Source organism: Dermacentor albipictus, chromosome 8 (assembly GCF_038994185.2).
Source record: "Dermacentor albipictus isolate Rhodes 1998 colony chromosome 8, USDA_Dalb.pri_finalv2, whole genome shotgun sequence".
Lineage (NCBI taxonomy): Eukaryota > Metazoa > Arthropoda > Arachnida > Ixodida > Ixodidae > Dermacentor > Dermacentor albipictus.
This window is the reverse complement of record NC_091828.1, coordinates 14658464-14730552: the sequence shown is the minus strand read 5'-3', so window position 1 is coordinate 14730552 and position 72089 is coordinate 14658464. Positions and strand designations below refer to the sequence as shown.

The window sequence follows — 72089 nt, the reverse complement described above, 5'->3', positions numbered from 1 at the left end:
GGACAAAGGCCTCTCTTATACTTCTCCAACAACCCCTGCAAACTTCTTAATCTCATCCGCCCACCTAACTTTCTGCCGCCCCCTGCTACGCTTCCCTTCCCTTGGAATCCAGTCGGTAATCCTTAGTGACCATCGGTTATCTTCCCTCGTGATTACATGTCCTGCCCATGCCCATTTCTTTTTCTTGATTTCAACTAAGATATCATTAGCTCACGTTTGTTCCCTCACCAAATCTGCTCTTTTCTTATCCCTTAACGTTACACCCATCATTCTTCTTTCCATAGCTCGTTGCGTCGTCCACAATTTAAGTAGAACCCTTTTCGTAAGCCTCCAGGTTTTTGCCCCGTAGGTGAGTACTGGTAAGACACAGCTATTATACACTTTCCTCTTTAGGGATAGTGGCAACCTGCTGTTCATGATCTGATAATGTCTGCCAAACGCACCCCAGCCCATTCTTATTCTTCTGATTATTTCCATCTCATGATCCGGATCCGCCGTCACTACCTGCCCTAAGTAGATGTATTCTCTTACCACTACCAGTGCCTCGCTACCTATAGTAAATTGCTGTTATCTTCCGAGACTGTTGAATATTACTTTAGTTTTCTGCAGATTAATTTTTAGACCCATTCTTCTGCTTTGCCTCTCCAGGTCAAAGAGCATGCATTGCATTTGGTCCCCTGAGTTACTAAGCAAGGCCATATCATCAGCGAATCGCAAGTTACTAAGGTATTCTCCATTAAGGTTTATCCACAATTCTTCCCGAACCAGGTCTCTGAATACCTCCTGTAAACATGATGTGAATAGAATTGCAGAGATCGTATCTCCCTGCCTGGCGCCTTTCTTTATCGGGATTTTGTTGCTTTCTTTATGGAGGGCTACGGTGGCTGTGGAGCCGCTATATCTTTCTGTATTTTAAATACGGCTCGTCTACACCCTGATTCTGTAATACCTCTATGACTGCTGAGGTTTCGACAGAATCAAACGCTTTCACGTAATCAATGAAAGCTATATGCATCATTTAACTCGTTTCAATGGAAGTTATGGTGGCGCGTTTTCTTGCTGTTGAAATAAGCGTCTTGCTATCCACTGGTCTTTCATACGTCCCTCTCTTTCAACCCTTGTCATTGGGACAAGTTGACACTCGTTAGAAATCTTCCAAAGACAGCTAGCGTCGTTGCCATGCACAGGCGTGCTAGCGCGCCTGGCGGGATGCCCCCCCCGTTCCTGCCTCCAGCCTTCCGGGGCCGATAAGCGAAGCCACCGCCTACGGGTGTCCGGGCTGCTCGCGTTTCCTCCTTTACCAGTAGCCACGTGTGCCATCGGACGGGACGGCTCCAAGGTGCGCCGGTGGATTTGACGTGAGTGTTTCTAAGCAACTACATTTGAGTACATGATTCACAGATAAGCCTGATTAAAAAAGCACGGTTTATAATGGCAACGGAATGAGCATACTCTGCGCTGAAAAGCACAGTGTGCCTGTGATTCGCTTGACGGATGAAGAGTGAAATGAAAACGGTTGCTCAAAGCGATCATAGGAAAGTACTTCAGCGAGGAAACAAGGCGGAACAACTGAGCGCAAATATTTTGTACACCAACTAGCCCACTGCCGACTTGGGTGTTTTCCTTAGGTGAACTAGCCCACTGCGCTGTTTTCCTTAGGTGAATAGAAGCATGTAAAAGAGAAATTGTTACTTTGTTAGTTAGCATATAAAACTGTGTTACGCTCAGACCAAGATAAAGAGGTTGGCAACAAACTGCGAAGGATTTCCAGCGCTTTCACAATCACTTTATGACACAGGCTGTCAATACCTTTTGGAAAACCTCGGGGATGAGAAAACTTGAAGTGACTGTAAGCAATCAATTTACAGTGATAGCTCCTGAAACGTCGCAGTCTTTCTTCACCAGTTTGTCGCCGCGCATGCCGTCGTTCTGTGTGTGCCTGAGATGGTTGTCAGATATAAATATTTATTCTGAATAGTACGATTATATAGATCAATATATCCGTCGGTTCATTAGGCTCAGTGGTGCTAATAACCAGTGAATAAAAAAGACGTGCTTATATACCATTTTGTTGTGGGCCATAGTCACACCTTCTGTTGCAAGCAGCAAACAAAATGAAGCTTACAAATGCATACATATTGAGCGTCTTCTCATTCGAGCTCCGTCATAAACCCGGTATGAGGCGCGAAGCATGTTAGGATGAAATTACGGAGATGGCATCTTCCACGTTCAAGTTTTATAACCCTCCGTTGACAATAAAAGTACAGGTGGTATACTCTTTGCGAAGAGTTAGGATAAGAAAAAAAAACACCCAAAGAAAGACTTGAATATAGAGATATTTTTGAATTACAGGTGGTTTAATAACGCCCACGTAGTAACGGCTATGGAAACTGGCTTACAAGTGTGGCTTTACCGATATGGAAGGCTTCATTTATTTACGTAGCACTAATTTTGGTTATTACCATCAAATAATGTTGAAATAAGTTTTTCTGGATATGATTCAAAGCCTTGAATCATTCACCATTTTCTCACGTCAGGACGACAGTGTGCTTTGAGGTGATCGCTGCGTGAGCATTCGCAACGTGGAAGCACCTTCTTTGTGTTGGTGCTCCTTACCGCAGACACCTGATAAAATATCCGGCAGTATGCTCAGAAACCTTGTCAAACTGACCCAAAATAGGCATTCTTCACTCTATACAAATCAAGGCACTACCAAATTAGGAATGCCCACTGAGATTCAACAAAAGACACTCGTTCACCAAAACAGGAATCGGCCTCCCTGGTGCAGTATTCGGCAACTACTTCCCAAATGCGTCTTTCGATCAACCAATGGCCCTCACTCCCCAGCAGCTGTGGAGCACCTGGCCAAGGCGGTGGTCACACCTGTGTTGCAGCGGAGAGTGCTAAGAATCTCTGGACCCGGACAGGCCGCCAATGGAAACTGACCCTTGCAACGTTTCACACCCGAAATTTGTCGAGTGAGGATGGCTTAGTAGGACTTTTTGAGGAACTTTCAGACATTGGTTGGGATGTTATTCGTCTTAGTGAGATTAGAAGAACGGGTTAGGCTTATGCAGTGCTGACTAACGACCATGTCTTCTGCTATAGAGGTACCCAGATAAGAAGCAATACGGGTTAGGATTTCTGATCCATAAGGACATAGCTGGCAACATTGACGAGTTCTACAGCATTAGTGAGAGAGTAGCAGTAGTCATAATCAAACTTAATAAGAGTTATACAATGAAGATAACACATGCCTACGCTCCAACATCCAGCCATGATGATGATGAAGTGGATCAGTTTCATGAAGATTTTTAAGCAGCGATTAGAAAAGTACAAACTCAGTATACTGTATTAATGGTTTAGGAGATCTTCAATGCAAAGGTGGGGAAAAGCAGACCTGTGAACAAGCAAGCAATTGGCAACTATGGCGTCGATCCTAGGAATGCTACAGGAGAGATGCTGGTAGAATTCGCGGAAAAGAATAAGCTGCGAATAATGAACACCATCTTCGGGAAGCGTAATAACAGAAAGGGGAACTGGAAAAGCCCTAGTTATGAAACAAGAAATAAAATTAATTTCATGTTTTTGCCGATTCTTGCAGAGTGCAGGGTGTAGAAGTATTAGGTAGGGTGAAGCGCAGTGAATATAGGTGAATGAGGGCTAGGATTCCCCCCAATTTGAAGAGAGAAAGAGTAAAATTCGCCAAGAGGAAACAGGCTAATCTAGATGCAGTAAGTGTAAAAGAAGACAAATTCAGGCTGGTACTTTCGAACAAATATGCAGCCTTAGAACAGAAAGGTGAAGATGACATAGATTTAGCGAATCAAAACGTAACTAGGATGGCTTCAGAGGCAACGATTGAAGTTGGCGGCAAGGCACCAAGGCAACCAGTAGGCAAGCTCTCCCAAGTAACTAAGGGCCTGATAAAGAAACGACAAAGAATGAAAGTGTCCAACTCCGGAGATAAGAATGAATTCGCGAAACTGTCAAAACTTATCAACAAGGAGAAAATAAGAGATCTTAAATTATAACCTGAGAAAGACCGAGGGAGCCGTAAAAAATGGACGCAGCATGAAATTAGTGAAAAAAAAAACTTGACATAGGACAAACCAAAAAGTATGCACTGAAAGATAAGCAGACTAATGCCATCAGCAGTACCGAAGGTATAGTAAAAGCAGTGGAAGAATTCTATACTGACCTGTAAGTACCCAGAGGAGCCACGATACTCCATTCGCAGCAGTAATGAACAGGTTGCAGAGACTCCTTCTATGAGTAGCGATTAGGTTAGGAGCGCCTTGCAAGACACCCAAAAGGGAAAAGCGGCAGGAGAAGATGGAATAACAGTCGATTGCGTCAAAGCTGGAGGCGACATACTGCTGGAAAAACGGGCTGCTGTCAATACAAAATGTCTGTCGATTTCAAGGGTCCAAGAAAACTGGAAGAATGCAAATATTAAACTAATCCGCAAAAAGGGATACGTTAAAGAATTGAAAAAATGTAGGCGCATTTGCTTACTCCTAGTATTATATAAAATATTCACTAATATATTCACCAATAGAATAAGGGCAACACTGGACTTTAGTCAACCAATGGAACAGGCTTGCTTCAGAAAGGGATACTCTACAAGCGATCACATCCATGGCATTAACTAGGGTTAATCATTAATTAACATGTTAATGTTAATGTGGTAATGTGTAACATGTCATTGTTAACATGGTTAAACATTTACTAGGTTAATCCATGGATTAACAATTGAGAAATCCGCAGAGTACAATCAGCATATTTTATGGCTTTCAGAGATTACGACAATGCATTTGATCAAGTAGAAATAGCAGCAGTTATACAGACATTACGTAATCAATGAGTACACGCCGCTTACGTAAATATCTTAGAAAATATCTGCAGAGATTCCAAGGCTACCTTAATTCTCCAGAAGAAAAGTAGAAGCATACGTATAAAGAAAGGGGAAGAAAGTGGTTTAACCGAGGGGCTCGATTTTTGGTTAGTCATACTATAAGAAGCCAACATTCACTGACACCAAGGACAACGTAGGGTAAATTACTTGTGCTTAATAAATGAGAACAAGAAACTATACATTGATGGAAATGAAAGTGGATGAAGAAAACAACTTGCCGCAGGTGGGGAACGATCGCACAAACTTAGCCTTTCGCCTGCGATGTTCTACCAATTGAGTTACCGCGGCGCTGTTTCCCAAACAACTTTCTTGGGTATTTATGTTTGCTAGTAGAAACCTGGGAGTGTTAGCCAGTGCAACCACTTACAGCCTTCGGCGGCGGATGTTGAACCTCCTTTCTGCCACAGGCGTCACGAGAACGTGATCTTTTTAGGTGAAGGCAACTGAATAAACCCACACATGCTACCTGAAGGCATCAATGTTGCCGGATTGAGGACCCTCGTTATGTAATAAACGAGAAGAAAGGGGGTTAGCCGAGGGGCCCGTTTTTTATGAGTCATATCACAGAAACTAACAAACACTGACAGGAAGGACAACATCGGTGAAATTACTTGTGCGTAATAAATGAAATAAAGGTATGATAAATAATGGAAATGAAAGCGCATAAAAAAACAACTTGCCGCAGGTAGGGAACGATCTCACAACCTTCGCATTTCGCGGGCGAGGCTCTACCAATTGAGCTACCGCGACGCCGTTTCCCCATCCACTTTCTTGGGTGTTTATGTTTGGCAGTAGTAATAGTAGTAGTATGTTATGTTTGCTAGTGTTTGCTAGTAGAGTGTTAGTCAAAGCCACCACCTAATGACCTTGGCGGCAGGCGTCACAACATCGTGATCTTTTTGGGGTGAAGGCAACCGGTCAATAATCCCAGACATGCTACCCGATGGCATCGATGTTGCTGGATTCAGGACCCTCGATATGTAATAAACGAGAAGAAAGGGGGTTACACCCATCGTTATGTAAAGGAAGGTGTCATACAGGGGGACACAATCTCTCCAAAGGTATTCGCCGCGTGCTTGGAAGAAGTATTCAAGCTATTAAACTGGCAGCGCTTAGGAGTAAGGATCAACAGTGAATGCCTCAGTTACCTTCGGTTTGCACACTAGAGACGAGTTAAACAAATGATTTAGGACCTAATGATTAAAATGCAAAAAACAAAGATAATCATGAACTGCCGGGCAAGGGAACAAATGTTCAGGGTCGCCAGTCAGCCTCTAGTTTCTGCGGAGGAGTACGTTTACCTTGGTCAATTACTCACACGGAACCCTGATTATGAGAAGGATATTCACAGAAGAATAAAAATCGGTTGGAGGGCATACGGCAGACATTGTCAGCTCCTGACTGGAAGCTTACCATTATTATTAAAAAAGAAGGTGTACAATCAGTGCATTTTACTGGTGCCGACAATGGGGCAGAAACTTGGAGACTGACATAAAGCTTGAGAACAAGTTAAGAGCCACGCAAAAATCTATGGAACAAAGAATGCTACGCATAACGTTAAGGAGACAGAAAGAGAGTGGTTTGTATCAGAGACCAAACGCATGCAGCCGATATTCTAAATGAAGAGAAAAATAGAGCTGGGCAGGTCATGTAGTGCGCAGGTTAGATGACTGGTGCACCATTAAGGTGACAGATTGGGTGCCAAGAGAAGGGAAGCTCAATTGAAGACGGCAGAAGGCTAGGTGGGACGATGGAATTATGAAATTCCCGGGCGCTAGTTGGAATTGGTTGGCGCAGGACAGGGGTAATTGGAGATCGCTGGGAGAGGCCTTCGTCCTGCAATGGACATAAAATAGGCTGATGATGACGACGATGGGGATCACGCATCGCCTTTTTTCATGAGGATTGCATCGAATGGCATGATGAATGTATATGCCTTGCCCATGTCGATGAGGCAAACTATAGGGGCTTGTTCGTACGGCATTTTTTTTTGTAGCGCAAGTGCAATGACAGGGACAACAGGAGTGCGATCTTGTACGCGTTCCAAAATCGAACGGAGGTGGTCAGTTCTTTACGCCAAGAAATAGGCGGTCCGTTCCGTTGCGTTCGTCCGATAGCAGACGACACGGAATGATTGACAGCAGATATCAGGTCCAAATTGAAGTGATGGCGTTCGTCACAGTTCAAATAAACGAACCCTATGCGGCTCGGTGGAATGGACCACCTCCGTTTTATTTTGGAACGCGTACAAGATCGCACCTCAGAAAGGCACATTTGACACACACACAGCTCTAACTTTCAACAATGTACTCGTACAAGTTTAGTGCGAACAAAGACAATAGAGCTCTTTTCTGGATAATGAAACTGCAGGCCCACTGACGCATGTGTCTCCAAATGTTATATTTCCAGCTTCTATTATCAAGCGCGCCATTTTGCACCAGCTTCTACTCATGATGAGTATTTTTTTAGATCTGTGTTTGCTTTTGCATCTCTGGCAATGAATGGAAATGAAATGGTCAGCAGCCACGATGTTCACTTTGTTATTACAATAAAAAAGAAAACAGCGTGGCTGCTCAACGGTTTTCTGGCGATCTATTGCAAGATATGCAAATGCAAACCCAGATTCAATAAAAAGCAGTTATCACGAGTGAAAGCAGAAGCGAGATGGCGCAGCCTTTCCTGGAACTGTGGAAGAAATAAATCGGCAACACTATGTAACTCGTTATTGATCGAGGAAAAATATGCTCTACTGTAGTCGCAAACTTTCTTGCAGAATTTTAGATGCTGTGGCGAGCGTAAGGAAATAAAAAAATTAGTCACGGCATGTTTGCCTAAAAGTATATTTGATAACGAAGAAATTGAATAGGGAGATATCGGGAAGATGACGTGCCAAAAGACGAGGTGCCAAGACACTGTAATGCCTTATGTGCTAGAGTTGATGTCTTTAAGCACTATTTCATTGTCAAGACAATTGTTGAGTGGAACAACTTGAATTCGTCTCCATTTCCGAGCAATAACCTGGTTCACACCTTTGAAGAAAGTTTGAAACCGTTTTTTGCGTGAACGTTGTGCTCTGTATTCCCACCCAGTAACAGCCCGGTAGGGCTAATTTATTTATTTATTTATTTATTTATTTATTTATTTATTTATTTATTTATTTATTTATACATACTGCAGACCACATAACGTGGTCCAAGCAGGACGGGCATTTTTTTTAACAAATCACATTGAGTATATGGGTGCACATACATTGTGTTTTACATCCAGATACAAATAAATAGCAGACATGAACACAATGGCTAAATGTATACAATGCTACACGATGGCAAGACGATCGTGCTCTGGTGTAGAATTCCATTGAGACACTGTGTGCGGGAAAAAGGAAAATTTATAAGCATCTTTTTTTGCGAAATATGGCGTTAAAGATCTTGGTTGTTGATGTCGTGTATGTCTTGTTGATAGGGGGGTTAAATACAATGAAGGGTCAATAGCGAATTGCTGGTTAAGGAGAGAATTCAGGAAGCCCAAGCGAAATTGCCTTCTTCTGCACTGAAGGGGGGTATGTTATTGGCTGTCATTAGTTCTGACGGAGAGTCCACACGACGAAATTTAGAAAACATAAATCGAACAGCCTTTCTTTGAATTCTTTCGAGTGTATCAATGTTATGGTTTGTGTAGGGGTCTCATACTATGCTTGCCTATTCTAGCTTTGGTCTGATGTATGATTGATAGCATAGAAGTTTTACATTTGGTGGTGAAATACGAAGCTTGTGTCTTAGGAAACACAGCTTTCTGAAAGCAGAAGAACGAATGTTATCAACGTGTGAATTCCAGGAGAGGTTAGCTGTGAACGTTACACCTAAATATTTGTAGCTATCAACATGATTAACTGTAGATGAACCTAGGAAATAAGCACACTGAAAATGGGATTTTTTTTAGTTATAGAAATGGAAACTGTTTTTTTGTGAATTTACGACCATGCCCCACTGGTTGCACCATTGGTATATGTAATCTAGATTTTTGTTTAGTTCTTGTTGATCATGTATGCTGCAAACTTCATGGAATAATATACAGTCATCTGCGAAGAATCAAATTTGAACAGTTGGATCAATTATATCTACGATATCATTTATATAGCACAAATATAGCAGGAGCCCCAGCACACTGCCTTGGGGCTCACCCGACGTGACTGGTAGAAGGCGCGAATTTAGATCCTCGACTGTGACTGTGATGTTATTGGGGCCGGGTCACTCCAGAAAAAGGGAGAAGCAGCGCGCCAAAGCAAAAACACACATCTGACATGTATTGACGTACACAACACAGATAACGGCACACACACGTGACAATGTCCCAAAATGCCTCGTAGGCGACATGCACTATATCTATGGAACGGTGGAATATGTTTGGCCTACAGTTCCGGCGTAAGCGTGTGTCGCCGTGTCTGAGACCTCGTTGAACTGGTACCGGCCAGCGGGGTCGGACAACAGTGTCGGCCGGCGGGTCGGACAACCGTGACCAGCGGGGTCGGACAACAGTGCCGGCCGGCGGGTCGGACAGCCGCGTAGGACGGCCGGGTCGGACAGCTGGGTCGGACGGCCGGGACGGTCGGCTGGGTCGGAAAGCTGGGTCGGACGGCCGGGACGGTCGGCTGGGTCGGACAGCCGGGTTGGACTGCCGGGTCGGACCGCCTCGCGGCGCTCAGGTAGCCGGCCGCAGTCACCGGGTCGCGTCCACAGCTGGCGGGGTAGCCCTGTGGCCGCTCACCCGAACGCTCGAGCGCCCCGGTTCCGGACCGCCAGCCCTCCTGGACCAGTGCCCAGCGGAAGAGCGGGGCGAGGGAACCTCCCAGCGGGCGACAGTGTTGTTTCGGGTGTGGCGTATTGGCGCGGTCGGCGATAGCTCCTATGGGCCAGACGCCCAGCGAGGAAGCTGCTTTCCGTCGACCGCCGAACCTCGCGCACTGCTCACGCCACGGGCCACGGGCCACACTCTCGCGCCACGCTTTTTTGAGGCACCACTGCCGGCGCTCCCAAATTGGTGTCGATGATGATGATGGTCCTCTTCGCCACCGCACGGCGCACTGTCTTCGTATGTTTAGGCTTCGCACTCCCGTGTACCATATATTATGACAGTGACAAACTATACCCGATTTCGCAAATATTCAGCCACCCAAGCGACCAACACCTTCTGAAGACCAATGTTGTTTAGTTTATAGATTAGTTTGTCATGAGGAACATTATCACACGCCTTACAAAAATCTAAAAAAATTCTCTCTGTCTGAATATTATTATCAGGACCTTTTGCAAACTCGTGCGTAACAGAGACGAGTTGCGTCACTGTCGAATACTTCTTTCTAAAGCCGTGCTGAAAACTTGTTAATATGGAGTGTTTGTCAAGTAATTCTGTAATTTGCGTGGCTATAATATGTTCTATAAGTTTACAACATGAGGAAGTTAAAGATATTGGTCTGTAATTAGATAGTAATAACCAGTCGCCTTTTTTGAAGATAGAGATTACTCGGGCCGTCTTCCAGTCACGCGGCAAGGTTGTTGTTAACAAGGAACTATTAAAAATAATAAAAAGAAACTTGGCAACGCATTCGGCATATCGCCGAACAAACACATTTGGAAGATCGTCAGGACCACAACATTTTTTCATGTTTAACTTTAAAAGCATAGAAACCAAACCAGCATATGAAATAAAATTGACTTCGTATGGTTGAAATGAGATTGCGGTAGGCGTACATGGTCCGGATACTAAAAACACGCGATGAAAATAGGCGTTAAAGTGATTTGCTATAACTTCATAATTTGTAACCGTGTTACCGCCAACTGATATCTTCGGAACTGCTTTCTTGGTTTCACTAAGATAATTCCAGAACTTGGAAGGATCATTCTTTATAAAATTGGGCATTACAGTTTTAAAGTAGCAATACTTTGCGTGATGCATCGCTTGTGCAAGGATTCTTTGGTGATCGCTGATAACGTTGCAGTGCGCATGGTGCTTTCTTAGCCGTTTAACTTTTCTTTTCAATTTAATGATTTCACGAGTCATCCAGGGTGTACGCCTGTGTGTTTGTTTGCGTTTGCTGGGTATAAAGTTGCTCATACATTAATGACACGTATCAACAAATTTGTCCCAAAGAGCGCCCTTGTTTGGGGCGTCGTCATCAAAGTCTGCAAGTACGGTTTCCATGTATTCAAGCACACGAGCATCGTCAGATCGGAAATAGTCCTTAAAATACCCAGTGGGATATTTTTGGTATCTACTGCATTTAAGAAGAATTGACACGCTTACAAGTTCATGATCGGACAGCCCTTGTTCCACTAGAATGGTATGTTCTGAAAAAGCCCTATTTACAAATACTAAATCTAGAACCGAGCTTGCATGTCCTTGTACGTGTGTGGGTAGTCGGATTACTTGAGTTAGGTCGTGAGCGAGCATTATATCACAAATAATGTTAGCGTTCTTACTGGCCTGGGAGCAGGACAGTCCCTCCCAGTCCACACTTGGTAAATTAAGGTCACTGACCACGAAAATGTTCTTATTATGATACAGTGACATGTGTTCTTTGAGCGCAGTTAAATACTCCGGGCACGCATCCGGAGGCCTGTAACAGGCCTGACCTTGCCAGGTGATGGCCGTCCCAACCTATGAATACGTTCTATAGCCACTGGTTCTAGCTCAAGAATACCTTTTAGTATCTCATCGTTCACAGCACCATCTAGCGATTCGGTTTTCTCTTCTTCAGCTTCAAGTAGTCCGTCAACAATGATATTAGATCGTCTGCTTTGGTTCTCCAGGTCATCAATTCTTGCTTCAAGGTAAGCAATTTGCTCCTGGCACGACGTAACCTTAAATTCTAGACTGGCCAAGGAATCTATTTTTTTGTCAATATGAGTAAGGCGTTTTTCTTTAATTTCCCTACTGTCGATTGCAATCTCACTAAGTTGTTTTGCTATTTGTGCGAGGTCAGGGCCGGGGTTAGTTTCTATTTCACCACAAAGCAGTAGTAACCATCGAACACATGAAGCAGCATCGAACAATGCGCAACATATTCCGGAGCCGAACAACCATGGGCACGGCAACACCACCAAAAATGTATCGTCAGAACGAAAGCAATTTCCGTATCGTCTGCTTACCTGTACAAAAACAGGAAGGGATTAGATGCGACCCACATCGTGGTGATGCCGCCGTGCCCGGTGCCAGGCAAGTCCGCTGGAAAGCCTTTTATAGCGGAATCCGTCCATGTCGTCAGCCACTCTCTGGTCACGTGGTAGCGCTGTAACGTCTCCGTTGGGTGAAAGAGTAGCCTTGCCCATGATGATGCTTGCAGATTATCCGGTGCTTCGAGGTCATGGAAATTCCGCTCATGCGCCGCTATGACGTTCACCGGTTCCACGCGCGTGTGGTTGACAGTGATCGGCAGGCCAAAGATCTGTTCAAAATACAGGAAGGGATTATATGCGACCCACATCGTGGTGATGCCTCCATGCCCAGTAATAATATTTTAAATAAAGAAAGGATGCTGGCAGAAATTGTAGTGACACGGGTAGGCTCTTTAACAAGCTGGGTAAGGCCAAAGGTTGAACATATAGAAAAAAAGATGAACATTGGAATAAGGATAGAGTCACTGAGGAGAAGTTAACAGCACAGTCAATGCAGGGGAAATTGAAATCACCGAGCAAGAATATTGGTGCTGCTGAGTGTTCAACAACGATTTGGTGAAGACCGTCAAATAGTTCATTGCAAAATAGGCATTTACTATCGGGTCGTCGATAACAAGTGACAAGTATCACGCCTTTGTTACTAGCAAACACTTTTATAAATGCGCGAACAAACAGCCACAGAGAGAGAGAGAGTGCACAGGGACAAGCGCAGACTTGCAAACTAATCTTTATTGCAGCAAGACCACATATAAGTACATCCCAGAAGTACAGCACTGCACGTGTGTGGATAAATCATAATAAAAAAACTGTTTGTTCAAGCAACACTCAACCTCACCAGGCTCATCAATAAACCTCATCTTATTGTTGCACAGATAAACTGAGGTGTCAGTGACAAATCATCTCCCTTCTTTCTCATATGATACACCTTACGTAACTCTCGCTCGGCTATCTCGGCATCAGCACAATATATTCACTTCTTTCAGGATCATCTTTCTTGTTTATCTGAATACCAAAGCACATGAATTCTATCTGCGAAGGCACGTTTATATAAAAAAGGTGAGATCAGATAAAACAGCTTGCAAGGTCCCATCGCAATAGCGTCCTATGCGGTGATTTCTATAAATATTATAAGCATTACCGCACGCGAACAGTTCCGACTTTTTAATTTTATGTGAAAGCCAAGTCTGGACTAAAACAACAATATCTACATTACACGTGTCGATGAGTGCAGAGAGGGCATCGCGCTTATTCATGATGGAGCGGACGTTAGTGAACAGTACAGAGTAATCGTTGTCATGCTTATTCTGTACGGCCGCGAGATGCGAACTTTAAACAGTTGAGGAGGTAGTCGCAGGGAAATTGATTGCGCTGCCGCCTACATTACCGCTGGCAGTAGCAATACTGTTCTGCTGATGTTCATAAACAGCATAGGGCACAGAGGAAGACGACGACGTTTCCACGCAGACGTGGTTTCCTTGGGTTCCTTGGAAATTGCTCGACAGCAAAGAAAATCTCGCCCTTATCCGGATACGAAGCTCCTCGGAAGCCTATGGGGACCTGTGGACTCTGGTGAGGACTCTTCTTTGCCTTGTCCTACTGATCCTGCTCGTCTGATAGACTCAAAACAAGCACGGCTGGCGCTTAGGCCTAGTGCGGCCGCGCCGCCGCGCTCGCCCGGCGACGAAGTGTTTGTGCCAGATGTGAGCTCCTCATCTGTACCTACCACTGTACTGCTGTGCGTGACAACATCCATGCCAACTATGCATCCGAAGTGTGCAACGGATAGCTCGAGTACCCAAGATGCAACACCGAACGACAGTACACTTCGTGATGCGAATGTGAACCAATCCGCAATCGTGCCGACGGACACTGGTGACCCTATGGACGTGCAGCTCTCTGGCGGTTCGACGAATGCGGTCAAGCGAGGTCCCCGTATCAACGTGCTTCAACAAGACGCCATCGCATGGGAGCAACCGGCAAAAAAGATAAGGGCCACCCCAGACAATTCCTCCACGGCCTCCCCTGCGCCCCTCCCTATTAGTCTTACCCAACGCCCACCCCTTCTCAATTCTATCGAGTTCATATACGCCCCCTTTCATGCTACGACATAACCTCAGTAGCCACAAAATGTGTCCAAAGGGTCATCGACCAATCTCTTAAACCACTGGATACAAAGGGTTCCCAGCATTAAAATCTACCAACTTGATCACTGTCGACTTGGCATCTTTCAGTGATGTACAGAAAACATGCACTTTAACGTCTATCCCGCTGTCAGAAGATCAGCACCTACCTGTGCAGTGCCACTTTGCATCGGGCCCTAATATACAGAGGTGTGTTGTCTATGGCATTGACCCGGAAGACACCCCTGAGATAATATGTCGTGAATTGACCTCCACGACACACAGGGTGCTCGCAGCTAGATTCATGGGCAAAAGCCGTACGGGCTTAGTGACGGTACAGGGCCCTGAATGTATTACAGAACTGTTTTATTACTATGGTTGCATATTGCGACCTAAACCCTACCTCTCTCGGGCAATATTCTGCTACCGCTGCTTTCAACGTGGACACATGCGTGGACACAGCGTACTATTGATCTAGAAAAGCTCACACCAGAAGGCCAACCACGATATCGATGTGGCTTATGTAAATCTGATGAGCACGATATGACAAGCACAAGCTGTCCGACTAAACAGAAGGCCACAGTACGGATACGAAAGGCTATACCAAAAACGGCTATAGTAACAACACACAATCGTTATGAGGTTCTTGCAGAAGAGCCACAGATGCTCTTGGCACAAGAAGCAAAAGCCCCAGAAACACAACTGTATTCTTCTGCTCTTAAACGTGGCAAGCAGTCGCAGACAAAGAAACGGGAATTACCGGAACCTCTGTATCAGTCGGATGATGACCATGATGACATTGACGCTCGGTTAGACACACTGGCCAGAGAGATTGAGCGACTACGCAAACATAATGAATTGGTACTTCTGCGCCGTCAAAAAACAGGACCAACACGTGACGCATCAACCACTGCGAATGCCACCGTTACGCCTGGATCCCGTCCGGCACAATAGGTCAACCAAGCTGTTTGGACAGCAGTTGTAGATCAACTTGCTCAATTAACGTTGCTCATTCAGAGTCACCTGCATCATGACTAATTCTCTGCAGCAGCTGTCAGATGATGAAATTCTACAGTGGAACTGTCGGGGCCTAAGCTCCAAGTTAAGAGAAATTAAAACCAAGCTCCGATACAATAAGCTACATCTATGGGCACTGCTTATTCAAGAGCATAATAAGCTATGCTCCTTGTCCAATTTTACTGGGTATCATAACCCATCTATTAGAGATAGACGTGCTACTACAATGACTTCAGCTCCGGGAAAAGCTGCAGTTTATATATCATCACATATTGCTCACAGAGTGATCTGGAGCCATGGTGTAGTGGTAATCAAGAAGTTGTCGGGGTCCTGACACGACCAGTGCAGACTCCTGTCATTCTAGTGTCATTCTACGCAATACCACACCGCACACGTTTGAACTTGGGTTGGATAGCCCATCTGCGGTCTGCGTACCCGGGAGTTCCTATTCTCGTGGGTGGAGACTTCAGTGCCCCACATACAGAATGGGGGTACAAGTACATCTCCCGAAGAGGATACCAAGTTAAAAACATCATGAGCGATGCCACTTTTACACTGTTCAACCATCACGCTGTGGCTACGTCTGCTTTACCCGCAGTATCTAGAACAAACGCTCCAGGCCTCACGTGGTGGTTGGGTCCTGGAATGCCGCAATGGCGGGTGCAACCAGATACACGGGGCCGTGATCATATGCCAATAATGATTGATTTGCACAGAGCGTACATAAAGAAAATTCGACGACGAGTAACAGTCACGCATTGGGATAAGTTTCGGGAATCATCGATTAATAAAGTACCCTCAGAGCCCTCAGAAATTCTTCCCGCTTTGCAAGAACTGCTACGGAGGAACACCACTGTAACCACAGTTGACGAGGAACAACCTCAAACGGACCTCACCCTTTTGCAACTTTGGGCAAAGCGACGTCAGGCAGAAGTGTATGCGTCGAGGAATCCCGATGCACCAGGTTGCCGTGCACGTGCTAACCATATAGCGGCAAAGGCGCGGCGGCGCGAAAAGCAACTTTCTAGACGACGATGGTATGAGTGGTGCGAGAATCTTCAATCGGCCATTGGCAACAGAGCACTTTCGCGTTCGTTCCGGTCAATGGAACGCTGTCATAAGCAACCTGACCCTGCAGCGAGCGTTACGTTAGCGATGCAGAGTTCGCCACACCAATTTGCAGAACACGCTGCTAGAGCGTTTTTCCCGAAATACGATCACGCGTCACCCATAAACTGCCCCGAAATTGATGAGTCTGACACAACTCCCAAATTCGAAATGTCCAGCCCTTTCAGCATGGCCGAACTAATATAGGCGATTGAAACTTCGAAGCAACCAACAACACCTGGTCCCGGTAGTATTATTTATGAGGTTTTCAAGAACATGGAAGGAGCAGCTCTCGACAGACTTTTTCAGGCTTTTAATAAAGTTTGGGAGACTGGAAACGTTCCACCTGATTCGAAGCATTCAACTGTTGTCGCGATTCCGAAACCGGGAAAGTCTCGAAACAGCCTGCAGTCTTTACGCCCCATTTCACTAACCTCAACTGTCTGCAAGCTCGCTGAAAAGATGCTGGCCGCACGTGTTTCCTGGTGGCTTGAACGCCACGATAAATATCATCCTGCTCAAATTGGATTCCGTTCTTACTTGGGAACGGAAGACGGACTTTCTATCTTATCAGACTATGTTTTACAGGTTTCACCACACAGTCACGCTGTGCGCCCGGTAGTAGCAACAGACATACCGAAAGCTTGTGACAATATAGACCTTGAAATCATTATCCAACCTCATCGACCTGTTATCTCAAGGTGGAACTGGTCGCATTTCCCATTGGGTGCTACGTGTCCATACTGCTCCGTTCCTGTGATGGAAGCAGATGCATACCACCTAATATCGATATGCACTGGTTTAAAATCGGAACGCTCGCGTCTCCTACTGCAAGCCGGCCTCCGCTACAGTGTGACAACCAGCTATGACTGCTGGATACATGACAACAGATTCCACAAAACAGTGCTTCAATTCATACACAACACATGTCTCACAGCACACATATAATACACATATACGCACCAAGAATTTAGCCTTAAGGGCAAGTCTTTATCGCAATAAAAAAATAAAAAAATAAGCAGTATAGATGAGATAGCATCATACGTAGCACGTTTTGTTGATTAATAATTTGCTCTACCTGAGATAATACAATTGACCTTAGGACTTCCCAACTTCAATTAACATATTCCTAGTTACTGTATTTGCCCGACAGAAGTCTTCTTTAATGAATACCCCAGATCCTCTTAGTTTCTTCTTTTGTGTTAGTATGTTTTTCTTTACTTTAAATGATGCCCCTTGCACCACGACTGGTCGACATTCTTTATTTACGAAAGCGCTTAAGTGATCCGCATGCTAAATTCTTTGTACGGGTAATTGCAGCGCGAAAGATTGCACAAGAGTTGAATGAACTTTCTTTTCTATTTCCGTCCAAGTTTCAGGGGCACCATCGCTGATACCATAGAAAATTAAATTATCTCTCTGACTTGTCCTCAAAATCGTCCAAACGAGATTGCGCCGATGCGTGCTCACATTTTATGGTTTCAGTAATGATGCGCTGGATATGAGCAGGTTCTTGCTGAGTTTCAACTGCACTAATTTTATACTCTACGCACGCTAATCTGGCATTCAGGATTATAACAAACTCATCAAGTAATTTTCCTTGACTTTCACATCGGTCATTAAGACATCTCCCTGTCTGCCCGATGTATTTTTCCCACAGGACAGCGGAAGTTCACATACAACAGCTTCTACACAACCCACTGGTGCTTTTCGAAGATTCGTTGAGCAGCTGGCTTACGGTACGGCTCCATTAATCTATATATTTTTGCCAGCTTTTCTGGTGCTGAAAAGATCACTTTTGTGTCCACCCTGCTAGCCATTTTCTTAAGATTATGTGCCGTTCTATGCAGGTAGGGCACTACCGCTACCTCCCTTTTTCGTTCCATCCATTGATTTGCCGTGTCCCAAATTGTGCTATCTGGCCTGCGCCTTTTTAGCGGCCCCTCTACGCCTGAAAGTTGCACTAATTCCGGAAACCCTGCTGCTGATAACCTTCCCGACTGATCGATAAGACTCGTATAGATATTATGGTGGCAAGACCTCTTTAAAGCATTTCCAAAGCATAAGTTGGCAACGCTCCTCTTGAAGAGCTTCGAGTGGGCTGACCGATACGGTAACAGGGGGTTATTCGTTGTAGGTTTATACTCCCAACACGTGTGCCGTTCCATGAACTCGAGCTGAATATCTAGGAAAGGCTGCACGTTATCGGTGGGCTCTTCAATCGTGAGAGTAAGTGGGCTAAGGCCAGCAGAAAAAACTTCGTAAAGCTTGCCTACTGTAAAACGTGCGTCCAGTTCAAAAAGGGCGAGACAGTCGTCAACGTCAACCTACGGAAGATAACCTACCGGACCTTGTGGCGCCAGAACCTTCGCCGAGGTTAGTCTTCCAGACTATATTGAAGGTGTTATTGAACTAGGCCCGAAGTTCGCCGTAGAACCAAGGTTGAGCGCGCCGGAACTTCTAGGCCTTGTGCGAAGGATTTCAAAGTGCGTCCCACAAGGTGAAACGAACCAATGTATCTCTGAAGGGGTCGATGTAGTCTCGCGCAACAAACCGATGATCTCACGTGTACCGGTTAACCGCGCAAGTTCGTTTTTGAGGCAGAACAGACTGTGTGTTTTGCAAGCGCACAAGGAAGGTGGCTTTGTTGTGCTCAAGGAAGGTGGCTTTGTTGTGCTCAAGGAAGGTGATTTTAATAGGAAAGCCTGCTCTGCGATTGCCTCTTTTGTCGACCAGTGTAGTAATGTATCAGAAAAATCAAGCGAGAAGCAAAGCGTCTTTGTATAAGGCAAACCTTAGTCAGTTGGTTCGTGAATTTGACAACGCGAAGTCTGGTTGCCTTCAAAATATGTTTAACACGAACACGCACAAACCCGATTACCAACTAACGGTAATAGTTTGAGAAACAGGGTCATGGAAGAAAAAGTTCGCTCTTTTCTTGCAAGAAAATCTTAGAATTCTTAATATTGACGACTCACTTTTGGTTAGGAGCCCCTGCAGAAATCGTAGATTTCCCAAAAAGCAAAATCTGTCAAAAGCTTATCAGCTTGCTCCTTTGAAATAAAGGACCTGTACTTCTCCTTTCCTCAAAAAAAAAAAAATAATAACTACTCACTTGCGTAGAAGAGTGCATAGACGAGTATGGCGTGGTTTCGTTCAAAAATTCAGCCGGTTTGTCCGTTCAGGGCTTTTAAGATATGCTTAGTTGCTCCCTTCACTCTACATATGCAGCATGGAATGACGACATATTCATTCAAAAGCAAGGGGTTTGCATCGGTTCATGTTTGGCGCCCATACTAAGTGACATTTCTCTAGCTCACCATAACAAAAATCTGTCTCCTAACTTGTTGGAGCACAGGGTGGTTAAAGTTGTCCGATACGTTGACGACTATCTCGTCCTTTTCGAACTAGACACACGTTTTACAGCAGGCATGCTTAACGAAGTTTTTCTGCAGGCCTTAGCCCACTTACTCTCACGATTGAAGAGCCCACTGATAACGTGCTGCGTTTCCTAGATATTCCGCTTGATTTCATGGAACGGGACACGTGCTTGGAGTATAAACCTAGAGCTAATAAGCCCCTGTTATCGTATCGGTCAGCTCACTCGAAGCTCGTCAAGAGGGGCATTGCCCACATATGCTTTGGAAATGCTTTAAAGAAGTCTTGCCACCATAAGATCAATGCGAGTCTTATGGATCAGTCGGGAAGGTTATCAGCAGCAGGGTTTCCGGAATCAGTGCAAGTTTCGGTTGTAGAGGGGCTGGTAAAAAGGTGCAGGCCAGATAGCACAATTCGGGACACGGCAAATCAATGGATGGAACGAAAAAGGGAGGTAGCGGTAGTGCCCTACCTGCATAGAACGGCACATAATCTTAAGAAAATGGCTAGCAGGGTGGACACAAAAGTGATCTTTTCAGCACCAGAAAAGCTGGCAAAAATATATAGATTAATGGAGCCGTACCGTAAGCGAGCTGCTCTACGAATCTTCGAAAAGCACCAGTGGGTTGCGTAGAAGCTGTTGTATGTGAACTTCCGCCGTCCTGTGGGAAAAATACATCGGGCAGACAGGGAGATGTCTTAATGACCGATTACGGGAAGATAGCCTAAACGTGAAAAATAAGCAATACGGTCATCTGTCAACTCACTGTCAGGAATGCGGTTGTGCACCGGTGTATGGATCCTGCCGGGTTCTTGCGAAGCACAAAGATAAAGATGTGCAAAATATTATTTATGTATTTATGTATTTATTTGTTTGTTTATTTGTTTAGTTATTTCCTCAAAGACCTCTGTTGGGACATTATATGAGGGAGTGGGAAGTTGGTGACACAGATAGTTACTACAAATTAAAAAGGGATATTTTCGATGAGTCGCTTGAATGCAAGTGGGTTGATGACAGTGGCAACTTCGGCGAGGCCATTCCAGTCCCGGGTGGTGCGCAGAAAAGTGATTGCTGAAAAGTAACGGTATGGGCTTCCGGGGGATATACTGTGTTGGAGTGACTGGTGCGGGTAATGCGATGGGCTCTTTGTATGTACGGGTTGTCAAAAGGAAAACAATGAAAAAATTTATGGGAAAGGCTAAGAGGTTCTATTCTAAGGCGTGAGTCTAGAGAGCGTAGGTTTATTTGGGCTTTTAGTGCTGAGATGCTTGAATCGGTACGAATAAGTTGACAGGATAAATTGTGTCGCGCGGTTCCGAACCGACTCGAGTGTATTAATGAGGTTATTGTAGTGGGGGTCGAAAATAGCATCGGCATATTCCAGCTTGCGCCGCACGAAGCATAGAAAAGCAAGTTGTTTAATAGGGGCAGGAGCGAGGAAAAGGTAATGGCATAGATAACCTAGAGTACGATTAGCAGAGTTTATTATGTGGTTAACATGACAGGTCCAAGTTAAGTCACGCGAGATGTACACACCAAAATATTTGAATGAATCAGTTGTTGCAATCTGCGTGTTATTCATGCTATATTTAGGGGTACCGTAATTACGACGATGATGAATAGACATTAACACGGTTTTAGCTACATTTAATGACATGAGCCAAGTGGTACACCAGTTATGTATGCACAATAGGTCATTTTGTAACGCCAAATGGTCGCTGGGGTTAGTAACTGCTCGGTAAACCACACAATCATAAGCGAAGAGTCGGATATGAGAAGAAATATTACAAGGTAGGTCATTGATGTATATTAAGGAAAAGAGGGGACCAAGTACGGTACCTTGAGGTACGCCTGAAAGCACCAGTGTTAAGGATGAAGAGTGTGAGTTAGCGTATACCAACTGCTGACGGTTAGTTAAAAACCCTCGAATTCAGCTTAGAATACAAAGATGAAAGTTAAGACGCGATAACTTTATTAAGAGACGACCATGAGGGACCTTATCGAACGCTTTTTCGAAATCTAAAAATATTGTGTCAGTCCGGATGTTACGATGTAGGTTTAAATGTAAGTTGTGCAAGAAAAGAGCAAGTTCAGTGTCACAGGAATAATTTTTGCGGAAACCGTGTTGACTTGGGTGAAAAAAATCGACGAATGTTGGGAAGTTAGCAATGTGCGAGTGTAAAATATGTTCCAATATTTTACAATACACGCTTGTTATAGAAATAGGGCGGTAGTTACTCGCTGATGATCGGCTTCCTTTCTTGAAGACTGGGATGACCTTGCCCACCTGCCAGTCATGTGGAATTGAAGCGCTGTTAAGCGATTTCCTGAATATGAGTGATTAAAACAGGCTACACACATGCTTAGTATTTTTTAGCACTTTGGCATTGATATGGTCTACTGCTGTAGATGACGAGTTCTTCAACGATTCAATCACTTTGACAATGCCGATGGGATCGAATGTGGCATTTTGCATGAGCGGATATGCGAAGTATGGTGGATCGGGCAAGCCGTCATGTAATTCCTTAGTAAAAACTGAACTAAGTGTTGTGTTAATAAGATCTGCAACCTCACTCTCAGGGATCGGATACCCGGAGCTATTGATAAGTGATATCTCGTTCCGTATATTGGGATTAAGTTTTCCAAAATCGCTTCGGGTTAGTTTGTAGCATAGCTGATAAAGTGGTAGAAAGAAACTTGTGTTTAGTTCTAGAGGTTAGCTTGTCATATTCTTTCTCGACTGCGTAATTCTTATGCCATGTGCAAGAAGAATGAGATCGTTTCGCTGATCGAAACAGCCGTTTTTTTCTTGTTATTTAGTCGTTTGAGGGATACATTAAACCATGCTGACGTTGCTCTTCCTGTTATTGTAATGGTGGGGATGTTAAGACGTATAAGGCGATGCATCTCTGCTTTGAAAAGCAGCCAGTTTGACTGGAGAGAATTTAGTTGAAAGTTAGCGACGAACGTATCGAAGTACTCAGATAATTCTCGGTTCATGCTGGCATAGTTTCCTTTATCATACAGTGTAAGTGTTTTTCGATTTTTTGTTTCTTTAGTACGTTGCGACAAAACGAAATATGCGCAATAAGGAGACAGGGGTAAAGTTATGAGGGTGAGTTGTTAATACAAGATCTAAAACGTGGGACGAGTGAGCAGTAACGCATATTGGGTCAGTGACGAGCTGCGCTAAGCCGAATGCTATACACGTGTTTAGGAAGTCGCTAGCGGGGCTGCTTTTAGATAAAGTAGAAGCAGGATTGGACCAATCAATAGCTGGAAAGTTAAGATCGCCAAACAGAAGGACAGGACTGTTAGGATATGTTTTTGTTAACGTATTTAAGGCTCCATGAAGTGGAGGTGTGAAAGACCTGCCGGTACTAGGAGATGATAGCAAATACCAATCAGTGCGGGTGTGTAGCAATGCATCGAACCCAAATCATTTCCAGTTGTGAAGAGATGTTTACAAGCGAACAATGTAGGTTACGCTTAATGGCGATTAATACACCCCCACCGCGTGAGTTATCGGGTCTATCTTTCCGAAAAATGTCAGAATGTGAGAGGCAAGGGAGAATTTTGGTATCATCGATTGATGTGTTAAGCCATGTTTCTGTTAGTATTAAGAGATCGCAAGAAGATGAGCCTATTAGACTGCACAGTGCATCACGCTTGGGAACAACACGTCGAATGTTAGCGAGCAGGAATGATAAAGGCTGACAGTTCTGTGGATGCGGTGTACGATTTCGTCTCAATAATGGCTAAAGGCATTCCTCAATGACCTGGTTAGTAGTGTGGTCGAAGTAGTAGGTTTTTGCACCTACTATAAGCTTTTCATGTCGCAACTTGAACCGCAGTTTACGGGCCCTTCCGAACTCGATGAGGCGTTTCTGGGCAAGGCGCGTGCTTGGGGCGAGATCTTGGGCAATGGCATAGCATGTAGCTTTGAACTTACGAGCCGAAGAAAGGACAAGATCTTTGCTTTTAAAGTGAGCGAACCTCACAATTATAGGCCTGCACTTTCCAGTTTGGAAAGACCCGATGCAATGTGCACGCTGAATATCACGCGCTTCAAATTGTACATCTAAATATTGTTTACAATGTGCAATAATAATTTTCTCAGAAACAGACCATGATTCTTTAGGTTTATCGGCGATGCTGTAAAAAACACGATTATTTCTTCTAGATCTATTTTCAGCATCGTTTATCCGGGCAGACAGTACACCTATCTGTGCCGTATTTTCAGTGCTTATCTCATGAAGTCTGCCTAATTCAATTAGCATGTCGTCGATACCAACACAGGCTGTCTCAATTTTGTATAGCCATGCTTTAATTTCACTGAACGTTTTATCATGATCAACTAGTTTTTTTTTCAGGACTTTAGCTGCTCAAGCATTACCGTCTGTCCAGATTTCAGCTCTTTCAATACATTAAGAATCTCTTTGTCGTGGCCGGGGTTAGATTCGATCTCACCAGCTAGCATGAGAAGTTTTAACAGCATATGTGCACAATCACACAAAGTGGAAGAAAAGCGCCGTGTGCCCGGCAGCACAAAAAGTGCATGGTGGCTACTAGGATTTGCATGAATGCAAAAAGAGTTCGTTACCTGCACCAGGAAGAAGCGTGGAACGTTAGCACGGGCCATCGCTAGCTTGCTGCCGGGCCCACTGAAGGGCGCGTTGCTCATGTCCTCGCATGCGCAGAATGCACAGCGGTGGTTCCGATGTTCAAATGACTGAGTGAATGCCACGAAGCTTGCAGATATAGTTGGCGGCCGTGTACAAAGTGCGCGGACCGCGATGTGCTGTCGGTGAGCCGGTGAATTGAAGCCCAGCACGGCTCCACTGGCTCCGCCGCAATACGCCCGTAGACCGGAAGTCTTGCGCCTGGACCTAATCCGGCGACAGAGTCTGGGCACGGGGCACGAAAGCTGGGAGGCTCCGGAAGCGGCAAGCTCCAAAGTCCGAGGAACTGCACCAGGAAGAAGCGTGGAACGTTAGTACGGGCCATCGCTAGGTTGCTACCGGGCCCACTCTGCCCGCACAGTTGTTAGGGTGTCGAATTAGCATTAGGAAAGGTGCAAACTTAGTATCATGAATCATGGGCGACATTAATGCAAAATTGCTGGAACATCAGGCTTGGAAACAGATAATTGGCAACTATGGCATTGACTTTAGGAGTAGTACAGGATAGATGCTGGTACGATTCGCGATAAGGAACTAACTACGAATAATGAATACCTTTTCTGGAAGCCTAATACCAGAAAGCGGTCCTGGAAACACCCTAATGTGGCAGGAACATGAAAAATAATCTGGATACCTCGCACAGCGGGAATTCGTGTAAACGAAGCCTGATGTGCTGTTTGTTTAGATTGATGTTAATTGGCACTGATGTTGACGACGAATGTTTATATTCTTCAGGATGTTTGATTTCATTTTCACCACCCTCGTGTGCTGTAACGCGACGTTCTGCTACAGGAGAACGATGACTTTGGGCTACACAGTGTAATCACCGCCGACAACGGGTGGATCGTGTGAAATGGTAATACCAGCCACGGTACGGTGAGATGCAGGCGAACATAATCAGTGAAACATAGCCATATCAGTGTAAGATCAGGAGGGTGAATGACATGTGGTAAGGTGAGTTAGACAACACCCGCAGAGCGACCGAATGTGTCGACACACAATCACGGCCCAATATTATTTCATATGGACACTGCTCCAAGGCGCAAAGCCAAATAAATGTCTGATGTCCAGCTACAGGGATACGGTCAGCACACTTCTTAGTGAGAGCTGGAATTCCACCGTTGGCTATGCGGACTGCAGTAAGCGGGACAGGAGGTAGTACTTTGGGTGCGTACGGAGGTTCGAGGTCATAACCAATATACGTGTTCTTGTGCCAATCGGTGCTGTTACAGGTATACCGTGCACGTCCATGTAGATGAGGTTGCGATGACCAGGTAGTGTAAGCAGAGGTATATCGGGTCAGATTGTCATGGCAGGCTCACTTCTCGGAGTTGCGCCCGTCAGGTTCGAAACATGGTCAATCCGCCATTGCGTTGCGCCCTCGTCTGCCTGTGTGCGGATGGCTGTCCGGCCGGCTGGGCGACAGACGGACGAGCGGTCGCAACTTTGCCGTCCGCACTGCCGCTCGTCGCTCAATAGCTGGTCCGAGGCGGACGGCGTCGGGCGTCTTCACGCCAAACATAGCACTTGCTCGAAGCGAAGCGGGAACGCGAGGCCTTAGCTGAACCTGCGTCCGAAACAGTCTATTTTTCTTATTCTTGTTATTTTCACTACACGGAGATAGTCATCGAAGGCAGCAAGCCAGTGTACCTCTCCAGGCCTCATCAATGCGCGCGATCGCCGACAGAAACAGCTGGAGCACAGGAAGTGTGTGTTGCGTTTACGACAGCTGTCGGAAGAAATCTTTGAAGCTGTTGACATCGGGATTTTTTGCGCCGTCATTCGCGTGTGCGTCGCAAACGAGAAGTCCGCCACGTACGTGTGCATTCTGAGCAGGACACGCGTTCAGGGCGTGCAAGATGAAAAGTGTCCGATCGGCACACCCAGCGTACTCGACTCTCATGTGTTCTGTGTTTGTGGTTCTTTGCCGCGAAGTGGTGAACGCCAGTCCTTTGCAATTTTCAGAAGTGATGATACGATCATTAGCGATAAGTTTTTATGGCCGCGTTATCACTGTCGTTTCGCGCGTGTTATCCTGCGTGTGATTAGTTTTGCCGGCTGCGATGCGCCGTGGTGACCACGACGTTCGAGCTGTGTTTTTGCTGTTATGAAGTATGTTCACAAGATGCAAATAGGAATAAATACGTGCGATATCTCGCAGCTTTACTGGGTGTAAAGGTGCACGCTTTACGCGATGCGAGGGCTCTCAGATGTGACCTGCGCATAAGTGTTGCCGATCGCGTTTTCTTATGTAGTACCCTGATAAGCCCTCATCACACCGGCCTTTTCTGCTTCGTACATGTATCTTTTGTTCCAGAAGTTGTTACTGATCTTTCGACGGTGCTTCTATGGAAGGGGGGAGTTTAGGGAACGTCATAATAGTTACATACGCCAAAACATTCAGCGCTGTCATCAAATGTGGACACGCCCGAGAGCACAAATCTCATGAACAAAAATGTCTGGCAGCCTTAATTTTTATCATTTGGACATTGATGTGAGTAGCAGGAATTTCTAGATTGCACGAAGTAAATACCTTTGTATTTTGTGATGCAAGCGCCTTGCATGCCCAAGAATCCGAATTGCTTGTTTTTTGCTTGTGATTAAGCACAGAGTACCTTTGAGGATACCAGCGGCATGGTAGATGAATATGTTATAGGTAAGAATTGGATACGTCCTCCTGATTAAGTATAAATTTGCGATTCCTGACAAAAAAGCAATATGCATGTGTAAATGGAGAAATATGACAAGTAAGCAGTAACAAATAAAACAAGTGTCACAGGGATGATTATATATGATATTCTGCTAGCGGCCAGTCGAGTTGTGTGAAATAAATTTTGCCTAGAGTTCTTCCTCACTGGTTAGCTGGGGTCATGTTACTAATGCACGCAGAAAAAGCTAAGTCAACGCTTGCCGTTACTTTCTACAACCATTCTATTTCATTCTCTGGTTTGTGTCACCTGTTTTGGCACGAGCCTTCACTTTATTGCGAACAATGTTATCACAAGTACCAGCACTATGTGCCTGCGGAGTGCTTTATTTTCTATCTACTTGTTTACTCTACTGACAGCCATTAGCAAATAATGTTCATTAAACTTACTTGTACCTGCAAAGTAGGCCCATTAAGTGCTTTTCCGGTGCACATTTGTCTAGCTGTAAGCGTAGTGCTACCTATCATTCGTGGTTGCAGGATACTGGACGCTATAAGTGGCCATCTGGTTCTTTATTTTGCACAGGCCATGGTTTCGCTCATTAAGTGAACCTTCTGCAGCTGCGCTGCAAGACTATGAAAAGAGGCGCCTCGCCTCTTGTCATTCTTTAGCATGTTCATGACCACAATGCATCGCACCTGATAATTCAGCTGCTATAGCAATATAAAGGGTGCGTATTGGCAAAGGTTTGAACATAATTTTTTACTATTACGTGAGCATTAGTTATGTGATCGAAGCCAGTCAATGGAGGACCAACCGCTGCCAAAATCTTCAAGTGACTTTGCCGGCAGAGTGTCAGCTCCTTACATTACATTAGCCGCACTATTTCGGTAAATGTGCTGCATTTTTCTTTTGAAATATATTTACTACGCAGCGAGATAAGATGTTGTAAAATGATCAACCTTAGGCCCATACGCATGGAGACTATATTTATGATACTCTGGAAATGATACCCAAGCCCAGCTTAGATTAGCAAAATCAGCTTAACTTATGCATGGAGTTCAGTTGCTGCATGTGAGAAAAAGAAATCGTTGCGTAACAATTAAGAATTGGCCCAGTACGGAAGTTGTTGTGTTTATACCTTGCTTTAAGAAGTTTTGCTGACCATACGATGCACACAGCAACACGTAAACACAAATTGTATGCGTACCTTGCGTTTACGTGCACGTGTGTGTGAATAAAGCAGCACACTTCCAATATTAAAACATGTCGACCTAACTAGACCACATCAAAGATGTTTGTCACGTGGTGCAGTTACAACGTTTCATATCTGTATGTAAACCAATTCATGGAGTGTATCCGCTGCATCTCAGAATGCATATTGATGCATGCATATTGCGTGTTGCTTGTGGCTGATGCACGCGGGCGCCCCGATGAAGACGACGAACGCTCTCTGGCTCTCGATCTGTCGGCTGAACTGGCTAGCGCTGCATTATCCTTTGTAAATACACTTTATAAATAATCTGTAGTTCTTATTCCTTCGTTCGCGTAACATTTTGGTGGAGGGTGCCGTTCCCCGTCCGCGCCACGGAGCTCCGCAGCGGCCACACCGTCCTGCTTTCCGCAATGGCTCCCGATGAGGACATCTCATCTGCTTCTACTCCTGCGATCCCAGCAGCCATGTACGTTACGGTTACCAATCCCCGCGATCCTGGCATATTTTCCGTTGAGGACTGGCTCACCCTGTATGAGCATGCTAGCCAAAATAACCGCTGAGACCCTACCATTAGGCTAGCTAATTTTCTATTCTACTTGGACGAAACTCCTCGTGTCTGGTTCCGGACACGCAAGGACGAGATCTCTAGCTGGAATGCTTTCAAGGAGAAGCTCACCGAACTCTTTGGAAATCGCCCACGTCGGCAGCTGGCTGCTAGAAAAGACGCTTGCTACCAGAGTTCAGCCTTCTACTGAATCGTATGTCTCGTACAAGCAAGACGTGTTCGCTCTTTGTCGGAAAGTCAACGACAAAATGACTCATGTTGATAAAATCGGCCACGTACTTAAGGTGATCGCGGACGATGCGTTCAACTTGTTGATCTTCAACAATGTGTCCACCATCGACGTCATTGTCAAGGAATACAGCCTCTTTGAGCTCGCCGAAAGCCGCCGCATCATTCCACAGTTCTACCGGCTCCCTAACATGGCTGCGACGTCGTCTTGCATCGACCTTGCCGCTTCACCACCTATAAATGAGCGCTTCACCCGTATTGGTCGCCGCGAGCTCGAGGCTACTTGTCCTGTGCCGTTCCATCCACGCCTGACCCCACCATTGACCAACCAGCACTAGCGATCTTTCTCATTCAGGCAGTTGTGCGGCAAACATTTGCCAACCTCGGTTTCCCTGCACCATATTACATACATATTGCTGCATTGCATACCTACTGCATACATGCATACTGCTTGTTTCTTGTGGCCGATGCACGCGGGGGCCCCGATGAAGACGACGAGCGCTCTCTGGCTCTCGAGCTGTCAGCTGAACTAGCTAGCGCTAAATTATCTTCGTATTGCACTTTGTAAATAGTCTCCAGTTCTTATTTCTTCCTTCGCGTAACAATATTTTAGACCATTGAGACTGCTTGAGAAAACAGCTCTCTATTCAGGCTTTGCCATCTCTTATTAGAGGGTTCATGTTCATTAGACCATCTAAAAAACTCGTAAAGTTTTGTATTTGGTATACCAGCACTGAAATACTGCACGCAGCTACACTTATTTGTAGACTAGTGAGATGAATTCCACTGCTCATCGTTCTGTCACGTGTTCTTCAGTCATATATTCTGACTGCATTTGGTGTCATGAGTGCTAGGCTAATTTTCACTTGGGCCTTTCGATTAAGGTAAATCTGCCTCTTCACCGGTCAATTTAGTGCAAAGCCACCAATATCCAATATCTCTAAGACCAATTCCTGCATGTTTTTGGCCAATCAGATTGTGTGCTTACACTGTATATGATACACTGCTTCAGCTACCCCAGTAATCATGTATCTGAACTTGCTACATGTAGTTAGGTCATTGATATAGGCAGAGCAAGATGTTGCATGACTGAAACCGTCACTCATCCCTTGAAATGTGAATGAACCCAAACCTTCGCGAGCATATGGGTCACAACCGTTCGACGCAACACAAAGAGGAACACTCGCGCCGTCACAAGTGAGAACAAGTAGAATAATGCCATCGTCTCAGCTAGTTTGCCATGATGACCTTGCCTGCAGGTTTCTTGCTTATATTCGCTATTGCAAAACCCAGTACCCAGTATCCAGTGCGCCGTATTATGGGCCCAGTGCCGTACGCTGGATGCTGAGGCGCTGGGCAGGCGCGGAGTACTGGGAGACGCTGGCTACTGGTGCGAAAAACAGCTCCAGTGCGTTAAATACGCGGTGCCTGGACACTGTAAATACTTTTTTTTTGCATACAGAAAGCAACAGAGCATTTTAGTGCAATAAAAGAACGAAGAAAAAAAGCGTAAAAAGAAAGTGCTCCGGCCAGGATTCGATTGTGTGAACTGTAAAACAGATACCAAACCCGGTACTCTACCGCTACGCCACGCCAGCACATAAACGCGAACGGATAATTTACCATGTCAAAATCGAGAAGCAGCTTTAGTTTGCCAGAGATACGTCTCGCACAGACATGGTAGATGCGATATCGCCCAGCAACTAAATTTATGCCTGTACCACAAAGAAAAATTTGCTGTCCGTATTCAGTAGCATGCTCGGAAGTGCCACAACATGGATTTTCCCTAACGATTGGTATTTTAAGTTCAAAAAAAGTCCTAAATGAACCCCCGACCCGGGACGCTGTATGGGCTGTTACGGCCGATTTCGATAGCCGTTTCTTGTTCTTCCCGTGAGGGATATGCAACGTTTCCTTAGTTCAGTGATGCGTTTTAGTCAGCACGTCTGTCTAGTCATATATCTTCGCCAAAGAAGCGCAGGCTAGTGCTGGGAACCTTCGGTGACCGCACATATACCTGTGTTTATGACACGTCACATCGGCGGTAGTCGCATCTTATGCTGGCATCGTAGGCATGAAAAAAATTGTTTATTTAAGAACACTGATGCGAAAGCTGAAATATAGAGTGATTTATTCTTGTTAGATTTCTTGATTCCTTAGCCTAAAGCTTAGCGTGCAGACGGGCTCGGCGGATGCGCTATAGGCCTAAACTTCCGTGGGGACCGATCTCGGCGCGGGTAGCTGGCGAAAGCTAAAATGTGTGTATTTGAGCGTTAGAATTTTTTAGTACAATAGGGAAAACGGAAGCACACGAACAATCCCAGCTTTGTTATCGGTGCGATAATATCAGTCAGCGGTAGGCTTCGAACTCAAGGTCCGGTCGAGTGTGTCTGAACGACTTCTGGATTTCATGTCCGCTCCACAACACTGCGGCAGCGGCGACAACTCCCAGTCATATGTTACATGCGAACTAATAAAAAAATGCGGCGTCCTCTGCGTTTGCGTGGTTTCGTTCAGGAATTTACCTATCCGCCCAGTCAAAACGGAAAATGTAATGCAAATGTGCATGAGTAAACAGGGCAGCTCACGCACCTTTATTCCAAGCTGCGACACGAGTTTTATGAACCCAAGATATAGCGTTATTTAGGACAAGAGACTATTACCAAGCGATGAAATTGTATAAAGCATTTCATATTCAGCAGCGCTCGTCCTTGCGCACTGAAACCAGCACGGCACAAACACAACCAGCGCAGTTTCCAGTGCAAACCAGCGAACTGCAGCGAGAACCAGCGCCTTTACAGCACAAACCAGTGCACCCCAGTGTCATGGCAGGGAACCAGCGTATCTTCCAGTGTGACCCAGCTCTTATCCAGCGTTATCACTGGTGTCCCAGTGAGTCCCAGCGAGCGCCAGCGTACCCAGTACGATGCAGTGCCAAAAAACGCGCTGGTTTCACACTGGAAGGCACTGGAAGACGCTGTTTTTTGCAACAGGGTTGGATGATATGCTTTCTGTGTTAAGGATTCACAGCTTTCATAAGATTTACTACGTTAATGAAGACACAGGAGAGATACCACTACTAAAGGAGGTATCTGTACAAGTGGAGCATACAGAACTTATCGGTAAGTTGAAAAATATACAGGTAATACTGTCTAACAATGTATTTTCATCCTAGAAGATCTAGAACTGGCAATGAATGCACATTCAGAACATGGAATAAGTGCCGTGTGTACAAGATGGAGACGTGCAGTGCCAGAAACCTGCTTGCATTATGAATATTGACGTCAAGGAAAATTCCAATCTGTACTTCTATCTTCTGTATCAGAGGTTAGAATACCAAAGGAAAGGTGCATAACGGATATTGTATGTAGTACTTCATGAATGTGTTGCTCAAGTTGCACGAAACATAGCTTTCAGTGTACAAAGCATTGGACAAGGTACCATATGTACGTTAGAAATCATTCACACTGATCATCCTGAGCTGTAAATGTGAAAGCGCTGTAGTTTTCTGCTAGAAATAGTGCATACATATATCTGACCTGAACCACAAAGAGCTGATGTGACCAAAATTGTGTACATCTGAGTGTTATGTACTTTTCATGGTGTCTCAGTAAACTTAGTACGGTTTTGAATTTACATATTTATTCTCATGTTTATAGCTAAAAACCACATAAAACTGCTTGCATTGTGACTGAGAGGTCACAACGCGAGTATTTTTCTGGTGTCCTTTTCTTGCATTGATTTGGTCTCGCACTCTAAGTGTAAAGTCTCATAGCTGTAAAGCTGGGCATCCACCTTCACATTTCAAACGCTTTTTTGAATGCTAGGCAGTTAAGCATATAAGCACGTACTGACTGCAGATCTAGACCATCTTAATTGAAGCGTGATGTAAAGTGATGTTTGCGCGTAGCCAGGCTGCTCCAGCGTGCCGGTATGAATACAGCCCTGTGGTACCGTATAGCTAAGGCGTAACCGCGAAGAATCAATAAAGAAAGCGGCTTATACTAAGCTGACCCATATGTAAGAGCATTATAGTGTCACAGTCTGTAATAGTGTGGAAAGGAGAAGACACTGATGGTGGTCTTGGAGACGAAGAAGAAGAGTTTGGGTTGTTCGTTGCTCTACGCTTGTTGGTTCCACCATTAAAATCCATCTCTGAGTAGACGCACGCTTCCTCCTTCCCGTAACATCATTTTGGAACCTCGCCATAATTACATGCGAAAGACCGAGCTCCCCAGCGGACTTAACCTGGCCGCCATGTCATTCGAAAGAGAGTCTTGAACCACGTCCCCGTAGTCAACATCGACGGTCATCCGGGCCTAGCTAGCCTCCCTACCCTGGCATGTCTTCCGGGATTGACAACGTTGACGTTGATGACTGGTTGCAGAATTACGAATGGCTGAGCGCATACAACAGGTGGTATAACATGCTTATGCTGGCTAATATAATATTCTACTTAAGGAAAACAGCATGGGTCTGGTTCGCGACACATGAAGAAGAGATTAGAAACAGAAGCTGAGAGATTTGTTCGGCAAGCCGGTCAGCCGCCAACCTGCTGCTAAGAAGGACCTTGGGACCCGTCCACAGACGTCCACTAAACCTTCCGTGGCGTAGATCCAGGACGTCCTCGCTCTCTGCCGCAAGGTGGATAATAATATGGCAGAGGCAGACAAGGCCAGCCACGTTTTAAAATGCATCGCCGACGACGTGTTTAACGTTCTTGCTTACAAGTATATCACGACGGTCAATGCGATAATTAACGAGTGTTACCGCAGCAGAACTGATAGTTGGGTGAGTTGGTGCGAATTCATAGCAAAATATTTAGCGCGCACAATCCCCCCTTTCACTGTGCCCTTGTCAATTGTGCGCGCTAAATGTTTTACTATGAATGTTCCCGCTTTGAAGACGCGAAGAGCCGCCGCATAGTTCAAGAGTTTACGCGTCTACACAATATCGCAACTTCATCGGCGTGCGAAGACAGTATACCCCGTCAACTCACCTCCTTCAAGAACGTCGTACGTCTCGTCCGATGAGAAATCGAAGCAGCGCCTCCTACAATGCCAGCGACGCAGTGGTTTGACGATTCGCGGCCACTCGTGCCTGTCATTCAGTCGCTCATTCGCCAAGAACATGCCAATGTCTGTCCTCCGTCCATCTGCTCCGCCAACCATCCTGCCTCGTGCGCGAGGAAAGGGCCGAAGCTGTGCGAGAAGCCCGAATACAGCTACCCAACGACAATGCAGTGATTTCCAGCGTGGAGATGATGTTCCGCCACACCGAACCAGATTTGCTTTAGGAAAAGACAATTCGGTTCCTTATTCGTGGTGTAAAGCGCGAGCTCTTCGCCGGATTGATGCGCAACCCACCGATGACTGTTGCTGGATTTGTTTCCGAAGCGACAACCATGGAGAAGACGTTTGATATGTGGACAAAGGAATATAACCGCCGAAACTACACCGATGTTCAAGCACTCGGCAGCGACGACTTGGGAACTGCTGAAGCTCTTCCCAAGGTCGCAGCCTCAAGTGGCTTCAATCGCCGACGTTGTCAAAGAAGAGGTGCAATCACTTGAGGTTACTGAAGTGTAACCGCCATCGCCACAGCCCCGGCCGGAATGTATGACTTACGCCGCCGTCGCCCATCGCCAGATTCCACCTCCGCGGCCACGCCAGGTCCCATGACGCCCCGACTCCGTCGCCAGATGCCGCTACCACCGCCACCGACACCTTGCCCACCTGTCGGCCAGTAAAACGCCTCGAGGAAGACAAGCATTTGGCGTGCCCACGACCGCCGCCCGGTCTGCTGCCATTTTGGGGAAGCCGGCCATGTGTACCGCCGATGCAAATGCCGCGATTTGGGAATGCGTGGCTTCGGAGAAAATGCGCCGCGTCCACAGCTCGGGGAACGCACTCGCGACATCACCGACAGGGGAACGGCCTTTACAGTGGAGCTTACCAAGCCATTCTGCAATACAGCCAGACAAGCCACAGGAGGACAAATGCATACTACGCGCAGACAAAAAGGTGGGTTCAGTAGCTGTGTGAAAGCACAGTCTACTAATCCGTTTATCTTTACCATGCAGATAGTCACCGCCATCACCAGCACGCTCCTGGTGGCTCTTTTGCCTGCTTACGCCGGACCTACACCGAATCACGCTCCCAATTATATCAAGATAGCTGTCTCAACTGGCGCCATGCATTGACCAATCTGCTTGTGACTGTCCCGCCACCAGATGTCTCAATCTCCGATTCACCCTCACCAATCCCAACGAAGCAAACGTCAACCTTAGCCGCCGTAAGAGAGTGCCAACCATCTGCGTAGCTCTGTGGGCTCGGTAGCTGTGTGAAAGCACAGTCTACTAATTCATTCATCTTTATCATGCAGATACTCACCGCCGTCGCCAGCACGCTCCTGGTGGCTCTCCTGCCTGCTTACGCCGGGCCTACACCGAATCCCGCCCCCAAATAATCAGAAGATGACTGTCTCAACTGGTACCATCCATTGACAAATCTTTTCGCGACTGTCCCGCCACCAGATGTCTCAATCTCCGATTCAGCCTGGCCAATCCCAACGAAGCAAACGTCAACCTTAGCTGCCATAAGAGAGTGCCACCCGTCTGCGGAGCTCTGTGGGCTCGGTAGCTGTGTGAAAGCATGGTCTACTAATCCGTTCATCTTTACCATGCAGATACTCACCGCCGTCGCCAGCACGCTCCTGGTGGCTCTCCTGCCTGCTTACGCCGGACCTACACAGAATCTCGCCCTCAACTACTTCGAAAGTGGCTGTCTCAACTGGCGCCATCCGTTGACCAATCTGCACGTGACTGTCCCGCCACCAGATGTCTCAATCTCCTATTCAGCCTGGCCAATTCCAACGAAGCAAATATCAACCTTAGCCGCCGTAAGAGAGTGCCATCCGTCTGCGCAGCTCTGTGGGCTCGGTAGCTGTGTGAAAGCACAGTCCACTAATCCGTTCATCTTTACCATGCAGGTTGCTAACTCGCAGGTTCTGTTTTGTAAAAACCAAGCAATTACTTCTTAGTAGAGCTGCTGAGCCTGCAGTGCTGCGTCGTTGTTATTGTCGAATGTTGGCAAATGATCCGTTCTTTACTACTTTTGGCAGAGATATTGAAACTAACCCGGGATGCATGCGAGATTCTGCGCTCGCTGAACTACGAATTGTGTCCGCAGGCCTAACTAAACTAATCTCCGAACTTTAGACATTGACTTGAACTTTAGACATTGACATTGAACTATAGACATTAACAAGCGTTTGACTCACCTTGAAGCACATTACAGTCGGCTCTCAAGCATGCGCACTGAATTAGATGACCTCAAAACTTTAAGCGCTGGAATAACCCGCCAGTATCATGGCTTGGAATGCCGTATAGACGACAGCGAAAATCACTCGCGCCGAAACAATCTCATATTTTATGGCATTCATGATCCCAATCCTGAAGAATCCTTCGCTGGTTCTGAAACAATAGCCATTCGTCACATCAGCGAATACCTTCAAATAACAACCGATCCTTCATATATACAACACGCACACTGCCTTGAACGCCATTCCCCTGATTGCGTCCTGCCTTTGATTGTAAAATATAACTCATTAAAGTCAAAAAGTCGATTTTATTGGATGGCAAGAAATTCAAAGACACAAACTACAGCGTTGGTGAAGATTTCTCACCCTCAGTCCAGCATGCGTGAAAACATCTAGTAACCTTCGCGAAAACAAAATCTACAGCCTTTAAGTTGAGCTTCGAAACATTGTTCATTGATTCAAAACGTTACGTATTTGATGAATCCTACCAGACAGTAAAGGAACAAACGTAGCAATCACCACGATGTTAATTAAACACGCCGCAATCAGCACCGCGAACCACCCTATATCTTTCCGTAATTTTTACGAACATTCGCAGCTTTATTTCAAAACGTGAACTCGTCTCTAATCTTGTTTCATCCTCCAGCAGCAACTTACTCGTCTCATCAGAAACATGGCTTAATAGTGAAGTTACTGATCACGAGATCCTTGCTGACTTGCCGAATTTTCAAGTATTCTGCAAGGACCGCACTGGAAGAAAGGGACGAGGAGTGCTCATAGCGGTTACCCAGGAACTACCATCCAGTTTGGTTAATCTGTCATGCGATCTCGAGATAATATGGATAAAATGTCAAGCTACACCACAATCCGTTTTACTTTGCGTGTGCTAAATACCCCCGCAAAATAACCCTGATTTCCCTGGCAAACTTAATTCCGCACTAAGTGAACTTTCAACCAAGCACCCTAATACACATATTATCTTGTTTGGTGACCTAAATTTTCGTAACACTGATTGGCCTAACCGAACTGTTGAAGGAGGATGCCACAGTGAAGCAATCGAGTTTGTAAATGTTTGCCTTAATTTTAACCTTACTCAAATCATATCCAAACCAACCCGCGTAACCCAACAGTGTGAAAGCATTTTAGACTTAACCCTTTCAGGCGCCACTTGCAATTATGCATAGAAAAAATCTTTTTATGTATAAACATTCTTTTTGGGACCTAAGAAACACAAAACCATCGAATTCTTGAAAGTTATCATGAAACATTATTATTTGCAACATCGTACACAATTGTGTACACAGCGCCTCGGTGGTCACAAAATTCACTTGTGGAATGCGAGGAAGCAATTTCTCTCTTTCGTCAGGCACAGTGGCACGGCACATTTCATGCAGAATATCCGGGCGCCTCGTGTGCACTTCTCGAGCTTGCGCCTAATTCGCACCTTCTGGTCGCGGGATTGGGGCCAATGGTCAAAGGAGTCGTAGTGCGCGTCGGTGCAAGGAAGCGATATTCTTGCTTTTTTGCCCTATCTTTGGTTGTGGTGCATGCATCTCTGCAAGAGAAGGCCTACCACGCTTTTTTTCGGGTAGTACCGACTTAATTAATGCTTCGGCAGCTTGCAAGCAAAAATTCATCAAATATAGGAGTTTAGCTCTAGGCAGCGTTTGATTGTCGCGGTGGTAGTCCAGCAAAGAATTGCAGGTACCCAGGTTCACAAAAGGAAAAAGCACTCTCAGTGTCCACTTCTTCAGCTTGCGTTTCCCCTGCAGCAGCATCTTCTTCTTCTGTGAGGTTGGCGAACGCAGCTGCAACGCAGGCGTCGGTCGCTTCACACGTGGCTTCTTCTTCGTCAATTTCCCCGACGTCTGAAACATTTATCAGCAATGAGCTCCAAAAGCCTTTCAGCTGTCTTTTGGGTTTTCTTATGCTTGTTTGCACTGTAGAAAGAAGAACGATGAATGGCTAAAAAACCTGGAAAGAAAATCAAAGCAACTCTCAGCGTTCTTCATTTCTGCAGTGACCACGGCGCTTTGTACACAATCGTGTACACATGCGCGTGCGAGCGTTAGCGTTCCGTCATCTCCTCAGAATGGATGAAATTATCACTCCTCGGTACTTCATATGATGCACAAGCGCGTCTAATTTTTTTCGCTTGCCAAAATAAAAAAAAGCGGCTCTAAAAAAATAAGAACTTGACTCACCGCGCTTTGCTGCTCCAGCGTCCGCCATTTCTTGTTTTGATATGAACATCTTCACCGAAACGTGACGGATGGCGCCCAAAATGCACATGGTTGTCAGTTTAAAGTTTGGGAATGCGCTAAAGCCAACCTAATAGAAAATTGCGCGCCCTAAACGTGAAAAAAACACCAGAAGTGCAATGTACACAATTGTGTACAAGGGGCCTTAAAGGGTTAATACTTACGAGTATCCCTGAAACCATAAAATCCATCTCATACTTGCCAGAAATAAGTGACCACAAAGCAGTTCAAGCCGACATTATAATTACTCCACTAAAACGGCAAACCATCAAAAAGACCATACGACTCTACGATAAGGGAAGTTACACCGCTATAAATAACGTACTAAATCTTTTTTTCTCCAATATTCCAAAAACATTTTCATTGTCGCTCAGTGCTTGAAAGCCGGACGTTATTTAAGGATAAAATAGATATATTAGTCGAGAAATTCATCCCTAAATTTATTTTCCGTGCCTGCTCACAAAAGCCATCGTTTACTGAAACAATTAAAAGACTAGAAAACAAGAAAAAACGCCTCTTCCGCTCCGCCAAGCTGCGGCATAATGAAAATGCGTGGCTGAAATATTATACGGCTGAAAAAAAAACATGCATAATGCCAATTCGCAACGCTAAGCATTTTTTTTCCACGCTGACTTGCCGAAAATGCTGACTACCAAACCAAGAAACTTCTGGCAGGTTATAAGCCCAAACCACGCATGCACTGTCGCTCTTACAAAAGAATTCTGTAAAGTGGCCACCAACTTTGAATGTGCTAGTATGTTTAACACCGCCTTTTCATCCGTATTTAGTAAAGAAACCAACATGCCACCCCCTGTACAATCCAGTGTCTTCGGAACTGTTATGCCGCCAATTTTCTTTGTCGCATCTCGAATTTCTGCCACAATTGACAAACTTAGACTATCTTCATCAGCCGGGATCGGTAACATTAACTAAGAATTTCTAAGGAACACTGAAAACATTTGTGTATCATTTTTGTGCTTACTGTGCTCACAGTCACTTTCCACGGGCCAGCTTCCTGCCGATTGGAAATACGGAAAAGTCATTGCAGTCTTCAAATCAGGTATCAGAGAATCACCGCTAAACAACAGACCCATTTCTTTAACGAGTATCCCGTGCAAAATCATGGAGCATGTCATTTACACACATATCATGGACTTTCTTGAATTGAATAATTTCTTCAATCCTGCGCGGCATGGATTTCGGAGGGGTTTTTCGTGCGAAACACAACTGGCTATGTCTGCGCACGACTTGCATGAAAACGTAGATGGCAATTTTCAGACTGATGCCATTTTTCTGGACTTCGCGAAAGCGTTTGATTAAGTACCCCATAAGCGCCTTCTACTCAAACTTTCAAGGTAAAATTTTCACCCCGACATCATAAATTGGATCCATGAATTTCTAAATAACCCCTCTCAGGCTGTTTTTGTTCACAATGCTACCTCTGCTTCCCTTCCAGTAACATCAGGAGTTCCGCAAGGGTCCGTCCTTGGGCCGCTTTTATTCCTTATATAGATTAACGACGTACCAACTCATGTATCTTGTAACATCCGAATGTTTGCCGATTACTGTGTTATTTATCGCACTGTTGCCAACGCTTCTGATGAATTAACCCTTCAAAGTGATCTGAGCCATGTAAAGCAATGGTGAGACGATTGGATAATGGAACTTAACCCTCACAAATGCAAAGCCTTATCTTTCAACCGCCGCCGCTTTGCACTTGTTTTTTCTAATGCGATTAGCAGCGTTCCTGTCGAAGCAGTTGAACCGTTCGAGTATCTGGGAGTGACTTTCTGCCATGACCTTTCTTGGGGTTTACTCGTCACTAACGTCGTATTATCTGCAAATAAAACACTTGGATTTTTGCGACCTCATCTACATGACGCACGTAAGAACGTAAAATTGTTAGCTTATATAACTCTCGTGCGAACAAAATTGAAATATGCTTCACCGATTTGGAACCCACGACCAGCTTATATTCAAGACGCCCTTGAGTCACTTCAAAACCGTGCTGCTAGATTCATTCATCGTTCGTATTCTTATGATGTGAGTGTGTCATCACTAAAATTAGAATCTAATTTACCCCTTCTCTCACGTCGCTGCCGTATCCCCAGTCTTTCTTTATACTATAAACTTTTTCATAGCTCGATGGGTAGCCCGCCATAAATTGTTCCTCCAGCACGCACTGGTCATCGTCACTGGTCACTGGTCAATCGCACTGGTCATCCTCTTCAATTCGCGCGCCCACGTGCACGCACCGTTGTCTTTTCTACGTCATTTTTTTCATCGTACAGCTGCTTACTGGAATGCCCTTCTGGGCGATACCGCTACCATCCCTTGTCCATCCACTTTCATAGAAAGCGTCACCAGTCACCTTTTAGCATAGGTTAATACATGGTTTCTGCTTATTTCTGTGTAATCCACCCCTTATGTCACACCGTTATGGGGTCTTTAAGGAATAAAAATGAAATGAAAATAAAATGAAATGACCTTACTGAGCGCCTGAAAAGGACCCTCGCCGACATGCTGGCAATGTACGTCGACGTCGAACATAAGACATGGGAAGCCGTCCTGTCGTACGTAACCTGCGCTTAAAACACGGCGATGCAAGAAAAAACACAGATGGCGCCATGCAAGTTGGTTTACGTCCGGAACCCGACGACGACTCTCGCGGCCCTGCTGCCACACGTCACAAGATCTCGACGTCGCCACCTGTCGCGCCGAAGAAGCGCGACAGCTCGGCCGCCTGCGGATCAAGAAGCAGCAGGGGACCGACAGGCGACACACTACAACCTCCGACGACGCTACGTCGACTAACAGCCCCGCCACCGCATTTGGGTTTGGCACCAATACGATGACGAGGGCTTAGCGAGAAGGTGTACGAGGTGCAGAAGCCTTTAATTGTCGCGAACAAGTTGATGTCATCGCTCTGGATTTATCAAAGCCTTTTGATGGGGTTAGCTATAGCAAGCTAATTGAAAAGCTTTATGGGTATAATGTAAATTCGAAAATTATTAAGTGGGTTCAGGCTTACTTACACAACAGACAACAGTTTGTTTAAATAGATGGCGAGTGCTGCTCTTTCCTTCCTGTATCATCAGGTGTACCTCAGGGCTAGGTGCTGGGTTCAATTTTGTTCCTACTGTATAATAATGATATCGCAACTGATGTACATCCTATGATTGAAGTGTGGTTGTTTGCCGATGAATGCCTCTTGTTTTGCCGCGTTAAATGTGTTTCTGATCAAGAACGACTAAATGATGCTTTATGTCGAATTTATAACTGGTGTGAAAAATGGCATATGCAAACCAATTTTGATAAATCTGTTTGCATGACAGTAACGACTAAGAAAACTCCGTTGATGCTTTCGTACGCTGTAAATAATAATGTAATTAAGCGTTCCACAAAGCTGAAATAACTTGGCGTAACAATCACTAGTAACCTCAACAGGAATGAACACGTCGAAAACATATGCGGATAGCCCAGCGCAAGCATGGTTTGTTACGGCGTAAATTGAGAGATGCTGCACCAGATATTAGACTTAAGGCATACACTACCATTGTTAGACCAAATTTAGAGTATGCTTGTTTAATTTGGGACCCTCATCAACAATACATAACCGATAAATTAGAGCGCATTCAGCGAATGGCGGTTAGGTCCATTTTTTCTGATTACGACAATACGCACTCGGTAACCTCCATGCGCGTCAGGGCTGGTCTCACTACGTTGGCTGTGCGCAGGAAAATCGCGCGCCTTAAGTTTTTATATCAACTCTATCACAATAAGCTGAACCTGAATTCCAGTTTGTATTTGAAGCCCCCTGGAAGGGTTTCACCACGAAGTAACCACAATTACGCAATAATGCCTTATGTGTCAAGAGTTGATGTCTTTAAGCCCTCTTTCATTGTCAAGACAATTGTTGAGTGGAATAACTTGAATTCTTGTGTGCTTCCGAGCAATAACACGGTTGACTCTTTTGAAGAAAACTTGACTGCGTTCTTTGCGTGAACTTTGTGCTCTGTATTCCCACCCTGTAACAGCCCGGCAGGGCTCACAGTATTGGAAATAAATAAATAAATAACATAAATGAGGTTGTACGCCACTATTTCGCACTCTACAAGATGATCCGAGGCATTGCCGCACTCGACTGCTGTTGTGCCAGACAGCATTTCGCTATCACAGCGGCGCCGCTCACGACCTGAAGTAGTCCATGTTGTACGACTTAAGCTGCCTTACCAGCGCTAAACTTCGGTACATTGCATAGATGAGCTTTGGGCTTCGTTTTTGAACTGCGTTACTACGGACTTTGTTGTTTTCTTGCTTTTGTTTAGTAAGTCTCCTTGTGTGTTTTGCTCTCCTGCTGTGTTTGTAGCATCGGGAAGATGCTTTTTGAGAGGGGCATTGACGCGTGGTCTAGTTTATCTTTTACGTGTGAGCGCTTTTCATCATCTAACTAATGTTATCGCTCTGCGCAGGACGCGCCCACATGTATCGAAAATTTCTCGAATGTTATTGACGGTTCTGTTGTCACCAAAGCATGTGTAATCTGCATGTGTGACGCGAATTGTGTAGACCTGTCGGAAAAACACGCGGGCACCACCAATCACTCTGGAACCTTCGATCACTCGTGTATAAAAGCCGACGCGCTTGATCGGAAGATGAGATTTCTATGACCACCGGCCGTGTTCGCGGCTGTTGCTGTGCGTGCTTTGAGTGTAACTTACTTTTTTGGGCACGCGTTCGCCCAATTTCGCCATTCACAGTTTCCCTTTCTTCACCGTCACTACCACGTGACAATATGGAATATACTGAACGGTGCTTAGCCAAAAAGTGGGTGCTGCGCATCTTGCCAACACCAACTAGCTCTTTGAGATGATCGCCTCGGGTTGATGATGATTACTATTTTTGGATATGGCACATATTCAGAAAGGGCCTTAGTAAAGAAGTGGGTGGTACGCATCTTCTCAGTACCAACTAGCTGTTTGAGCACGTGCTCGTGGGCGAGTTGGATATGCATGATTACAAAGACGGATTATATCGATGCTCATGCAATCTGTCATTGTAAGGATCACAAGTGCATCCAACATTTTGATAGAACCTGTGTTTTGAACAGAGCTGATGATCAACTGACAAGGGAGATATTGGAAGCACTTGAGATCAAGAAGCGTGGTGATGATTGTATCAGTGAAGCCGCAGTTTCTCTTTCCACAAAGGAACTGACGTATCTTGGGAGCGACACTTAGAAGTTATTCTGTATCGTGGCTTCCTTGTGCTATGCAGATGACGGCCCTGTTTCGTCTTGTCGTTTTGATCCTTGACATCAGCTATATATTTCTATGTCAAGAAATAAAACCCTCAGTTGTTAGTGCGCCTACATGGTTGTCTCGTGCCTCCTTCCTTCGTTTGTTGTTTTGTTTGGCGCCGTCTTTGTAATTAGCTCTTTGAGATTATCGCCGCGCGTTGATGATAACCACGATTTCTCGATATGGCACATAACCAGAACGGGGCTTAGACAAGAAGCGGGTGGTACACATATTCACTACGCGAACTAGCTCTTTGAGATGATTGCCGCGTCTTGATGATGATTAAGGTTTATGGATATGGCACAAATCCAGAATGGGGCTCAGCAAAGAAGTGGGTAGTCCGCATCTTGTCTACGTAAAACTACCCCTTCAATATGATGCCGCGTGTGGATGGTGATCACGATTTCTTTGTATCGCACATATCGAGAACGGGACATACCCAAGAAGTGGGTGGAACGGATCTTGTCAACACCCAGTAGCTTTTTGAGATGATCGCCGTGTGTTGATCATGACGATTTCTAGATATGGCACATATCCAGAACGGGGCTTAGCCACGATGTCGGAGGTACGCGTCTTGTAAACCCAAGGCTAGTTATTCAAAACGACGCAACATGTCGGTGATGATCGCGATTTCTGAATTTCTGGCACATATTCTGTTATAGCGGGACAATCTTGGGGCTAAGCAACCCTGTGTTACCCTGTGTCACGTGACGGTGGCTTCAGGTCAGTCTGTACCGGGCCTCCGGCAATAAAGGACCTAACATAATTGGCGACGAGGATCGAAAGTTAGGCCTGATTAGGCGTAGGGCTAGCCGAAGCGGTTGGCGGTAGGAAAAATGGCAGCTGCACTGGGCACGATTGGGGAATTCGTTCCGACGGAGGCGCCGTCTTTGCCCTTGTATTTGGAGCGCCTCGAATTTTTCTTTCAAGCAAACGACATCGACGGTAACGAGAAGAAGCGAGCAACGCTCTGCAGCGTTTGCGGCCCAGCAACGCATGCCATCGTTCGTTCCCTTTGTTCTCCGGACACGCCGTCGGCTGTGGCCTACGATGAGATCGTCAGGCGTCTCTCAAACCACTTCTCGCCGCGACCGTCGATGACAGTATAGCGTTTCAAGTTTGGCACGCGTCAGCAGCAGCCCGGTGAGTCAATTGCCGACCGCATCGCAGAACTGCGACGTCTCTCGGAACATTGTGATTTCGGTGCGTCGCTCGACGACATGTTGCGCGACCGACAGGTGTGCGGGGTGCGAAGCGAGACTCTTCAGCGTCGGTTGCTGGCGGAGCCTGAGCTTACGTTTGCGACAGCTCGGGAGAAAGCCATTGCCATGGAATCTGCGCAGCGACAGACTGAGCAAATTCGCGGCAGTGCCACATCGTCTGAAGTATGCAGCGTGAGCGGGAAGCGTTTCGACCCATGTGTTACGAAGGTCTCTGCGCCAGTGACAGCCAAGGAGGGTACCCAGAAGCAGGCTGGTTCGCCTTGGAGCACAAGTGGATGTTTCCGCTACAAGGGTGTGCATTCACCAAGCAGTTGCCCATTCATTAATGTGCAGTGCCACTTCTGCAAGCAACGAGGGCACATAGTAAGAGCATGCAGGGGGAAGGCTACAGCTCGCGCTTTGGCTGAACCGAACTCTCCGAACGGAAAACTGGCCGTTGGAGGCCGTCACAAGAATGCTGCGTCGGACGTATACGACGTGTTCGTACTGTCTGGTGAGGAGCCAGCCGCAAGAGTGGAAGTGCGTGTCAACGGAAGTCTCCTAAAGATGGAGGTGGACTCGGGTGCCGTGTGTTCAGTCATCAACGACCGGACTATGCGGAAGCTGCGAACATAGAAAAGGGCATTGCGCCCAAGTAGCCTTCACCTCCGAGCTTACAATAACAAGGAACTACGAGTGTTGGGTGAACTGACCGTGACGGTGGAATTTGGGGGGCAGGAACATCGCCTGCGATTGGTGGTGGTTAAGGGTGCTAGCATCGGACTTATCGGTCTGGACTGGTTCAAGTCCTTGGGAATAAGTCTGAGTGGCGTTCACAGTGTGTGCGAGCCGAGTAGAACTGGCAGTAAGAGAATAATGGCCTTGCTCAAGAAGTATTCTTCAGTCTTTGAGCCTGGACTTGGGACAAGTAAAGGGCTTCCTGTGCGTATAGAGGTGAACCCGGCAGCTCCGCCGTGATTTCTGAAGCCACGGCAAGTACCGTTTGCATTGAGACCGAAGGTCGACGAAGCACTGGACAGGTTGGTGAGCCAAGGCATTTTCCAGCCTGTACGGCACTCGAATTGGGCAATACCTGTCGTTCCAGATGTCAAAAAAGATGGATCGATAGGGATCTGCGGGGACTACAAGAGCACAGTCAATGGTGTGGTGCAGTGGGAAACGTATCCTCTGTCAACACCAGAGCAGCTGTTTGCCAGGCTGGCAGGTTGCTCGAAGTTTTCAAAGCTAGACCTCGGACAAGCGTATCAACAGAATGTTGATGAAGAAACAGCTGACTTGTTGACAGTTACAACACATCGGGGACTGTTCTGCAAAACCCGTCTTCAATTTGGCGTAGCAGTGAGAGTGGCTATTTTTCAGAGGTACATGGAAGAACTGTTGCATGGAATTGATGGTGTGCTGGTATTCTTGGATGACATCTTGATCGGTGGAAGGGATGAGGCACAGCACTATGCTCGTTTGCAAGAGGTGCTCAAAAGAATCCACGAAGACGGTCTGCGACTGAAATTTGACAAATGTCAATTCTGTGTTGAGGAAGTGCGTTACTTGGGACTCATCGTGAACTCTGCAGGTGTGCGACCGACAGAAGACAAGGTGCGTGCTATTCATGAGGCCCTGGAGCCAACATGCAAAAAGGAGCTTCAAGCCTTTTAGGGAGCTCTGAACTTTTACAACAAGTTTCTTTAAAAAGCAGCACATGCCTTGGAGCCACTGTACCGGCTGTTGGACAAGGGTCGCGAGTGGCGTTGGACGGGAGCCGAGGCAGACGCATTCGCCAGGCGAAAGATCTGCTGCAATCACATCACATGTTCTTCATCACTGCATCATCACATGTTCTTGTGCACTATGATGTCAACAGGCCCCTAGTGCTTGCCTGTGACGCTTTCCCGTATGGACTGGGTGCTGTGTTGAGTCGTGTGGGGGAAGATGGCAGCGACAGACCGGTTGCATATGCATCAAGGACTATGAGTGCGGCAGAACGGAAGTATGCCCAAACAGACCGAGAAGCGCTCGCCATTGGCTTTGGCATTAAGAAATATCATCAGTTTCTGTATGGGAGGCTTTTCAAAATTGTGACGGACCACAAACCCCTCTTAGGACTGTTGCACCATGCCAAGCCCATTCCCCAGGTGCTATCACCACGGATGCTGCGGTGGACCCTCATGTTATCAGCATATGACTATGAAATTGAGTATCGACCAGCAGAGAAGCTTTCCAATGCTGATGCATTCAGTCGTTTACCACTGAGGGCCAGTAAGGCGGAGGAAGAGGAGCAACGTCTTTGGGAAGTAGGAATGCTAGAAATGGCACCAGAAGTAACATGGAACTCTAGGAAGGTGGCAAGTTTTACGTCAAGGAACAAGCTGTTGGCTAGAGTCTGCAATTCGGTGCAGCATGGGTGGCCAAAGGGCAAGCTACTGCAAGAGTTTGCAGCATATGTGATCCGCAAGCATGAACTGTCGGTGTACCATGGTTGTTTGCTGTGGGGCAGTCGTGTCGTCATTCCAGAGCCAGCTCGACCATATGTCATGGACATTCTTCACACAGCTCATCCAGGAATTGTCAAGATGAAGGGGCTTGCCAGAGGAACCGTGTGGTGGCCAGGAATTGACAGAGATGTTGAGCAGAAAGTGAGGGACTGTGCACGTTGTCAAGAATCCAGGTCTGCACCAGCAGCTGCAAAAATTCACCCTTGGGAATTCACCAAGCGACCTTGGACAAGACTACATATCGATTTTGCTGGGCCATTCCAAGGCAACGTCTTCCTCATTGTGGTGGACTCTCACTCGAAGTGGTTGGAAGTGTGCCGAATGACGTCCATGCCGGCAGCTGCAGTTTGTGCGAAGCTTTGTTTTCTTTTTGCTACACATGGCATTGCAGAGACTGTTGTTTCGGATAATGGAACTGCATTTTGTTCGGAGGAATTCAGAGACTTCATGTGCCGAAATCAAATCCGACATGTGACCGTTGCCCCATATCACCCTCCTTCAAATAGTCAAGCAGAGCGGATGGTGCGCGAAACCAAGGAAGTACTCAAGCGCATGGTTGGAGGCAATATCGACACACGTCTGGCTAGGTTTTTAATGACCCAGCATATCCTGCCTCATGCTACAACAGGCAAAAGCCCAGCCGAATCGCTAATGGGCAGAAAACTTTCAACTGTGTTGGAGCTTCTGCTGCACACTGGACCTGCAGTCCAGTGTGCAGCAGAAACAGGAGCAGGTGATGCAGCGCCGCAACCAGGCAGTGCGACTTTTTGAAGTGGAGGATCGAGTGTTTGTGCGCAACTATCTCTATGGGCCCAAGGGGTTGCCGGGCATTGTGGATTCTGTCACTGGACCAGTGTCGTACTTGGTCGTCAGCAAGGATGGACGTCGGTGGAGACGGCATGTTGACCAACTCAGAAGTCGTTCTGCCAGCTACGCATTGGACCGTTCCACTTCTGGAATGTGCGAGGAGGAGGAATTATTGGTTGCTTTCCCGGCAGGGTGTTCCGAAAGCGGCATTCCTTCAAGCCCAGAGGGCCCTGGAAGACGGGACCAAAGAGAAATACGAGAGGAGGCTGCAACACCCAGTACCGAGCCTGTTTCTTGTGGTGAGGACAGTGAAGTAAGCGCATCCCGGGACCAAAGAGAAATACGACAGGAGGCTGCAACACCCAGTGCCGAACCTGTTTCTTGTGGTAAGGACAGTGAAGTAAGCGCATCCCTTCAAGTCCAGCGACCACAGCGCCAACGCAGCCGTCCTGCGTATCTGAAGGACTTCGTGACGTAGGGGTGAGGGTGTTATAGCGGGACAATCTTGGGGCTAAGCAACCCTGTGTTACCCTGGTGTCACGTGACGGTGGCTTCCCGTCAGTCTGTACCGGGCCTCCGGCAATAAAGGACGTAACATATTCATATGGGGACTTCGCCAAGAAGCAGGTACTACGCATCTTGTCAACTACTAGCTACTTGAGATGATCGCCGCGTGTTGATGGTGATCACAATTTCTGGATAAGCCACATAACTAGAACGGGGTTTAGACAAGCAGCGAGTGGTACGTATTTTGTCGATGCGAAACTAGCTCTTCGAGATGATGCTGCGTGTTGATGACGGTCACAGTTTCTGGTTATGGCACATATCCATATTGGAGCTTAGCCAAGAAGTGGGCGATACTCATTTCGCCAACGCAAAACTAGCTCTTCTAGATGACGCCACGTGTTGATGATGGTCACGATTTCTGGATATGGCACATAACCGCTACGGGGTTTACCCAAGATGCGTGTGGTACGCGTCTTGTCTACAGGCCCATTTTTTTATATGAACGCCGCGCGTTGATGATGATCACGATTTCTAGACATGGCACATATCGAGAATGGGGCTGAGCCGAAGTGAGGGGAGGGGGGACGCATCTTGTCAACGCCCACTAGGTATTCGAGATGATCGCCGCGTGATGATTACGATTTCTGCATATGGAACATATCTGAAATCCGCCATAGCCATGAAGTTGATGGTACGCATTTTGTCAACGCAAAACTAGCTCTTCGTGATGGTGCCGCGCATTGATGATGATCACAGTTTCAGGATATCGCATATATCGAGAACGGGGCTTACCCGACAACGGAATAAACTGCCGTTTGGATGGATGGATGGATGGATGGGAGGTAGGAGCGTCCCCTTTGAAACTGGGTGATGGCAGTTGGTACCATGCCCATTTTTTTATTTTGCCTTTTATTTTTGTTTACCTCTGTTGTGTGTTAATAAAATTCGCAATTTTCTTTAAAAACGTCTTCCTACCCTTTTCGCCTTATGTCACCTCTCTGCTTTTGAGCCACCGGTCGGCACCGAAACATCCGCTGACGTAGAAGGCGTCATCGAAGGCGACCAGCGTCTACTGCTAGACCGCGAAATTTGCGTCGCAAGAGGGATCGCTCGACTGCACGGAGGAAACACGAAAGTGTTGCTGACAAACTTCAGCCTGGAGCTCTAGCACATCAACAAGGGCACGACGATCGCATACATCGAAGAAATTCTGGAAAACAGCAAACAGCACAGCGATCCATCTACCTCGACGACCATGGTTCCCGAACCAGACTACGACATTAATGTAAGTCTCCCCGTGATTAAGCAACAGCAGCTCAGATGTCTGCTCCGACGATACAAAGGCTGCTTTTCGACGTCATCGAGGATTCGACAAACACCAGTCGCCAAGCATCGCATAATCACCGAGGAGTACGCTCGACCACTCCGCCAGAGCCCTTACCGAGTTTCGCCGCGAGAACGTGAAGCTATAAGAGAGAAGGTCGACGAAATGCTGCGCGACGACATCATCCAGCCGTCGAAAAGCCCGTGGGCATCCCCTGTTGTCCTGGTGAAGAAAAACGACGGAACCATACGCTTCTGCGTCGATTATCGTCGTCTGAACAAGATCACGAAGAAGGACGTATACGCCCTCCCACGGATAGACGACACATTGGATCGGCTCTGCAACGCTAAATACTTCTCGTCAATGGACCTCAAGTGTGGCTATTTGCAAAAAGAAGTCGATGAAACGGATCGCGAAAAGACGGCCTTCATCACCCCAGAGGGCCTCTACGAGTTCAAGGTTATGCCATTCGGATTGTGCTCGGCGCCTGCAACGTTCCAGCGCGTGATGGACACGGTTTTAGCAGGATTGAAGTGATAGACCTGTCTCGTTTACTTGGATGACGTCGTTGTTTTCGCCGGTAATTTCAACGATCACCTGAGGCGGCTTGCGACAGTACTAGAGGCGATCAAGTCATCAGGGTTCACTCTGAAGCCGGAAAAGTGCTGCTTTGCTTACGATGAGCTTCTGTTCTTGGGCCACGTAATCAGCAAATCTGGTGTCCGCCCAGACCCGGAAAAGACACCTGCCATCGCACAGTTCCCGCAACCCATCGACAAGAAGGCAGTGCGTAGATTCCTTGGCATGTGTGCCTAGTACAGTCAGGATCTTTTCACGCATCGCCGAGCCGTTGACACGTCTAACTAAATGTGATGTTGAGTTGAAGTGGGAAATGTCGCAGTCCGACTCATTTGAAGAACTCAAACGACGCATGCAGTCACCGCCGGCACTTGCGCACTTCGACGAGTACGCCGATGCAGAAATCCATACTGACGTCAGTAGCCTAGGCCTCGGTGCCGTTCTAGTCCAGAGGAAAAACGGAGTCGAACAGGTGATAATAATAATAATATATGGGGTTTTACGTGCCAAAACCACTTTCTGATTATGAGGCACGCCGTAGTGGGGGACTCCGGAAATTTTGACCACCTGGGGTTCTTTAACGTGCACCTAAATCTAAGTACACGGGTGTTTTCGCATTTCGCCCCCATCGAAATGCGGCCGCCGTGGCCGGGATTCGATCCCGCGACCTTGTGCTCAGCAGCCTAACACCATAGCCACTGAGCAACCACGGCGGGTTCGAACAGGTGATAGCCCATGCTAGCCGGTCGCTGTCAAATGCGGGAGGCAACTATTCTACACCCGAAAAGGAATGCTTCGCCTTCATTTGGGCTACAGCTAAATTTCGCCCTTATCTATATGGCAGGCCATTCAAAGTCGTCAGTGACCATCACGCGTTGTGTTGGCTAGCGAATATAAAGAATCCTTCAGGACGACTGGTGCGGTGGAGCTTCAGACTACAAGAATGCGGCAACACTGTAACATACAAGTCCGGACGAAAACACTCCGATGCCGATTGCCTATCAGGCGCCCCCATTGACCCGCCGCCGCCGCAAGATGACGAGAATGACGACGCATTCCTTGGAATGATAAGCGCGAAAGGCTTCGCCGAACAGTAACGGGCAGACTCGGAGCTAAAAGGCCTCGTCGAATATTTAGGAGGGCATACCGACGTTGTCCCCAGGGCATTTAAGCGCGGATTATCTTCCTTCACGCTTGAAAATTTCAACCTACTCGTGAAGAACTTCTCACCAGTCCGCGCCAACTACCTTCTTGTTGTTCCGTCGGCGCTGCGTCCAGAAGTACTGCGCGCCCTACATGACGATCCGACCGCTGGACACCTAGGATTTTCCCGGACACTATCGAGGATACAAGAAAAGTATTATTGGCCGCGCCTGACCGCCGACGTCGCCCGTTATGTCAGAACATGCCGAGACTGTCAGCCACGCAAGAGAGCGCCGACAAGCCCAGTAGGATTACTACAGCCAATCGAGCCTCCTTGCGTACCCTTCCAGCAGATCGGGATGGACTTGCTGGGACCCTTTCCGACGTCAAGAACCGGAAATAAGTGGATCGTCGTAGCGACGGACTACCTCACCCGCTTCGCTGAAACTAAAGCACTGCCGAAAAGTAGCGCAGCCGAAGTGGCGAAATTTTTCGTCGAGAAAATCCTGCTGCGACATGGTGCTCCAGAAGTCCTCATCACCGACAGAGGAACGGCTTTCACAGCAGAGCTCATGCAAGCCATTCTGCAATACAGCCAGACAAGTCACAGGAGGACAACTGCCTCCCATCCGCAGACGAATGGTCTTACGGAGAGCCTGAGTAAAACCCTCGCCGACATGCTAGCAATGTACGTCGACGTCGAACACAAGACCTGGGATGCGGTCCTGCCGTACGTAACATTCGCTTACAACACGGCGGTGCAAGAAACAACAAAGATCACGCCATTTAAGCTGGTTCATGGCAGGAACCCGACGACGACGCTTGACGCCATGCTGCCGCACGTCACTGACGAGGAAAATCTTGACGTCGCTACCTATCTGCAGCGCGTCGAAGAAGCCCGACAGCTCGCCCGCCTCCGAGTCAAGAACCAGCAGAGGGCCGACAGCCGACAATACAACCTCCGACGATGCTTCGTCGAGTACCAGCCCGGCGACTGTGTTTGTATGGACCCCGAAACGCTGACGAGGACTGCGCGAGAACCTTTTGCGTCGCTATTTCGGACCGTACAAGATCATACGACGTATTGGCGCGCTGGACTATGAGGTCGTGCCGGATGGCATTTCGCTATCACAGCGGCGCCGCTCACGACCTGAAATAGTCCGCGTTGTGCGACTCAAGCCGTACTACCAGCGTTAATAAACTTTGGGGCTTCGCGTAACTGACCTTTGCACTTTGTTTCTTTTCCTTGTTTTGTTACTTATGTTTATTAAGTGTCCTTTTGTGTTTCGCTCTCTAATATTTGTAGCATCGGGACGATTCTTTTTAAGAGGGGGAATTGACACGTGTACTTATCTTTATCGGGCAACCACGTTTCGCCGCCTAAGAAATGGAATCGCATAGCGTGGGACGCGTCTACATGTATCCGATGTTTCTTGAAAGTTATCGGTGCTTCTATCCGCTGTCTGTTGTCGCCGAACCTTATGTTATCTGATTTCATCACTTGATGCGAATGGTGTAGAACTTTGTGGAAGGCACGCGTGTCCGAACGATTAGTCTGGAACATTCGACGACTGTTGCATAAAAGCGGACGCGCTTGACCCGCTGATCAGATTTTCGACGATCACCGACCGTGTTCGCCGCTGTCGTTGTGCTATAAGTGTAGCCTGTTTTTGTGGGCACAGGTTCGTCCAATGAAAGTTATGCTATCTTCGGCTGGTCGTTTCTGAGCGCTCTGGAGCGCTCTCGCGAGCGGCGTTGTCTTCGGCTGGTTGAAAGAGGGTGCGCGCCCTGCGTTCGGCTGGTTCTTGATTGCTCCCCTCCCTCTTGGAGCGCTCTGAGGCGCTCCGAGCCCCGTCGTCGGAGCAGTCATCGAGATTGAAACGTCATCGCTGCGCCGCGTTGCTGCTGTTGGCGACGGCCCACCGTAACCTTGGCAACCTAGGCCACTGCATGCTGGCGTCTCGACGAACTCTCGTCCCGCCGGCACGTCTGCCGGTTTTTCCGGCAGTGCCGGGAGCTTTGGATAGGCGAATCATCGGACGTTGGCAGTGGTCACGTGGCTTCGCATCGGCAATTTCTTCCTCCGGGAGTGAGTCGCACGTTCGGCTTGCGCGCTTGTCCTCTACCCTTGAGCTCAGGAAACGCCCGATCTATCCGACTCTGCTTCGGGGCATACAGGCGACCAGTCGAAGATACCATTAGTTTTGTCTTTCACAGTATTACTAGTGTGTTCTTCAACGTCACTACCAAGTGACAATATAGTGCATTTCATAACAACCTTAGCTGCAATGTATTAAGTACTGTATTTGAATATATGTATTATATTCCTACCCCCTACTCTAATGCCCAACATTGGGCGCTGTAGGTATCTAAGTAAATAAATAAGCGAAAACAGCGCAGTACGCATCTTCTCAACGTAATACTAGCTCCTCGAGATGATGCCGCGTTTTGATGATAATCACAACTTCTGTGTATGGCAAATAATCAGAACGGGTTTTAGCCAAGAAGAAAGTGGTAGGCATCTTGGCAAGACCGAGTTGGTCCTTGAGATTATCGCCACGTATTGATGATGATAACGACTTATTGGTATGGCACATACCAAGTATGACGCTTAGCAAAGAAGTGGGTAGTACGCATTTTGTCAGCGCAAAACTAGCTCTTCAAAGTGATGCTGCGTGTTGATGGTGATCACGGTTTCTGGACATGGCGCATATACAAAATGGGGTTTAGCCAAGAACGGGGTGATACGCATCTTGTCAGTGCCAACTAGTTATTTAAGATGATCGCTGCATGTTGATGGTGATCATGATTTCTGGACATGGCACAGGTCCTGAACGAGTGGGTGGTACGCATCTTGACGACGCCTACTAGCTCGTGCCGCGACTTGACGATAATCACGATTTCTGAATATGACAGATGTCCAGAATTGGCTGAGACGCAAAGCGTGTGGTATGCATCTTGTGAACACCAACCATCTGAAGGAAAAAAACAGTCACAAAAGACAAAGGACAAGATGAAATGTTCACACCACAACGGCTGGACTGCCAAGTGAGCTTCATTAGAAGCGGAAATCATTGTCAACCCGCGGTTCCTCTCCATGAGCTCCTTTTGTATTGGCAAAATACGTAGCATCCGCTTCTTATCAAAGCCATTTTCTGGATATGTACCACGCTCAGAAGTCGTGATCATCATCAGCACGCGGCGATCATCTGAAAGAACTAGTAGGTGGACGTTAGCAGTGTGTTCAATGAAGCTGGTTGGTTCATCTTTAGAATAAAAATTGGGAACACCGCAACGCAGGACAAGCGAGTGCACAGGACAGAGCGCTGACTAGCAACCAAATTCTTTATTCGCAAAAGCAGCATATAAAGACGTCATGAATGTGACGAAGAACATAAAGAGGAGGATAAGAAGGATAAACGTCAGCCAAGAAGATAATCAAGTTCTTTTGTTGAGAGCGTGAGGGACGCAGAAATGACGCACGCGTCGCCACTTTTGATTATGCAAAAAGCTTCAAAAATTTCGTGCGCACGCTTTTCACTATATCTGCCAATTAGTTCGCAATTCTTAAAGCTCGGGGTGCAACCGCACGTGTTACAGTGGGCAGCTAGATGACTGTACGGGTTTCGTTTTAGTGAAGCGGCGCGCTCGCGCAGGCGATCATTAAAGGGAAGCTGAAGAGTCTGTCGAATTCAATAAGACGCTCATATACGGATGCGGGAACCTTAGAAACCATGAAGGTAGAATTTTGGGGGGGATTTTTCACTTAGCAGCGACGCAATCATCACTTAATGCGTGCTTTGGGTTCTCCTAAAAAAATTGTTAGCACGCTGAACGGAAGGTGCATGTTTATCGCCCACCCTTGACGCAGGTTTCATCGCCAAGCGCCGCGAATTTCCTATTCGCACGTGTGTTGTGAAACAGCCTGCATGCAGCTACCATAACGCAGTGCAAGCGTAAAGTTTGCATGTGTTGGAAAGCCTGCTCACGCCAAGACGCTGCATTCCCCCTTCTCTCGCACACATAAAAAACCGACCATCTCACGTAGCCAACGGAATTCGCCGGTTACGAGTAGCGTGCGGATGGAGCGCTGATGAAGGTTCTATACTACACGTGCTACAACAGCCGGTAAACTTTTCCCGCGTTTAAACCGTCTGTGTAGATTGCCGACAGCTTTGGGGCAGCGCACAAATGCTGAAGATCGCATCACCGTTTACGTTCTACGAGGAGGCATGCAGGAACATAACACTACAGTTGTTTGCCCGGAAACGTACTCACTGGAACGCTGAATGTAGCTTAGCAAAAGACATACTCGCCAAAGAATATTTTCAACACAAGGAGATACTAACACTTCGCCTTCGTTCGCGTGGAAAGCAGTGCTTGCACCAGCATTTTTTTGCTTCTTGGAGAGGCCGGTTCTTCGCAATCGGCTTGTACATGTAATATGTACAAGTATGTACGTACGTGTAGTATGTAGAAGTATAAACCCCTTACAAGTGATCTTGCACGCGACAGCGACAGAGCTGCAAGCGAGGCGATGGCTGTCGCGTTCACTCGTCGTCTGCAAGCCGAACCATTGTAGACGTCACTAGGCGCCCGTTCAATCACAGGCGGAAACGAGGCGCGCGAGCTGGGCGTGTCTGCTGCTGCACTTTTCGTCAAAATAAAATATGTTTGCGCTGCTCTTTCACTCAATTTCGATGCTATATTTGAATTTAGAGGGTTGAAAACCACGGTGTACTGCTCTTCACTAATTTTTTCTGGAAAACCTTTCAGCTTCCTTTTAATGCACCTCCCCGTTAGCCCGATATAGCAACGTTTACAATCAAGCGGGATTTTATAGACGACGTGCGTTGTAGAGTCAATGAAGCCATGAACAGGATTCTTATAGCAGCTTTTGCGCACGCCAGTATTCTCCCTATTGACTATTTTGCACAACCCGCTCGGTTTATTGGAGGCATTGCACATGACTCTGAGTCCTGCCTCGGCCGCAATTTTCATAACGTTATGGGAAACACGGTGTACATAAGGAACGACGGCAAGCCTAGGTCTCGAAGGCGGTGACTGCAATGTTTTTTACAAGGCCACCAGCAACAATGCACAGAATGCTGGTTGGGTGGCGTGCTGATGTTAGTCTGTTGACTTGCGCTGAAAAGCTCCGTTCAACAGAGTGCTCCCAAACATGCCTAAGCGATGCCTCGTTTTACGAGTTTGGAGTGTGCAGACGAAAAGAGAAGCCCTTTCATTGAGCGAGGCGAGTAGCTCCAGCACACGTGATGAGTATAAAAACAATTTCAATGTTTGAAAACCTTAAACGGTCATTAGTGGGCGCTTCCGTTGTTAATTTGAAATCCTTCATACTCTCACTGAAGGCGTTAATGGTGGCTATGGTAGCCGCCATAGCCGTGGTGGCCGCGCAGTAGCTCCAGCCACTGCTCACCTCCAGCAGCGACTGTAATGACAGCCACGGTAGCCGACCTAGCCATTGTAGTCGAGCAGTAGCTCCAGCTACCGCTCACCTCTAGCAGCAACTGTGATATAGCCGCGGTAGCTCCAGCTGCTGCTCACCTATAACAGCGACTGTGTTGACAGCCACGGTAGCTCATGTAGCCGTGGTAGCCGGGCAGTAGCTCCAGCTACTGATCACCTCTTGTAGTGACTGTGACGACAGCCACTATAGCCGACGTAGCCGTGGTAGCCGCGCCCTAGCTCCAGCTACTGAGCTCGCCTCAGGTAGCAGAAGCCCTGGAAAGCGCCCACCTCACCTCCCTACCAGCAAAATTTGCTAGAACCAACCATGGTAAATCATCATTGGCCAAGCTGTCCATCATTGGAAAGTTATTGTAGGCCAAACAAGGTCTGTGCGTGGCTGGAGTGACAAGCCTACCATTGGCCAAGAAATGGAAGGCCATGCATGGCCAACGATTGGAAACACCTCTTGCCATAGCTGGTACTGCAGTGGAACACCATGCAACAGCCAAGCATATTCTTGCTATGGAAGCCAAGCATTTTGGCCAGTGCAATTTCTATCCCCAATTTTTGAGTTTTTTGTCTTGGCTACATATAAATTCCCTGATACTTTTTTGTAGATTTTTATCTGTACTACACCAAACATGTCACAACACAAACATTTTCGGTGTTTCATTTTTATTTTGCACTGAAGAATACAGTAGCATAAGATGGAACATGTCTAAACACAAAGAAAGCATAGAATACACAACTACGTGAACAAATGAACTGTCACATAATTTTTTTAAAAGGCAGAATTGAACACAGCAGTGACCTATATCACAGAAAATGATTGCACATATCAAGCCAACAAGGGACACAGATGGTCGAACCACACACCGTTCGGCTGTCTAAAAATGAAATATTACAAAAAAGGAAAGCGTGGAATACAATTATGTGAACAAATAAACTGTTACATCATTTTAAAAATGCATATTTGAACACATGAGTGAATATATCCAGTTCCTTAACAGGGACAGCAGTAAACTACAGAAAATGACTGCACATATCAAGCTAAGAAGGGACACAGATGGTCGAACCACACATCATTCGGCTGTCCAAGAATGAAATATCACAAAAAAGGAAAGGGTGGAACACAATTATGTGAACAAATAAACTGTTACAACATTTTAAAAACGGATATTTGAACACATCAGTCAATATATCAAGTTGCTTAATAGCTACTGCAGTAAACTATATCACAAAAGTTATTGCACATATCAAGGCGCGGGACACAGAAGGCATAGCTAATGCTCTCTTTTAGGTGGCCGAACCACATTACATCATTCAGCTGTGTAAAAATGAGATGTCACACAAAAGAAGAAAGGGTGAATGCAATTACGTGAATGAATAAGCTGTTACATCATTTTAAAAAGGCGCATTTGAACACATCAGTCAATCAGTGGGCTAAAAGATTACTGAGCCATCTGCCACACGCTGGCTTAGTGTTCGAGGGTCGTGTGCTGCTGTCCAAAATAATCTGCAAGCCATCACAGCAAGTCTCTCACGAGAAACAGAAGAGAGGGGTGAAAATAAGACAGCTGGGCTGCCAAAGCTTAACTTAAGTGGCAGATTTGTAGGCACACTTTTGATTATGTGTGATGTCTCATTGACTGAGAGGCTATCAAAGCCCTCCAAGCAAGGTCGCTGCATGTTGATCTCTTGCAGGACGTGATAACATCTACAATAACCATGCTGGAAGCACAGAAAGACCTCAAGACAAACCTTAAAGAATTGTGTGCCAGCAATGATATTACATTGTCAGTCATATCAGAATTTGAAGTTTGAATGCAGGGAACCAGAGAAGCTTTTGTTGATAAACTTGTTATCAACTTGAAGGATAGGTTTCAAGTCCACCCAGTTCTCGCAAAATTTGCAATACTGTTTGCCGGGGAGTGCTACCGGGACATCGTTGCAAGCAAAGGCACTGAAGTTGCTTGTGCATTGTTGACGCTGTGCGCCACGCTGGGAAAGCTGTGCACCACGCTGGGAAAGCTGTGCGCCACGCTGGGAAAGCTTTACACCCATGATATGTGGAATAACATGTAGCAGAACTGTTTTAAAAAAGAGGCTACATCAAACTGTAGAGATTACGAGGTGCTGTCTTGGCTTGTGTCGGATTGCCTCAACAAGGTGACGCGCCGTCTGTGTGTCCGGCCTCCCTCCTGCTCCGCAGCAAACATCAGCCACCTTTTGGTGGCGTCCGCAACAGCTGCATCAGTCGTGCCGAGGAGGGCACCTGTTGCACCTGTGAAAAAGAGTTCGGCAGGTGTTACGCTCTTGTAACACAAGAAGGCAAAAGCCTGCTGCACATTTGGTAATACATTAAATTATACAGTTGGGGTTGAACTTCTTTGTAAGACCATTGGTGATGCATCAAGTTATACAATCAGGGCTAGACTTCTTTGTAAGACATAACGAGCCGCAATGGGAAGTACAGGTGTGGCACTAAGGCGACCTCCTTAACGCCACATATGAACACTTAACGTAGTACCTAAAGTGCTGTATGCTATTGCATGAACTAGGCCACACCGTTAGACAGCAAGATGGCTGCCACGGGACGTATGAACTCAGGCACGCACTAGGCATACATTTAGTAAGCTAGAACAGTGGAGCGGCAGTGGCTTCAGGGAAGCGTGCTTGTCTCGCACCCCGGTGTGCCCGGGTTTGATACCCAATCGAGACCGAAACGTACCAATTTTTTTTTCAAAGCCACCGATTTGCTTTGTTTACAGGAACCTCCCGAGAAATGTGACGTCAATTCAAGCATTTTTTGTGGTGCTGGCCACTTTTCTTCAATGTCACAGCCAACAAAGACACCTAAGGCTTCGCCTTAAAATTACACACCTAAATGCATAAATCTGTCTTCTGAAAATTTTGAAACACATTGTTTTTATGGTAAACTTTTCTATCTTCCCCTAAGCAACCTGTACCTTAGTTGTGTAGCTCAGTTGTAAACCATAAGATTGCGTGCCTGCTTTCATTATGAGCTTAAAAAATAGGAAAGTTCATCCAACACAAACCAAAGTGATACAACTCTGAACTGGGGAAGCAATGATTGTGGCGAAACTGTGTTTCAACCTTCTCGACTCGGTTACTCCAGATGGCACAACTATGCAGTATTCAGGAGGCCAGCCACTGTTGAAAACTGAGCAAAACAGCACCTATAGCACGTGCTGCCAAACAAACATCAGTAATGGAGTGTCTGTTATATACTGATCATGGTCAAATATTTTATCTAAACTGTAACTGCAACACCATAGCATAGAGAAGTATATACAACACTAAATCTCGTAATGGGGGAAATATTGAAAGTCGCAGTAGAAGACAAAGTACTATTTGTTTTACGTTGATGCTTACCAAGCAAAAGATGCAGTACATTTGTGAGGCTGTTGAATGGAAATTTTTTCCCTCAGAAGCCGGCCCAGCTGCACTGCAGTGCAACTGTCTTGGAGACTATTTGTCGGAGCACCCTGCGAGCTCCGTCTTTTGCATCGCTGCCACCTTTCATAGAGAAATAGCCTACCTGCAACACGAAATGCAATACATGAATAAGAAAAAGTTGCCGTTTCGCCCAAAAGGCGAAGCATCGATTGCGATAGCAAATTAGTAGACAGCTATCCGAAGTAAGGATAGTAGTTTTATCATCTTTATAAAGTTGTAAATGTTCGCTTACTAAGTAAACAAGAACGGCGTCACGCGCGTACAGGTAAACATGAACACATCTCGCTTGATGACCGCGGAAACTCGTCAAAACCTGGAAAGCACGCCAGCAGCAGCAGGCAAATTGACCTTCGCCCGGTCGCTTGTCTCGCTTCAACGCGAACGCCGAAAGCACAGCGCATACTAAGCTACCAGAACTCGGCGTATGCACTTCGTACCCATCGCAGATTGCTTTGAAGATGAGGCACCGCGGGCGCACACTTCGGCCACAAAGCAGATCGCTTTCAAGGTACAGTACCCACGCGGTAGCTCCGTCAGCAGCAGCCACGAAAGCAGAACGCACCCCGCCCCCCTCTACCGACTCCTCCTCCCTGTGTACCGCGAGTGAACTAAGTCCACGCGCTTCCGGCCACTTGCCTCTCTCGCATGCTCGAGAATAAGCCGCGGTTGGCGGCTCAGCCTCGCACGCTTTCACTCGCACACACAGCGCGCAGCGACGGTTTTATCGCCGTTGGGTTTTATACGGAACCTCACGGCGACGTCGACGGCATAAATGCACTTGGAGTGTCCAGATAACTACTATCCAAATAGAAGTTCAGTGAAGAACTCTTGTGTTATGTTTAAATGGTCTGACAAACGTTTAAACTACACCTTGAATTTAGTCATTGCAAGAAAATCTTGCAATGATAGGAAAAAATTGGAGGACGCTTAAGCTTCGCCTTCAAGAGTGGGACGCGACAGCGTTCCCGTCGACCCGCCAAGGGGTATAAGACAATGCGCTACGGCACAGCGATCACTTACGATGCGCCCCGCATCGGACTTAGCGCCCACCTATCACGCGGTGAGCGTCGAGCAACGCAGCGTTCGGCGCGGCAACGAAACGTGTGCCTGAGCGAACGGAACGAACCAAAGAACTCGGTGTCTCGGAGGGCAAACGATCTACGCCAGCCAAACGTCGTGATCGGCACGGGCAGAGAGATAGATAGTAATCTAAAGAAAGGAACGGCGCTTGATTCTGCAACCGGGAGCACGGCGAAGCGTCGTCAGGGGAGAGGGAGTCGGGACCGCGAAGTGCCTGGCAGCGGTCCCAATGCGCGCGCGGCGCGCCTCCTGTCGGGGCAGCGCCGTACATTGAGAGGAGGGGGTCTTCTGTGTTTGCCGCAAGATGGCTCTGCGTGTGCGGAAAGCGCAGAAGGAATGCAGCGGAAACGCACTTCGCAACTCGTGTAATTGCGACTTCCGTACGTTACATGTTCATAATTACCGATATACACCGCAGTATAACTTTCCACGGCTCGTTTCGAAGGCAACACCGCATTCACTAGAGGCGCGTTTGTACCGCTTGGAAGCATCGAACGCGTGGCTGAGTGGTAGCGTCTCCGTATCACACTCCAGAGACCCTGGTTCGATTCCAACCGGGCCAATCTTGGAAGTTGCTTTTTATTTATGAAGTGCCTGCCGTGATTTATCGCTCATGGTCAACGCCGCGGACGCGGACGCCGACACCCGACACCGACGACACCGGCTTTTCTGCGACACGAGCTCCTTAACGCTATCGCGTTAAAAACATTTTATCTCTTAAATTACTATATCTTTAAACCAGTAAAGAAACTCCTGCGAACTGACACAAGCTAACCTTCTGTAGTGAAAAGTTGTCATTAAATGTTACAAAAGCAGTAAGTGTTCAGGCCTCAGTTCTTGTAAAATGCCATTCTTGTTGTACTGTTTACTTTGACAAGCGTTCGAAGTGTTACCTGCAGATACATTGCGGGACTACCTTGTTTGTTGGACAAGGCTTCTGCCCGCGAATAACACAGTTGTTGTTGGTAATAACAGCATGCCGTATATAGTGAATTACACTTGTCGAATGCTCATCTGTAGACTGCGCGAGCGTCCGAAGCAGCGGTAGTTGCTGGGTTATAGATGTGGTTGTTCCTTGTAGCACATGATCCAAGCATGCGGCATGACCATGCAAGATCTTATTGCGACGTTAGCCCCCTTTCTTTTTTTTTCTCGTGGAAGAGGAAGATGAGAACAGGTCTTTTTTTTTTGTCTTTGTTCATCCCATCCTCTACGACACCTCACTCGTCTTAGGGAAATTGCGTCCACCCAAATAGCCGCCAGATTCTTTCTGTGCGATCCCCTTTGGACATTACTCCTTTACACGGCTAAAAGGCAATTCCGACGCACAAAGCTATATGCATCATGCTGGTTTACCAACCGCAGTGATCGCTGTGTTGAGTAACGCCATACAGGAGGCTCGTGTAGATATAGCATGGTGATTTCAAGTCTACTGGACTTGAAATGCGTGAGAACTATGCCGGTGACCAATGCAAATATTTTATCACGATTGGCGCTTCCGGGTCACACTGGGTTGGCCATACACGAGCACTCTTTTCTGTTTTAGTTACCACAACAAGTGATCACAATGAGAAAATTTTCCAATCCACAATGGCCATTCAGACATCGCTACTCCTCGTCAAACGGAAACCGATACTGCGAAAATAGTTAGCAGCACGTGCATACCTAAGCTGCTGATGCACGTCGCAAGCATATATGCAGCCAAGAGAAATTCCCGCACACTGTGGTTACAACTGCACTGAAAGGCCACACAGTGGTTTCCCAATGCCCTCATGTGAATTGACATCACTTAAAGTTCGCGGAAAACAATCTAAAACATGTCCAGACCGTTCCACAGCACACAAGGGCAACACATTCAAGCAGCACCGCGTCAGCTTGCACATGCCATCCTTGCTTGATAAGGTCTATAGTTTAACTTTTCCACCTTGCAAAATTCCTAATTCTCCAAGAAAACAGCTTTTACAGATATTTGTACTGCTTCGATGTAGCTAGATCACGCAAGCTTTGGCTACCCAGGCAATATTTCACATGGCTAAAATGCAATATTTTCAAACCCCTTGCAATTTTTCCATTCGAAACGCATTCATGTTCATGAAACAAAGTAATCAGGGTTTCCCAGCAAGGCTAAGTTCTAGGCATGAAATTTGGCGTTAGTCCCTTTAACAACACACGGAAGTATCAGTGTTTGCTCTATCAAGCACTGCATTTAATCTGATTCGTACCAAGCTGTCTCATGTGAAGCTATTGTACAAGATCAAATATTTCCTGAAGTGTGGGGCAACGGCTGCTTCTTCTGTAAACAATATCTGCGCATGTTAGACTAATGGTATCATCGTTTTATATATAAGATGTACAAGTATATAAATAATATTTAGGTTTCTGTGAAAACCTCATTCAAGCAGAAGGGCAAGAGAATGTCGGGTCTAATCGGTCAAATAGAAAGGGAAAACTCTGAACAAGAGTAAGTTACAAGCACTCATAAAACAAACTACTAAATATATGTTTCATGAGATGTTAACAGAATATGATCATCTAGTTGTTAGAAAAGGAACAAAATTAGGTATTGTACATATATTAATAAACTATAAGCAGTGAAAATCTGACTCAAACCGCAAATATTTTCGCCTAATTATATTAACAATGGTGGTTACAACTAGCCAACATTTATTTTTTCTTGCGCTATGTACAGGACGATGCAACAGGGACAAACCAGACACTGAATATGAAGCGGACACGAAGTAACACACGGAAGCGTAAACTATCAACTGGTGTATCGTCAGATCATACCACATTATCTTAAAGCAGACAACGAAGTATTGTGACTGCGTGAACTATGATTACAGCAGCTACACTCAGATCGCGTTCTCACGTTTGTGGTTATGATGATATAAGTACATTCTGTGTGTGTATGCATTCATTGCGCAAGTGATTTCGGCTTTTGTTAGCATGATTAAAGGGTGCTCATGCAGTTGTCTTTTTCTTCTATTTCTAAAGCCTCTAGAATTTCCCTGGTTATATTAACTTTTTCTTTAGCGACGACTGCCATCTTGTCGTCCTGTTGTGTCGTACTGTACGTAGCACACGAAAAAAATGAATGCACACCAAGTAGCCCAATTCATAGCCCTTTTAGAGAACTAGACAAATTGACAAAAAATGCTAACTGGATTGGTTTAAACATACTTTTAGCCTATAGATCATAGAGCTTAGAAGGACTTATGCTAGCATCACTTGTAGCCTAATTTAAAGCACAGGCATCAGGTCCCTGATAGAGACACAATGTTCAGCCAAATACAGGAGGCTTAGCCACTTTACTATCAATGCTGAGTACCTCTCTGCACAAAAATGTTAGTTTCGCCATACCTTGGCTAGAAGGAACTGGATCTCGTGAGGTAGAAGCATACGGAGTGACAGGAGATGGGCAAAAGCTTCCTGCAATTAAGGAAAGGCAGTGACCACAGCAACATGAAGTTATTGTATAACAATAATGAATTTCAACAAGAAAGAAATGCAGCGCATGTTTTGAAAATGCAAGAACCACTGCAATAAGCAAATGACAGCTCATTTACATGGTGGCAGGAAATGCTTCTACCGCTAGAAATAAAAACTTTCGTCCGCTTATATTTTTAGGCAACGAGTTTTAACCAAGCAATCTCAAAACAGGCCTTAATCACTTTTGTTATAAAAAAACCAACTCATTTGTAAAATAAGTTTTTGAGATATGTCACTTAATTAGCTAGTTCAATAGCACTACAGTGGCAAAATTTGGTAATTCGGCATAGCAGCTCCTGCTCCCTCGCAGCCTAATCATTAAAAAGTCTCCACTTGCATTTGTGTTTATTCCTATGGGATGGTGGCAAGTGTTGTTAGTCCCCTGATATGCGAAGAGAAACAAATACTCAACAATTCTGAATAGTGAGCTTCGAATCAAACAGCAGATGCTATTCGAATTGCATTATAAATATTGAATATTTGCACACCCCTCGTAACCTGACAGTAGAGCCCAAGTGTTTGCAGCTGTGCAAACCGGAGGAAACCAGAAATTTTAGTTTAAACTATGTTAGTGTTGATGGTTCCTAGCAGCCAAACAGAGGTGAAAGACACACTGTATCAGTTGAACAAATTTAGAATGCAGAGATAGTCATTCATGTTCGTAGTACCTGTGTCAGAACATGGTGTGTACTGCTGCGAGCGACCAGCCCTGGGTGTTTGACATGGCGTCAGCATACGGTGCTGAGCAGGTCTTGGGCCCAGTGACATGAAGTCGGGAGATGAACACGCACTCTCTGGAGTTGGTAAGTATAGTTTGTCGCAAGAACATAAAAAATTGTGCGTATAATGACAGCTGCACACTAGACCACATTCTTTATTTTGAAAACCTGGAATGTTTGGAAAAAATGTAACGTTGCACAATTTTTCCATAGATGTAAGTTGCTCAGAATTACAAGGTCAGCTGTGCAATTTAACTTAGTTCAATAAGATCGAAGGTTCCTCCCCTCATCACACGTTTGCTCAGTTTCTGCTGGCCAGTGCATTTCAGTGCAACAGCTGTGCTGGCAATTAGACAATATTACCGATGTTTCTCGTACCCACTGCTGCAGGAAGTACAAACATGCAGTCACGGTAGTGAAAAAAGTAGAGACCAATAACATAGGTATACTGATGATAAAGGTTTTGATTCGTTAAGTTTGGGCCAAGTATCAGTCCTGAATAAGAAGAATCTATGCCTTAAGAAGGCTCCTTTTCTCTCTACGAGAAATAAATTTGCTTTTTTGATCTACATTGGTCACCATTACTAAAAGCAACATATTCAAAAATTACTGTGAGTAAACCTGCTCTAAATAACACTGGGTGAAAAAATGTTAAAACCTTGCACTTGCATGCATTTTTTAATAATTGCATACTGCTGTACCTGACTGCAATGCAATTGAAGAGGAGGTAGACAGCTCAAATAGTCCTCTGGTCACTGGCGGTGTGCTAGGTGAACTCTCATTTGGGCATGTCAGTACCACAGCACTTGAGCACGGGGCGATTGATTGTGGTTTCGGTGCAGGTGGCAACATGGAAGCTGTTAATAAAGCTGACTCAACATAAACAATGTGAATAAATGCCTGAACAAAAATATAAAGACGCTACATATTTGATGGATATGTTATAGATACTGTAATTGTGATTGTAAAACAACAGCAGTCCCATTCAAAAGAAATGCAATGGGCTGCAATATTTCAAAAGACAAGTTGCATATTATATCAAAAAGTAAATAGACAAACATTACCTTTAGTGTGACATGATGGCTGTGTTCCCCCTTCCATTACCTCATCAACATCATCCGTGTCCGAGGACTCGTAAATTATTCGACGCTTTCTCAGATTTCTTGTTCTCCGTTGTTCATCCGGGTCAGACTGCCTCAAATCAGATGTGTCCAGTGACTCATTCAGCTTTTGAAAGGCTGCCTTCAAGGTATCTTAAGAAAGAACACATACTGTAATGACATATTTTCACACAGTGAAGTTTTAGGGTATGTGAACTCCATTCAACAAACCTCGATGGCCAATAATCTTCACTTCCTCAAGTGTGCATCAAGCGTCGATAACCTTCCGTCAGGTCATGGCTTTTGAATCTGAAAAAAAAAACAGACGCCAGTATTAAAATGTGAAGTCATGACGCACCAAAAGCAACGACCAAAGGGTTACATTGATTGGCTTTAAGCTCACATAAATGGATGGATATAAATAAATGATTGAAGGTATTAAAATGTGGCTGTTTGTGCCACTGGCAGTGTAAGGTGGGCAGATACTTATTTTATTTTTAATCCCTTGCATAATTTTGAAAACTGTTTCTGGACATCCATTCAATTGTTTTGGTCACATATAAAGGCAGCTTCTTTCTATAAAATAAGTTTTAGATGTTTTTATGGGTCTATCCGCTACTAAGGTGTGCTTCCTTTCAAAGAAAGTTTTCCACAGAAATGCTCCACAGAGAAAGCACTGTTACAAGCGTGTGCCAAAGTGTTATTTCATGCATAAGAATGCGCTGCCCTTTGATGTGCCCTCTTTATATATACTGTGCTAATTCACAGCAAAAATCGGACTTAAGTATTTACTTCTAGACATTTATGATATCTTGTCGATAATGCATACACGCAATCTGCAACCACAGTAGGACGACACGCCACATTTGCCGCGTGCCTCTCGTTCCCTCTCAAATGAATGAGTCACCAAAGTGGCAAGGAGTTGCTGTTTCAATCAATGACATTTTTTTTAAAGTTGGATCCCCTTAAGAGTAAGCTTAGGTCGGGCCCAACTATGGTACCACCTATTCAAATGCATGTAAAACACAGAAATGCTTTTGTGAGGTTACCCTTAGATCGAATTTAATGACACTTGTTGCACATGAGATAGAAAGTTAAATTCTAGTGACTGTTGCAAGTGGAATTTTGATATAGCGGGAGAGTTCTTTTAGGAAATTTTCAAAATTTAAGTTTGGAAAAATAGATGAACGAAGTTTAGAAAGTCGTAGCTCTGAGCCACGAACTGATATCGCGCAGTTCTGTATAAACTGCATCCAATAGATCGTCTAAAGCGGACAAAGTTGATATGTCAATTTATATTATAAGTGAATTTATTACATTGTTTTCAAGGGTTTTTCAATGTCCACTAACATATTAGTCGTTTCTTTAAAGCCATGTGTAATATACCAATCTTGTTCGCTGTAGATGTACTATAAGGTGCAATTTACAGAACTGTGATATCATTTTTCATTGCTGAGTGACAGAGTTGTAAACATGATAGTATAGCTGTCTGAGAATTTACGATTTTTAGAAATCTTTATTAACAAATTGACAACATAAATAAAAAAACAAGTTCGCTACCAAGAGTCACTGGATTTTAACGTTGTCTCTTAAATGCGACAAACCTCATGAAATTTCGAACACTAGTTGCTGAGAAAGACTATTTCTCATTTCCCCTGTGTTTTGATAGGAGCCGCCGAGCTAAAGCTTCCTCTTATTTGTCAAACCTAGAATGCCCAGAAATCTGCCTTTTTCCGTGATTGTAAGGCGCTTGCGCGAAGCCCTTTGCACGCGATGGCGTACGTCGAACGTAGAACAGGACAAAAAGAACCTAACGCGCACGAAATGGTGGAGAACAAAACACACGTGGTTAAATTGGCAAGGCATGTACATATATATCCATCATGATTTCGTCGCATTCGAGTGCACCACCCGTTTTTATGTCATATATGTCACACACCCTTGCAATTTAATATTAATATAGCGCGGGCGGCGACAGCACGGCGCGTCAACGGCCTTATAGAAATGCGGGGCACTCCTGAAGCGACAGCGCAGCAGAGTATGTACAGTACCTTCTATTTGCCTCGCACGCCATGCATGCATCTGTCACCGATCCCGCGCTGCTAGGAGGGCGCTGACACCACGCGTACGTAGTCACTGGACGGCGTGGCGCGAACGATGATTTCACGTCGCATTCTTGTTTTCCTCCAAAACGGCGTAGCACGAGCGCTCCTAAAAAGGCTAATTAAATCGGTGCTCGAACCTTGTACCAAAAAGCGCTGCGCACATGTCCGTTTTTAGGTGGCACGTACCGCAGCCAGATCTGATTGCGTCGCCGCAAATGCACAGCGATATTAAACCGTGAGAAAACTCCAAGTTCTATAACGCAAATCTAGCTCTATATACAACCGATTCTCGCAACGGAAGCATATACGAGCAATGAAAACGAGCAGAGCCGCACAGGCGCTGTGCTCACTTTCCCGCCTTTTTTTGCTGAATGGTACCTCTGTTTCCGTAAATTATCAAATCGCATTGCAATGAACGAACAAGGGCAATGCGAAACACTGCTCAAATCTCAGTCACCTTCTATGTGGCTCAGTCGGGGGCGATTAGCCGGGTGATCTCCGGGGCGAACAAGCACGAAAAATCCACAGCCGTAGAAGAACGAGCGCACGAACTACGGAAACAAAACGCAAGCCGCCGCACGTCCGAATGCGCCAACGAAGTAGCACAGCGCAAGAGCACATACATACAAATACGCACATACAAATACACGCTTAACTCGATATGAACTGTACATTTCTTGACGATTTGTGTAAAATAGTGTTATAGCTTAACGATCGCTGCAGTTTTCGGTTATTTCAAATTTTTCTGATTGCCTCCTTTGACGAAATATGTTTTTTTAACGCAGTATGGCTGTGCACCGGCTGGCGCGTACGTAGCGCGGGAGAATGTGCGAAATTCAAACGTCGCAAACGTAGCGCTGTACGTGTGCGCGCGCACGTACAGTTTTGGTCGTTTGGAATTGAAAATGAAGCATTCCGTATAGCAACCCACGCGAACTAAATTAATGACCGGAAACGTACAGAACTGTGGCTGTTTGGGCTTGTTAGTACAACTGCATGACAAATCGAAGCGCAAAACGTGCAGCCGGTCTGTCACTTTATTTTTCTTCTTTCCTTTTTTACATTTCTACGTGTTATTGCGCAACAAATTCTCATAGAAACTACAGCAGCGCAGATTGTGCTTGGTGGCCAAGCAGATTCCAGGACATTGGCCAGCACCCATGTCTATGTAACAGAAAAGTGCTTGGCCGCCATGGTAATATATGCGCACCATATCGCAGATATCGGCCAAGCTCGTTTCCTTGAATTCGTTGGTATGGGCTAACAACTAAGGGAAATGCATTCGCATAAAAAAAGCACATTAGCTGCTTTTTCCGCCATCTTGCCCATATTTAAAATGGAGGCCATGCCCTTTTCAATCACACAGCCAGGGCACTGGCCAATTACAATGGAAGCCGATGGGAATCCAGGATGTGTCCAATCATCGGCCATCGGCCTCTGCTGGTAGGGCTAGCTCTCTGGACCGGTAACCCAGCAGTGATGCAGGTCCTTAGTGTCCGAAAACGGCGTAGTGGTGTATCTGGTGTTCTCTGGACCTGGCGTCCAGTGAGAACCGGCTGACCTTGAACGCCTAGCAGCATGCAACGCCCGCCCACTCTACGCGCCGCGCGAGCTCAACATTTCGTCGTCAGTCGTCACTCCCGCACGGGGAACATGGCATTGTTCATGTCATGATGGCGAAGACGGCTTTGTGATATATATATATATATATATATATATATATATATATATATATATATATATATATATATATTGTACTGTAAAATACGGAGCAGTGGGGCTGTGGCTAGGAGAGAGACAACGACGACATGAAAGAAGAACCTTGTTTCGGTGCTCGATCGGCTACACTACCTCTCGCTGCTCTAACGTTCTAGTCGCGAACGCTTACTGCTCAAAGTGCCTCGCGACATTTGGTGGAAGGTGCTGGACCTTTTGCAAACCTGGAACTTCGAAGCCAGGCGATGACTGTTTCATCTCCGATGCCTGAGGAGACTAGTCCTACCGCTTCACCCATGGCACCGCCTCCGGTCGTCTGTCCTGGTGCACCACGCCGACGGGATCCTCCCATATTCAATGGCACTGACGATCATGACGTAGAGGACTGGCTGTCATCGTAGAACCGAGTGAGTGCCCCCAACAAAGAGTGAGAGCCCACAACAACAACATGTTGACAAGCTTGGTTACGTACCATTCTACCTTTCCGGGGTCGCTCATCTTTCGTTCCACAACCATGAGGCTAACTTTTCCACCTGGACAGCATTCCGAACGGCACTTCAAGAAGTCTTCGGTCGCCCTGCTGTGCGCAAACTTCGGGCTGAAAAAGAGCTTCGCTGTCGTGCCTAACAAAAGGGCGAAACCATTACGAGATACATTGAACGTGTAGTTGACATTTGCCGGCGTATCAACCCAGATATGACCGAAGACGACAAGGTCAAGAACATCTTGAAAGGCTCTTGGCAAGGAAAGAGAGAGAGAGAGAGAAATGATAAATGAAAGGTAGGGAGGTTAACCAGGACTGATCCCGGTTGGCTACCCTAAACTGGGGAATGGGAAAGGTGGACGGAAAGATTAAAAGAAGAGAAAGTCCACTGCGGATATCGGTCACTCAGTCCAGATCACCGACGCTGACTCAATCCGGTAGC

The 72089-nt window shown here is 46.1% G+C and overlaps 1 protein-coding gene and 1 long non-coding RNA gene across 2 annotated transcripts; one reads left to right on the top strand and one right to left on the bottom strand.

Annotated features, from left to right (window-relative positions):
- The first annotated feature begins 45150 nt into the window (after nt 1-45150).
- Nucleotides 45151-45768, top strand: LOC139049206 (uncharacterized). The gene has a single exon (XM_070524570.1). It carries the CDS (start codon nt 45151-45153, stop codon nt 45766-45768), a length of 618 nt encoding a protein of 205 aa, XP_070380671.1.
- Nucleotides 45769-66190: 20422 nt separating this feature from the next.
- Nucleotides 66191-67476, bottom strand: LOC135896648 (uncharacterized). Its single transcript, XR_010562765.2, has 3 exons — nt 67307-67476; nt 66944-67099; nt 66191-66317 (listed from the first exon to the last, which is right to left on the bottom strand). It is a non-coding gene; the product is annotated as an uncharacterized lncRNA (long non-coding RNA).
- Between the last annotated feature and the right edge of the window lie 4613 nt (nt 67477-72089).

Coding starts and splice junctions, on each gene's coding strand:
- LOC139049206 (XM_070524570.1), top strand. CDS start 45,151: ATGTTGCGCGACCGACAGGTGTGCGGGGTGCGAAGCGAGACTCTTCAG.